This window comes from Oncorhynchus clarkii, chromosome 16 (genome assembly GCF_045791955.1).
Source record: "Oncorhynchus clarkii lewisi isolate Uvic-CL-2024 chromosome 16, UVic_Ocla_1.0, whole genome shotgun sequence".
Classification (NCBI taxonomy): domain Eukaryota; kingdom Metazoa; phylum Chordata; class Actinopteri; order Salmoniformes; family Salmonidae; genus Oncorhynchus; species Oncorhynchus clarkii.
Window position 1 is genome coordinate 65,556,735 of NC_092162.1, and position 60,948 is coordinate 65,617,682.

General features: G+C 41.9%; 1 protein-coding gene and 1 pseudogene across 1 annotated transcript; one reads left to right on the forward strand and one right to left on the reverse strand.

Annotated features, from left to right (window-relative positions):
- Positions 1-21,433: 21,433 nt before the first annotated feature.
- LOC139368929 (Pim-1 proto-oncogene, serine/threonine kinase) lies at positions 21,434-24,812 on the forward strand. Its single transcript, XM_071108429.1, has 6 exons — positions 21,434-21,868; positions 22,081-22,187; positions 22,319-22,369; positions 22,482-22,848; positions 23,194-23,370; positions 23,479-24,812. Exons 1-6 carry the CDS (start codon positions 21,787-21,789, stop codon positions 23,658-23,660), a joined length of 966 nt encoding a protein of 321 aa, XP_070964530.1. The 5' UTR covers positions 21,434-21,786; the 3' UTR covers positions 23,661-24,812.
- Positions 24,813-43,050: 18,238 nt separating this feature from the next.
- LOC139367372 (glutathione synthetase-like) lies at positions 43,051-60,486 on the reverse strand (annotated as a pseudogene).
- Between the last annotated feature and the right edge of the window lie 462 nt (positions 60,487-60,948).

Below are 60,948 nucleotides of genomic sequence, written 5' to 3' on the forward strand. Positions count from 1 at the left end.
CAAAAAAGTATAATCTCTCACCCAATACCCCATAATGACAAAGTGAAAACATGTTTGTAAATTGTTTTGCTAATTTATTAAAAATTAAATACAGAAATATGTCATTTAAATAAGAATGCACACCCCTGAGGCAATACATGTTAGGCATGTGAGGCAATACACCTTTGCCAGTGATTACAGCTGTGAGTCTTTCTGAGCAAGTCACCAAGGGCTTTGCACACTGAAAATGGATTGTACAATATTTGTACATTACTTTTTTTTTTTAATTCTTCATGATCTGTCAAGTTGGTTTTTGATCATTGCTAGAAAACCATTTTCAGTGCTTGCCATAGATTTAAACTGTAACTAGGCTACTCAGGAACATTCACTTATCTTGGTAAGCAACTCCAGTGTAGATTTGGCCTTGTGTTTTAGGTAATTGTCCTGCAGAAAGGTGAATTTGTCTCGCAGCATCTGTTGGAAGCTCCAGAGTCCATGCAGATGACAAGTATACCCATAACATGATGCAGCCACCACCATGTTTGAAAATATGAAAACTAGTACTCAGTGATGTGTTGTGTTGAATTTGGCCCAAATATAACGCTTTGTATTCAGGAAATGAAGTTAAAAAAAATGTCACATTTTTGCATTTTTTCAGTATATATTCACCTGTTCTGAAAGGCCCCAGAGTCTGCAACACCACTAAGCAAGAGGAACCACCAAGCAAGGAGCAGCATGAAGACCAAAGAGCTCTACAAACAGGTCAAGGACAAAGTTGTGGAGAAGTACAGATCAGGGTTGGGATATAAAAAAACATCAGAAACTTTGAACATCAAACGGAGTACCATTAAATCCATTATTAATAAACAGAAAGAATATGGCACCACAACAAACCTGCCAAGAGAGGGCCACCCACCAAAACTCACAGACCAGGCAAGGAGGGCATTAATCAGAGAGGCAATAAAGAGATCAAAGATAACCCTGAAGGAGCTGCAAAGCTTCACAGCGGAGATTGAAGTGCATGTCCATAGGACCACTTTAAGCCGTACACTCCACAGAGCTTCGCTTTCCCCAAACATATGGAACAAGATACTCTGGTCAGATTAGACTAAAATTTTGCTTTTTGGCCATCAATGAAAATTATATGTATAGTGCAAACCCAACACCTCTCATCACCGTGAGAACCACTTCCCCAAAGTGAAGCATGGTGGTGGCAGCGTCATGCTGTGGGGATGTTTTCATCGGCAGGGACTCGGAAACTGGTAAGAATTGAAGGAATGATGGATGGCGCTAAATACAGGGAAATTCTTGAGGGAAATCTGTTTCAGAGATTTGAGACTGAGACGAAGGTTCACCTTCCAGCAGGACAATGACCCTAAGCATACTGCTAAAGCACCACTCGAGTGGTTTAAGGAGAAACATTTAAATGTCTTGGAATGGCCTAGTCAAATCCCAGGTATCAATCCATTTGAGAATCTGTGGTATGACTTAAAGATTGCTGTACACCAGCGGAACCCATCCAACTTGAAGGAGCTGGAGCAGTTTTGCCTTGAAGAATGGGGAAAATCCCAGTGGCTAGATGTGCCAAGCTTATAGAGACATACCCCAAGAGACTTGTAGCTGTAATTGTTGCAAAAGGTGGCTCTGCAAAGTATTAACTTTGGGGGGGGGGGGGGGTGAATAGTTATGCATTTTCTATTTTTCTGTGTTATTTCTAGTTTGTTTCACAATAAAAAGTATTTTGCATCTTCAAAGTGTTGTGTAAATCAAATGATTACAAACCCCCCAAAATGTTTAATTCCAGGTTGCAAGGCAACAAAATAGGAAAAATGCCAAGGGGGTGAATACTTTCGCAAGCCACTGTACCATCCCAGGCAGCTATTTACCCCACCCTTCCCAGGAAGCTACTCGCTCACCCCTTCTTCTGTGGTTTTTCTATGACGGTTGGCAACCAACTTTAAGATAAGCGAATAGTGTGGACCAGAGACGGGGAAGGTCTAAATCCAACCCATTATCCTCGTCTCCTTAAGGAAACGTAATACATAATGAAATGTGATATCCCCTGAAGATTTTCTCAGCAGTTCACTTACACTTGGCTCTTCAACACCATTACTCCTATCCTTTTCCCTCCCATATTGCTGGCACTGAAATAAGACATGTTCAACTGTCTCCATCTCCTCCTGACAGAGATCACACCTCTCAGTCTGTTTTCCTACCAATTTCAATGTCCTGTTGAGCATTGTGTGTCCCAGTCTCAGCCTTGTAATTACACTTTCCTCCCTTCTCTCTTGACCTGAGGACATCTCTGCCCCCACCTTTCCCTCAATCTTATACGGGTGTGTTCCCTTTCCCTCCCTGTTCCACAACTCTAGCCATTTGTTTTTAACCATTGTTCTTATTAATCCCTTGGCTTCTGCTTTACTGATTTCCATCTCAACACTAGGATATTTGAGAGGCTGCTTGACGAGAACATCCACCTCCTCATTCCCCTCTACAACCACATGAGCTGGTACCCAGAGGAACATCACAAATACCTGTCTCACCCTAAATGGGCAAAAATCATATATAATGCATATTATCTGCTCTGTGACACAAATTAATTTAAGCTCATCAGTGCAGCACATGAGTCAGAGAAGATGACTTCCCTGTCTGGCCTCACCTCCTCCACCCACTCAGCAGCCAAGAGTATGGCCAGCAACTCCATTATGTGTGCGGATTTTTGTCACTGCCACCTTAAACTCAGGAACACTAAAAGCTGCACCTGTCTTCCCTGTTTTAGGGTCCTTAGATCCATCAGTGAATATATTCAAGACAGCATAGTACTGAGTTCTTAAATGTTCACTTACAACATTTACTGGATCCACTCCTTCCTCACCAGCTATTACCCTCTCTAGCAACTCTCGGCTTATCATTGGTCGAGGGAGCAACCAAGGTGGGATAGCAGGAAGAGCCACAGAGGGACTGACTTCCTCCTTGTAGGATGTGTGACCCTGTAGATTTACCCAATATGTCATGGTTAGATGTTGTCTTCTTAACTTTAACAGCATCTCTCCCAACTCTACCTGCAGCACTGCCACCGGGGAGGTCCTGACTGTTCCACAACATATTCTTAGAGCGTGAGCCTTTGATTACATCTAGCTTTTGTAAAGATGTCGGGAGCTGCTGATCCATATGCTACACTACCATAGTCCAGTGTTGACCTCCATAGCGCTATATATAATGTATTCAACACCATCCTATCCGCCCTCCACTCCACTCCTAACCGGCAATGAATCACATTCAATATTGTCTTTCCTCTAACAACTACTCTGTTAATATTCTCTGCCCATGTCATTGGAGTGTTAAACCAGAGCCCCAGGGACCTAAACAATCCATCCCTGTTCAGATTCCTTTCATACAGCATCAGGCATATTTCCTCCCCAGCCTTCCTTCTAGTAAAAAAAACTAAGTCTGTATTTTCTCAACTGAGAACTTGAAGCTGCACCTGAGGGACCACTGCTCAACTTCACTGATCGCTTCTTGAACTCTCCCAGCTGTATGGGGAGTATTTATCCCTCTCTTCCACAACGTCCCGTCAGCCGCAAACAATGACCTCCCAATTTCTGGTCTCACCTGGGAGAATCAGTGGTGTAAATTACTGAAGTAAAAATGCTTTAAAGAGCTACCTGAGTCGTTTTTTGGGGGATATATGTACATTACTTTAATATTTATATTTTTGGCAACTTTTTATTTTACTCCACTACATTCCTAATGAAAATAATGTACATTTTACTCCATACATTTTCCCTGACACCCAAAAGTACTTGTTACATTTTGAATGTTTAACAGGACAGAAAAATGGTTAAATGAAAATCAAATTTTAATTGGTCACATACACATGTTTAGCAGATGTTATTGCGGGTGTAGAGAAATGTAGGTGTTTCTAGCTCTGAAAGTGCAGTAATATCTAACAAGTAATATCTAACAATTTCACAACATATACCCAATACACACAAATCTAAGTAAAGGAATGTAATTAAGAATAAATCAATAAATGAACAAGCAATGTCAGAGCGGCATAGACTAAGATACAGTAGAATTGTGTGGAATACAGTATATACATGAGATGAGTAATGCAAGATATGTAAACATTATTAAAAGGACTAGTGTTCCATTTATGAAAGTGACCATTAATTTTAAGTCTGTATATAGGCAGCGGTCTCTATGTGCTAGTGATGGCTATTGAACAGTCTGATGGCCTTGAGATAGAAGCTGTTTTTCAGTCTCTCAGTCCCAGCTTTGATGCACCTGTACTGACCACGCCTTCTGGATGATAGCAGGGTGAACAGGCAGTGGCTTGGGTGGTTGTGTCCTTGTTGATCTTTTTGGCCTTCCTGTGACATCGGGTGCTGTAGGTGTCCTGGTGGGCAGGTAGTTTGCGTTGGGCAGACCGCATCACCCTCTGGAGAGCCCTGCGGTTGCAGGAGGTGCAGTTGCCGTACCAAGCGGTGATACAGCCCGGTAGGATGCTCTTATTTGTGAATCTGTAAAAGTTTGTGAAGGTTTTAGGTGCTAAGCCAAATTTCTTCAGTCTCCTGAGGTTGAAGACGCACTGTTGCGTCTTCTTCACCTCACTGTCTGTGTGGGTGGACCATTTCAGTTTGTCAGTGATGTGTACGCTGAGGAACTTGAAGCTTTCCACCTTCTCCACTGCGGTCCCGTTGATGTATATAGGGGGATGCTCCCTCTGCTGTTTCCTGAAATCCACAATCATCTCCTATGTTTTGCTGACATTGAGTGAGAGGTTATTTTCCTGGCACCACACTCCCGGAGCCCTCACCTCCTTCCTGTAGGCTGTCTCGTCATTGTTGGTAATCAAGCCTACAACTGTTGTGTTGTCTACAAACTTGATGATTGAGTTGGAGGCGTGCTTGGCCCCGCAGTCATGGGTGAACAAGGAGTACAGGAGGGGGCTGAGCATGCACCCTTGTGGGGCCCCAGTGTTGAGGGTTAGCGAAGTGGAGGTGTTGTTTCCTACCTTGTGGAGGTGTTGTTTCCTACCTTCACCACCATGGGGCGGCCCGTCAGGAAGTTAAGGAGCCAGTTGCACAGGGAGGGGTTCAGACCCAGGGCCTCAAGCTTAATGAGGAGCTTAGAAGGTACTATGGTGTTGAATGCTGAGCTATAGTAAATTAACAACATTCTTACATAGGTATTCCTCTTGTCCAGATGGGATATGGCAGTGTGCAGTTTGATGGCGATTGCATTGTCTGTGGACCTATTGGGGCGGTAAGCAAGCAAATGACACTTCCCTGGGGGTTACCACTTTTTACCTTGTAACCTTCTGACATAGAGCTCCCACCCTCACTTGTACTGATTGTCCAAAAATAAAGTAATTTATCCAGTTAAAAACCCTTTCTCCATCCCCCATACTATCCAGTTTGATAAGCAGGCCCTCCTTCAACATAATATCATAGGCCTTCTCTACATCAAAGAAAATGGCTACCAACACCTCCTTATTTGCCTGGGCCTTCCATATGACTGACTAGACCCAGTACTGGAGCTACACACTTCTACCTTCTCCATGTCTCTCGCTGCAACAGTCTCCCCACTTTTCAGCACAGGGAGATCCCAATCTCGTCTGACCCCACTCATCTTCTTAATCATCCCTCTTCCACAAGAGTAGTCGTCCCTATGTTTCCACAGAACTGACATCAATAGTCCCTCTTAGCTGTCCTCATGGTCCTTCTTACTACTGCTTGAGCTTGTTTATACTGTACTAAGCTCTGGTAGTTATGGGATCTTATCAACATCCTGAAAGCCCCGTTCCTACTCTTCACAGCTTCTCTGCACTCTTCAGTCCACCAAGGAACTGCCTTCCTCCTTCTCCTTCTCCTTCCTGTACCCATGGGTATCACCTGCCTTCCTCCTTTTCCCCCCGTACCCATGGGTAGCAGCCTAGGTTTATCATTGGTCAAGGGAGCAACCAAGGATAGCAGGAGGAACCACAGAGGGGCTGAACTCCAAACCCTTAGCCTCTCATTTCTGCGGAGCCACGGAAATCAAATTAACATAATACAAAAATCCCCATCAAAATCGGTCTGACTGGGTCTCAATCCACGGCATCCGCCAATATGGCCCTTCTGCATCTGTGGTGAAAGGTGGCTGCGCTAATGTTGCGCTAAAGCGAAACATCCCGAAATCGAAAATCGGTCTTCTCCCGAAAACGCCAGTAGCGTCCCAACAGTTTGGCCTACACACTAATATGACCCCAACATGTTGGTTGTTTTGCTCTGGGATGCCCACAAGCCACACAAGACTCATCTGAAGGTCCCTGGTACCAGTTTACAAGTGAATGGAAGTATATACGGAGATAGTTTAGTGCCGAAAATAAGGGTATCAATATGTTCATGTAAGAAATAAATAATAATGTTTCATGATCTTTCTGATATCTTTCAGATATAGGACAGACACTTTAAAATAAACTTTTTGTTGTTGTTCAATGCATTTCTATTGGCCAATAGCAGTAATGCCAAATTCAATGTTTCATCAAATAATGTTTTTATTTTATAACCCTAACCCTAAAATCAAATGACTAAATTATCCTTGGTATGACCATCTTAAAACAATTCCATATGTTAGCTAAGTAGAACCCCCTCCCACAGCTTAGACAGGGCTTAGAATTTAGAGGGTTAAAGTCCCCACACCACATCACATCACCTGTCTCCTATCTTGACCTTCTACACTCCGAAGGACCATCAACTGTGGTCTCTTACACAGGTTGGAAAGTTCACTCTTACCAGATTCCCCCCACCCAACCACACTTCTAGCACTACATACTGCTACTCAACAAGCCTATATGGGATCTCCTGCTTTATAAAGGTATAGATTTTACAGCACCTTACACAGCATGTATCTGCTCATTTCCCTAATCTCCCCTTTCACTCTGTCCAATTTGAAATATAGTTGAATAGTGGAGACCAGAGTCTATCAAACTTGGGCTGTCTCTTGTGGAGGTCATACAGTAAGTGAGCTTTTCAAGAGGGAGAAAGTCAACAATCTGGTCAATCCACATTTTAAATGTAGGAGGGGTATTAGAGGCCCACAATAGAAAAAATAAATTTCTTAGCAAAGTATGTAATAGTCATAAGAAAATTTTCTCTGTCAGGATCAAGAACATCGCTCACATTCTTGAGGTCATTTTCCCATGTCTGTCATGTGATCCCTATATACTTTACTGCCTGATCCAAAACGATTCCAATACTCTTATTCTTAGATTTCTCACTGACTGCTCAGTTGATTGCTGCTGTTATGAATGTAGCAACCTTTCTCATGTCTACCAGTCTTGTGTTCTCCCCAATTCTTCTCCCTACATCACACCCAACTTGCATTGCAATTTGTCCTGGAATTCCTACTCTTCCATGTGTCCCGCTTGTGTCCATTTGAACTACCTCCACTGCTTCTGCGTATGTTATTGTATGCTCACTCCTCACCTGCTGTGATTCCACCTGTCTTTTCATCACTGCACAACCCCTTTAAGACACACTGTGGGCGCCCCCACAGTTACATCCCTTTAACTGAGCCCCATTTACACATTCTCCATATGCATGTTCTCCTCCACAGTTCACACACACTCCACAGTTTCCTTTTCTCGACATCCCTCCTCCAACCCTACCCACTCAGCCCCTACCCAGATGGTCATGTTCTCCTCCAACCCTACCCACTCAGCCCCTACCCAGATGGTCATGTTCTCCTCCAACCCTACCCACTCAGCCCCTACCCAGATGGTCATGTTCTCCTCCAACCCTACCCACTCAGCCCCTACCCAGATGGTCATGTTCTCCTCCAACCCTACCCACTCAGCCCCTACCCAGATGGTCATGTTCTCCTCCAACCCTACCCACTCAGCCCCTACCCAGATGGTCATGTTCCACCGAAGTCTTCACTCAAAACACTTGAGCGTGCTGTCTCTGACCAACTCTCTCGTTATCGTTCTCAGAGCCATCTTTTTGACCCTAACCAGTCAGGCTTCAAGACGGGTCACTCAACTGAGACTGGTCTTCTCTGTGTCAAGGAGACTCTCCACAATGCTTGAGACTAGAGGTTTTTTTTCTTATTCGAAGATGAGTCATATCCATTTTAATACACTTTTTAAAGTCCTCCTGATCTAATTATTAACACAAAAAAAAAGATAAGGTGCTGTTATTTTATGCACTTCTCTAATAGCATTAGGTTCAGTGTTGTTGTTATCGCGTAGTGTACAAGTCTGAGAATTCACAACACCCAGGGTGTAATGTTAGGGTGTTCCTTCTGCTTCATTCATTCTGCCATGTTTACTTTTTCTCCTGAGGGAGGAGCTTGTTTCTCTTTCATGCCCTGCTGCCTACAGTGCATTTCTCTTGAAGAGCAGCAAACAGCGGTTTTCACTAGATGGTATACAGCTACGGACGAAAGTCACTTTTTCGTAGCAGGTTAGGAGAACTTAAGCAGCAGGTTAGGAGAATTAGTGTACCAGGTTAGGATAATTAGGCTAAGCATATGAAAAGGGTTTAGGGTTAGCTAAAACGCTTTCCCAACCTGCTACAGCAAGTCACTTCTATCCGTAGCTGTACTCCATCTAGGAGGATGTATCAAACATAATTAAAGCCAGCCTACCTAGGTAAGGGGATGTGAGGGAAAAACAGACAGGAGTAAATAGCTAAACATTTTCCCTTTGTTTGTTGGCCTTTTGTGTACTCAAACACAACACAATAATACACTGCTACTGCCGGATCATCCCATACAATTTTGAACAGGATAAAACATTTGTTTACTACTCAGTTCTCATTATTTCCACTTCCTACTTTAGCTTCTAGTCGCTCACAAGAGGAAACTGTTAATCCCCCTCTGAATCCCCCATCCCTCCCCTTACAGTGGAATCACTTCCTCATCCTGGCCTCGGGCGGAAACATTGTACATGTGCCCTGTCAGGCACTACGTTATCGTGACACTGACTCCCCAGCTGTTTTGTGTGTCACTATTGTTTTTCTTCTATGACACAGTGACAAAAAGCATATTTTTTTCCCACAGGTTTTTGTTCCCTTTCTGTGTAATGAGGGACTAGAACCAACACAGCTATGTTACATGTTTCTGGTACCTTAATGTCAAAAAAACAATTACATGTATGTTGTAAGAGCTGGCAAACTACCTTTACATCTCATATATTGTCTGCTCAAGTTACCCATGGTTCCTCGTCTGTCATTACATGATTGGCATTAACATAATTGTTGGGAAAGCAGCATTAATAATTGATGGGTTACACAAGTGACCTGAATTAGGCAGGATCTCTCCGTGGTGTAATGCCTAAATCAGCAAATCAGACTATGACATTTCAAATCACCCAGTATTGCTATCTGCAGCGTCAGTTCTAGGTAAATGTCCAGCTCTTGCCATACTTTCCACAGCAGCGTCACACAAATACGTGAATAGCTTTTACTCTCCACTTTATAGTGCCAGAGAGTGTTTCATTTTGGTCATATAACTATACGCACTTCTCTATTTTCTGATCCTGCAATGTCAAGGTTGTGGTGCAGATTAAATGATGAATGAGAGACACACAAACTGGGGGTTAAGGAATCTGACCAAACTTGCAGTGCATTTTAAAACTGTTGCAACACTCTTCTCACTTAATTGAAAGTGAAAGTGTTGGAGTCAGGGCGATGCCTGAAGTCCATAAATTCACACCTTGGGTGAAAGGTAAAGATGCTCACGTGGCTCTACCTGTCAGCATTCATTATATAACATCCCACAGTTACATCCCTTTAACTGAACCCCATTTACACATTCTCCATATGCATGTTCTCCTCCACAGTTCACACATCTCCTTTTGCCTTTACATACCTCCGCCACATGCCCAAACCTTTGACAGTTATAGCAACCAACACCTTAAACTCCATTTCTCTCTGTACAACTCTGTGAACCGAACTTCCCTCATCAATACTCTCCACTGACGAGACCTGCAAGAGATCCTCGATCATCCTCTTCTTCACATCTCCTTTCCCTACTCTTCCTCCACCTTCTTTTCCCCTCCTCCGCTACACTCCATCCCATCCTCTTCAACTCCTAACCTCCCTACCGGTGAATCCATCTCTGCTCCAGAGCCCAGTGATGCTCAACCACCTCCACGCCAGTACTCAAAAAACTGTCGCTTTCCAATTCAAATTGGACACTGTCGATGCACAAACTACGGTCCTTCAGGCCCGACCACTCCTCGCATATCCTATTCACCCCACCCATCCCAGTTTTCTATTCACCCCACCCATCCTAGGTAGCTATTTACCAAACCCATCCCCTTGCTTCTCCACATTTCAGGGAGTGTTTGTTTTTCCTGTTCTGCATTATGACTCATTAGACACATGTACTATTAGTACTTCAGCCTCGCCAGTTTTTTCAGCGGCAGTATTGTCAAGTGGAAGTGTTGTCGCTGAAACAAAGGAGTTCTGGAGAGTTGTTCTGCTGAATTATTCAAAGATGGAAAGAGAGGAAGGCTCCACACCACTTTCAGTTGAATATCTTATCTAATTATTTTCTGAAGATCTCATTTTAGTTATTTTGTAGCTTTTGAAAAATATGTGTGTTTTCTATCCCAGTATGCTCCTCTCCCTGTAGGTTTTACAGATGCTCCCCATGTAGTCACTGTCAGTCAGGCTTAACATTGAAGTCACCCACCATGTTAAGCTTGGAGAGGTTGACACCTTGATAAGCTAATTTGCTGACAATGGATCAACACTCATCGTACTGGGTGACTTCAACCTCCCGATGCCTGACTTCAATTAATTTATTTTTAGTCCTTTCCTCTTTTGGCCTCACCCTTTCCCAGTCTCCTCCCACTCACAAGGCAGGCAATACGCTTGACCTCACCCTTTCCCAGTCCCCTCCCATTCACAAGGCAGGCAATACACTTTAACCTTTTTTTTCATGGGGTCCCACCCTTCAGCTCCGTTCAACCCCTCCCATCTATCTCTTAACACCATCCATTTTGGATTTCTATTTGCCATATATTTTTCAACTGTGTTGTGATGCTTCACAAAAGTACTGAACCTTTCTATTCTCATAGCTTCTACAGATTGTAAATTAAAGAAACATTTTTGCTAAAATAATTATTATATTATTGATAGATTGACTATGACTTTTCAAATCACCCAGTATTGCTATCTGCAGCATCAGTTCTAGGTAAATGCTACAATTCTTCAGCCATTCCTGGACCTGTGACCAAAAACGAGCTACATATGGACAATACCAAAATAAATGATGTAATGAATCTGCCTCCTCACAGCAAAATCTGCAGAGCTGGGAAGGTTGTATCCCCCATATATATAACAATCTATTGGTTGCAAGAATTTTGTATAATAATTTAAATTGAAGAATTCAAAGTTTTGAATCTGGCATTTTGCGTGACAATTCATAAACCATGTGCCATGGAATCAGTACATCGAAAATCTCTTCCCAACTATTTTGCAATTGATATGGCACAGCTGTTGTAACAGTTTTCTTCTGGTGAAAGAGAGGCAGACCAAAATGCAGCGTGGTTAGTTTCGTACATCTTTAGTAAAGATGAAAATACAACAATCTACAAAACAAGAACCGTGGAAAAACCGAAACAGTCCTATTTGGTGCCACAAACACAAAGACAGGAACAATCAACCACAAAACCCAACACCAAACAGGCTACCTAAATATGGTTCCCAATCAGAGACAATGACTAACACCTGCCTCTGATTGAGAACCATATCAGGCCAAACATAGAAATAGACAAACTAGACATGTAACATACAATGCCCACTCAGATCACACCCTGACCAAACAAAACATAGAAACATACAAAGCAAACTATGGTCAGGGTGTGACAGCTGTCAATTTGTGTTTGGAAATTGGAAATATATTTGTATTTATCACAATTTTCTTTAAGGCAATACACTTGACCTCATCTTTACCAGAGGCTGCTCTCCTAGTAATCTCACTGCAACGCCCCTCCAGGTCTTTGATCACTACTTTGTTTCCTTTTCTCGACATCTCTCCTCCAACCCTACCCACTCAGCCCCTACCCAGATGTTGTAAGAGCTGGCAAACTACCTTTACATCTCATATATTGTCTGCTCAAGTTACCCATGGTTCTTCAGATGTTCCTCGTCTGTCATTACATGATTGTCATTAACATAATTGTTGGGAAAGCAGCATTAATAATTGATGGGTTACACAAGTGACCTGAATTAGGCAGGATCTCTCCGTGGTGTAATGCCCAAATCAGCATGAGTGCATTGTGATGGTAATGGTCTGCAATTCTATCATTTTTTATGAATGCATTGTGATGGCAACTGTCTATGATCCTATCATTGGTATTGAATGCCAGGGTAACAATAGGTCACATTCCAGTCCTCCTGCCCAAGGCTACTTTGTACACTCTTAAAGAAGAGGGTTCAAAAATGGTTCTTTGGCTGTCTCCATAGAATAACCCTTTTTGGTTCCAGGTAGAACCTTTTTTGGTTCCAGGTAGAACTCTTTTGGGTTCCATGTAGAACCCTCTGTCTAAAGGGTTCGACATGGAACTCAGAAGTGTTCTACCCAGAACCAAAAAGGGTTCTTCAAATGATTCTCCTATGGGGACAGTCAAAGAACCAGTGTAGGTTATAGATAGCACCTTTTCTTCTGAGTGTAGTGAGGAAACACCTGTGCTGTACAGTGTTGTCCTGTTAACTGCTGCTGGACACATGTGCTTTGTGTTGGAGCTATGGGGTGAAGTGGCCCTCGAGGTCACCGGCATGGCTCCACGCTGTTGCTCTTCCCTGGGGCCTCCCACAACCAAAATAATACATCTGGAAATGTCTAGGTAACATCCACCTGTTAGCCTCTGCAGCTGAACTTTTGTAATCACATGAGTAGGCCTATATTTCTCTCTACATTACTTTAAAAATGTTTTATTTTCAGTAGTTTAGCAGACGCTCTTCTCCTGAGCCACTTACAGTAGTGAGTGCGGATATGTTCGTACTTTAACGTACTGGTCCCCCGTGGGAATCGAACCCACAACTGAGCCACACGGGATATTACTGTGAAAGACCTTCAGTTACTTAAAATACTATTCCATGAGGACCAGTCTGATCTCAGTAAGCATCTGTCCACCACACTGCCCTGTTCTGACCTACACAGTACTTCTGAATGGCCGGTCAGAGCACCATGCTCAGTGGTAGGGAATAATGTTTCTTTCCCTCTATCGTAAATCATTCTCTACAACTGGGGCAGGGACACTGTGTTCTCCAGTACATACCCTATAAGTCTTTAATGTGGGAGTGAGTGTCTCAGTGTCGAGATTCTAATTCTCTGTCTGTGTGAAGCTATGGGAAACCAGCTCTTGCCATACTTTCCACAGCAGTGTCTCACAAATACGAGAATAGCTTTTACTCTCCACTTTATAGTGCCAGAGAGTGTTTCATTTGGTCATATAACTATACGCACTTCTCTATTTTCTGATCCTGCAATGTCAAGGTTGTGGTGCAGATTAAATGATGAATGAGAGACACACAAACTGGGGGTTAAGGAGTCTGACCAAACTTGCAGTGCATTTTAAAACTGTTTCAACACTCTTCTCTCTTCATTGAAAGTGAAAGTGTTGGCGTCAGGGCGATGCCTGAAGTCCATAAATTCACACCTTTGGTGAAAGGTAAAGATGCTCACGTGGCTCTACCTGTCAGCATTCATTATGTAACAACTCATGTTACACAAGCTGACAGTGTGCTACTAGAGCAGTCAGTGACTGATCCCAAATATCTCTGTTACGCTCTCATACACTCACATGTTCTCTCTCTTTCTATTTCACTCTCTCTTTCTCCTTTCCTCTCTTTCTCCTTTTCTCTCTTTCTCTCTCTATTTCGCTTTCTCTCTCTCTCTATCTCTACTGTATCTCCCTCTCTCTTTGACTCTCTCTCTCTTTCAATTCAATTCAAGGGGCTTTATTGGCATGGGGAACATGTGTTAACATTGACAAAGCAAGTGAAATAGATAATAAACCAAAGTGAAATAAACCATAGAAAATGTACAGTAAACATTACACTCACTAAAGTTCCAAAAGAATAAAGACGTTTCAAATGTCATATTATGTACAGTGAGGGGAAAAAGTGTTTGATCCCCTGCTGATTTTGTACGTTTGCCCACTGACAAAGAAATCATCAGTCATTGTCTTAATGTAATGATGGACTGTCATTTCTCTTTGCTTATTTGAGCAATTATTGCCATAATACGGACTTGTTCATTAAAAAAAATATGCAACCACACAAATAATGTTTTTTTTTCCATCTCAGTCCATTCAGAAAGAGGGAAAACCAAAAAAAGAGTCACGAAGAAGAAGCTTATTTTGATGTGGTGGCAACAGGATGTAATCATTAGACAGATACTGGTTGAGAATGTGGTCCTTGAACTCACACCCTGCCCACAGGGTGAGCAGACTAATCGTCCTGCTCAACCCATGGCTCCTCTGCCCTATTCAGGCGTGGGAATGGAGGAGGGTGGGACGGTGTGTGAGTAGGCCCAGAGCATGTCTTTCTTTATCCACGTCTGGTGAGGGAAAGAAACCAGTCAGACGCAGGCCCAGGAGATGGAGGGTTTTCTGCCATCTATTTGAGGTTAACCGAACAACCAGGGAGAAGAGGAGATGGAGGGTTTTCTGACAGCTATTTAAGGTTAACCCAACTACCAGGGAGAAGAGGAGATGGAGGGTTTTCTGACAGCTATTTAAAGGTTAACAGAACAACCAGGGAGAAGAGGAGATGGAACATAGTACACAACAAAACCCACACACACACACACACACACACAAATATACGTTGGAATCTATAGGGAAAATATTTCGAATGTACTCTGACACATTGAAAATGAACACCAAATATTCATGTATGTTAAAAGTTACAAATAGAATGCTGTGAATTAGTTCCATGCTGTTTCATTTCCCAAGCAGATCACTTTGTTGTCTATGCATGGGAATCTGAATTGTTCTGTCAAAACGGCTATGGTGCTCTGCTTTAATAATCAAGTCAAAACATTGTCTGAACTTCCTGGTGTGGGATTTCCCATGGTTGCGGGCGGTTTTTAGGCCATGACATCACCACTACACAAGGATGTTTTCAAACTGAACATGGAGAAGTAGACTAGGCCTGGGAAAACCCCACGACAGCTCTGACAGCATGGAAATCAACTGTAAACATTGGGGGAGGGGAGAAACAAAAACTAAACAGTCATGGATTGAGAAGAGTTGTTCTAACGTAAAGAAAAGGCAAATAGAAAGAGTAGACATTTCCTAATAAACTCTACAAGGGGGCTTGTTGGAGTTTGTGACAACGGTTTAATGTGTCACTACCATAGAGATCCTATTAAATTATGCAACACGTATTCTAATTGGGCTCCCGAGTGGTGCAGTGGTCTAAGGCACTGCATCTCAGTGCAAGAGGTGTCACTACAGTCCCTGATTCCAATCCAGGCTGTATCACATCTGGCTGTGATTGGGAGTCCTATAGGGTGGCGCACAATTGACCCAGTGGCGTCCAGGGTAGGCCGACATTGTAAATAAGAACTTGTTCTTAACTGACTTGCCCAGTTAAATAAAAATATATGTATATTTGTGTTTCTATGGTCACCACAGTGTTATTTATACTGTTGTTTGTCACAGGACAGTTGTTTATACAAACCCATCCCCCTAGCCTCTTTAAACTACGTGGGAAGGAGTACCTTCTCTCTAGTTCAGCACATTCCTCGCATCCCTAATTCAACCACATTCCAGAAAACCTCTTCTCTTCCCTTTCCATGACCCCCACAGCCAGAGGAGAAGGAAGGACCATGCTGTGATTGGTGCAAAGCCAAGCGCTGGCGATCGCTGAAACATTTTGTTTGTTTATCACAATTGACAGAACACCGACTAGGCAGCATAAACCCCCAAGCAATAGACAAGGACAATTGCGATTATCTTACCTGATGATGGAGGTGCTCAGACTACACACCAAACCCTCAACCTTTTAAACAACTAAAAAAAAACGACGTTTTGCTCACCTCCTTGTTGGGAGGTATTTCAGAGAAAAGACAGTGTGTGGCGTGGTGGGCTGGATGGGTAGACTTCCTGGTCCTCTGTCTTAAGGGGACATTGCTGCTGATTCCATCTTTCTCATCACACATTTTTTTTTTCAGAATGAGAGAAGAGGGAAAACATGTTGTTGACAACTTTAAAACTAATGAGTCAGTTCTGGTGATCACACTCATAGAAAAGTAAGCTTGCAGGGTTATAGTTTCAGAATTGGAATAAGGGAAATGAGATGTCATGTTCAGAAAGCCAGAGCCAATCGAAACGTTTCTTCTTCTTGATATTACTTCTAATTAATACAGAGTGGCGCGGCGTTCTAAGGCACTGTATCTCAGTGCTAGAGGCATCACTACAGACACCCTGGTTCAAATCCAGGCTGTATCACATCTGGACGTGAGTCCCATTGGGAGTCCCATAGAGCGGTGTACAATTCGGTCCAGCGTTGTCTGGGTTTGGCTGGTGTAAATAAGAATTGGTTCTTAACTGACTTACCTAGTTAAATAAATTAAAAATGTAAAAACATTACTGGCATGATTTCTGCAGCCCAATGGACTGGATGCATGCTGCGTTTGTTGTTCTGGGCTGAGTTGTTCCCCCTGCTGAGACAAATGGCAGCTTTATGACCCTCCCCTAATTGTAGGGTAATCTTTGTCAAGCAGGGATGGAATCTAAAGTCCTACTCCAGTCTCCTTTTCAGCTCATTTAGCACCTGATTTGCTTAACAAAAGGCACATCTCAATAGGTGGTCCAGGTATCCTCATGACAAAGCACAAGTGGGAGGGGGTTAGACCTTTCCTCTTTTGTTCTCTATTGCTCCTCCATTGTTCCTCAAGCAAGGGAGGTCGACGACGTCACATCAGCTCCTTGAATGGCCTACTCCGTGAAGTTTGCACTTGTGTATAAAAAACACTATTTTGTTAGAAACATTTGTTTTACCCTTAAGTCTGTGTACATTACTACATCTATATGTGGGATAGTGTAACAGGAAGAGTAAACATTTTTTGCTTGAGTGTGTCTATGGATTTTGGGCCCTGGTCAGCCAATACAGCAATTTCTACAGTTATTCGGGTCCAAAATCTGTACCATGCGATGTTTGAAAGTCTAAATTTCGCTGGCCTTTCGTGCTAGATAGGTTCATTTTCTACCAGGGGTTGGAGCCAAAACTATTTTCCAGTTGTTTCATACGGAACAGAACCGTTCTTTTTTCAGTTTCTTTCAACTCTTACGACCATGAAAAATTACGTTTCAACCGGTTCGAACCAAAACAAAGTTAGTGTTTATATTGTTCTTTTCTGTTTCTTTTTAAACCTCTGGAATTTAAAATGTTTTTTATATTTAGCTCAACATTAAATTACCTCACCAATGGACAGATCAGCATGCTATGGAGCGGGTAAGCTAAATACAGTTGAAGACGTAAGTTAACATACACTTATGTTGGAGTCATTAAAACTCGTTTTTCAACCACTCCACACATTTCTTGTTAACAAACAATAGTTTTGGCTACTCCGTTAGAATATCTACTTTGTGCATGACACAAGTAATTTTTCCAACAATTATTTACAGACAGATCATTTTACTTATAATTCACTGTATCACAATTCCAGTGGGTCAGAAGTTTATATACACTAAGTTGACTGTGCCTTTAAACAGCTTGGAAAATTCCAGAAAATGATGTCATGGCTTTAGAAGCTTGTTCCTGTAGTAATAGGCTAATTGCCATCATTTGAGTTAATTGGAGGTGTACCTGTGGATGTATTTCAAGGCCTACCTTCAAACTCAGTGCCTCTTTGCTTGACATCATGGGAAAATCAAAAGAAATCAGGCAAGAGCTCAGAAAATAAATGGGACCACGCAGCCGTCAAACCGCTCAGGAAGGAGACGCATTCTGTCTCCTAGAGATGAACGTACTTTGGTGCGAAAAGTGCAAATCAATCCCAGAACAACAGCAAAGGACCTTGTGAAGATGCTGGAGGAAACAGGTACAAAAGTGCCTATATCCACAGTAAAACGAGTCCTATATCAACATAACCTGAAAGACCGCTCAGCAAGGAAGAAGCCACTGCTCCAAAACCGCCATAAAAAAGCCAGACTACGGTTTGCAACTGCAAATGGGGACAAAGATTGAACTTTTTGGAGAAATGTCCTCTTTTTTTATATATTTTTTTATTTTTTATTTCACCTTTATTTAACCAGGTAGGCTAGTTTAGAACAAGTTCTCCTTTGCAACTGCGACCTGGCCAAGATAAAGCATAGCAGTGTGAACAGACAACACAGAGTTACACATGGAGTAAACAATTAACAAGTCAATAACACAGTAGAAAAAAAAGAGAGTCTATATACATTGTGTGCAAAAGGCATGAGGAGGTAGGCGAATAATTACAATTTTGCAGATTAACACTGGAGTGACAAATGATCAGATGGTCATGTACAGGTAGAGATATTGGTGTGCAAAAGAGCAGAAAAGTAAATAAATAAAAACAGTATGGGGATGAGGTAGGTAAAAATGGATGGGCTATTTACCGATAGACTATGTACAGCTGCAGCGATCGGTTAGCTGCTCAGATAGCAGATGTTTGAAGTTGGTGAGGGAGATAAAAGTCTCCAACTTCAGCGATTTTTGCAATTCGTTTCAGTCACAGGCAGCAGAGAACTGGAACGAAAGGCGGCCAAATTAGGTGTTGGCTTTAGGGATGTGGTGTGATGAAACAAAAATAGAACTGTTTGGCCATAATGACCATCGTTATGTTTGGAGGAACAAGGGGGAGGCTTGCAAGCTGAAGAACACCATCCCAACCGTGAAGCACGGGGGTGGCAGCATCATGTTGTGGGGGTGCTTTGCTGCAGGAGGGACTGGTGCACTTCACAAAATAGTTGGCATCATGAGGATGGAAAATTATTTGGATTTATTGAAGCAACATCTCAAGACATCACCCTGGACATATCGGTCAGTATTTCAGTCAACTCATCCAGTTACAGCAGACAGTTCCTGTCGCAGAAAGGAGTGTCTGGCCCAGAGTGACCTACGGAGGTGAGAAAGCTGTCACTTTCAGGGCTAATATCAGAGCAGGTTTGTGAATAGAATGTTGTCAAATGGCACCCAACGCCGGGTGATGTGAAGGGAATTGAGTTAGATGATTGGACTGGGCAGCTGGAATAATGCATGCTTCCAAGTGCAGCTAATAAAAGACAGTGCCGCCGTGGACAGAAGGGGAACTATGTTGCTGTCACTCGAACTTTGCTGATCGGGCACCTTAGTATCGTCACTGAGAAGTGCGGACCTTACACTGGCATTTCATTGCTCTCCTGCAGCTCATTTTTCACACCCCTGTTCACACCCTTTAACGCATCCCCTGGCCAATTTACTATGAAATAAGATTAAAGTCCCTTCCCTCTGACCTGTCGCCTGGACAGTGTAGGCCTACACCAAAAGTGTATAAAGGTTGTAACACATATGAGATCCTTATCAGGTAGTAGGCCTAGAAAGGCCTATGTGTTCGACGTTATTGCACATTCCATAAGCAGAAATAAACTGTTCTAAAAATTCCTTTGTGGATAAACAAAACTTTTTACGCAGTCCAGTGTATTGATGAATGGATCGCATCAATGCTTTGCATTGATAAACAAAGGAGTAGCCTAAACACTGTACCAGTGTCATTACATAATTACTATTTTTACAATGCAATGTATGCACATTTGTTTCTTCCCTCTTTGTAAAAAAAAACAACAACTAGCAAATGAAAATGTATAAATATATACAGGTAACTGCTAATATAATGGAAACACTTGAGTAAATGAGGAATACAACGTATATTGAAAGCAGGTGCTTCCACAGAGGTGTGGTTCCTGAGTTAATTAAACTATTAACATCCCATCATGCTTAGGGTCATGTATAAAATCTGGGCAGGCTATTATTTTGGCTACCATGGCTATGCCAGTATAGTATGATGATGTTCCCACCCACCACCATCAAAACAATACAAAATTATGGAATTTATCATGGAAGAATGGTGTCACATCCCTCCAATAGAGTTCCAGGCACTTGAAGAATCAACGCCAAAGTGTATTGTAGCTGTTCTGGCTCATGGTGGCCCAACACCCTATTAAAACACACACTGGGGGCAGCAGGTAGCCTAGTGGTTAGAGCATTGGACTAGTAACCGGAAGGTTGCAAGATCAATTCCTCGAGCTGACAAGGTAAAAATCTGTTGTGCCACCCCTGACTTGCCAGGTTAAATAAAGGTAAAACAAATAAAAAAGGTTGTTGTTTCCTTTATTTTGGCAGTTACCTGTATATATAGCCTATTTGATGTTATATTTAAAAGTGGTTTCTTTGTTTGAGGAGCTTTTCCTTGGGCTATTACTCAATGACAATATGGCACAAAATGACCAAATATGTTGCAGATAAAGTTTTACATATCAAAGCCTGATAGTATCATTAATATAGTCAACCATGACATTGAATAGCCAAACAAACCATAACTCAGAGAGAGAGAGAGAGGGAGAGAGGAGGAGGGCGTTCAAACAATGATGTATTGCGCGGGAAAAGAAGGCTGTGGGGGGGGGTGGATGTCTTTTATCTCGAGTTTCCCACATCCTGCAACCAACTAAAAACGAGGCCACCCAATTTGAAAGAATGTATGGTATGCGGCTATTATACATAGCGCTTTAGTGTCGAGTAGACTACTATTGTTCGCCAATTCAAATAAAAACTATAGGTTAGTTCTCCCCTCGAATAGGCAATACACTGCATTGTCCTGAAGTGAAAATAATAGGCTATAGCATATTGTGGGGTTAATACAATAGACCCAAGTTCTTGATGAACTGATACAGAATTAGCTACATTATATCCCTGCGACAGAAGACAAAAAATCTACTGAAATCTCGCTGCATAAAATTGCATTAGGATCACACTATATTCCATAATGCATATAGGCTAAACCAACTCTGGCATAGCCTTTTTGGGGTAAAGGATATGTAGTATAATGTAAACAACAGTTGATAGTATCACAAAAAAAATAATGTTCTTATAAAACTATGTTGCGTCAAAGCCTGAATGAAGCATGCAGCATAAGAACTCCGTAACAGTAACCCTCCATACATTCCCGTGCAGACTACATCTCGCATGCAAGGAGAGGGGGTAGTTTGCCCATGTAGATATTCTATTTGTATTTCCTTCCGAAGTGCAGTAAAAAAAAAGTGTCTTTATTTTGCCGCGTTTTAATTCCCGCCACGTCTAGTCTAGCCGGTTAGGCTTTTCTTTCTTCTAATTCTGTGATTGACGTGTGTTTGGATCGTCTATAATAATTACTATTGGTGGAGAATGACTGGTGGGCGGAGAAAAGAATGACGATAGACCTTGTGGCTACTCCCATTTACTATAGATATATATTTGTCCTTCCGCTGCCCTTACTCAAATCCAAGGAGCCGGTGTCTTTGCGACTAAAACGTATTAGAAGCTGGTTTTCTTTTAATTTGACTTACTGTTTACAACTATTGAGGTTGTTAATAGTCATTTTTTTAATCATTGGGCTAGTCGTTATTTCTACTCACTGGATACCGAAACATTTATGGTCAAGGATCAAATACGAGTCTTCATGAGATCCGGATTAGAGAGCATTCCTGACGCATTTTCCCCCCCAGCTACAACAACGTGGATCACACGCCCGATAGTGGAACTGTATCCCACGACGGAATATTTGTAGAATAAATCACACATTTCGTGGATTACAGGAATGCTGTTGTCGAAATTAAACTCATTCGCTCATATCTCCACCGTTGATATGCCGGCGAAAATCCAGCTTCAAATTCACCAAGGTTAGATTAAGCTTTTGTTGTTCGCTATAGCTAGCTAACGTTAAATGTTAGCTTTACTAACCAGCTGCTATATCTAGCTGGGCTCACAACAATGTTATTGTATTTTAATTCATCGTTTTCCTTTTCTGTTATTTCGACGCTTTGCATTCAGCCATGTCACATTGCACTAGTTTGAAGCGTTGTATTAACCGTGTGTACATCTATAATCACAGGGAAGGAGAGGGAGCCATTTGATAAGGTTTACCAGGTCGGCGCTGTGCTGGGAAGCGGCGGGTTTGGCACAGTCTATTCAGGCACGACAATTTCAGATGGAGCACTGGTTAGTGTCTTTCGCATTATTTGAACATTTTTAACGTGATATACATCCAAGTCCGTTAATCGATGCATTTTTTTTTGTTGTTGCATGTTTTCTCATGTAATTTCATGTTAGATTGTTTTTCTTTCACACAGGTTGCTGTCAAACATGTGGCCAAGGATCGGGTCTCGGATTGGGGAGAGATGGTAAGGATTCTTATGGTTGTGCATTTTAACAAGTTTAACTAAAGGGATAGTTGTTAATCATATGTTGTACTATTGTCTCCAGAAATTAAACATATTTCTATTTTGTTTTCAGCCCAATGGCTCTCGCGTCCCTATGGAGATTCTACTCTTGAAGAAAGTTGGAAATGGGTCTCGGGGGGTAATAAAGATGTTGGACTGGTACGAGCGACCTGACAGCTTTATTATTGTCATGGAACGACCGGAGAACGGCAAGGACTTGTTTGATTTCATCACTGAGAAGGGCGCCTTACCAGAGGAGCTGGCAAAGAACTTTTTCCGTCAGGTTCTTGAAGCCGTGCGACACTGCCACAACTGTGGGGTTGTGCACAGGGACATCAAGGACGAAAATATCCTCATCGATCTTCGGACGGGCGAAATTAATCTTATTGACTTTGGATCCGGGGCATTGCTCAAAGACACTGTTTACACCGACTTCGACGGTAAGCATACCAGTTGATAGACTTTAACCGTAGCCCATTTTTGTGGGTTACCGAATGTGTTGCTTTGAGCGCCACCCTTTGGAGGAAAAGTGTATTTTTACAACTCAAAGTTTGTAAACATTGTCACCTGACTCTCCTCCCACGCACACCTGTCATGCTCACTGTCACCTGGCCCCACTGTCACCTGGCAGCTATTGTTTTATAATATTTTAATCCATAATATCACAATTTATTACATGTTTCCCCAATCTTAAAGGTCCAATTAAAAATAAAATTAAAAAATCTATTTGTAGAAATAGACACCTCATTGAATCTAACTATCATTCTTGTTCTTTATATCCACAGGTACTAGAGTGTACAGTCCACCAGAATGGATTAAATACCATCGGTACCATGGGCGGTCAGCCACAGTTTGGTCTCTGGGTGTCCTGCTGTATGACATGGTGTGTGGAGATATCCCCTTCGAACAGGACGAGGAGATTGTACGAGGCCAGGTGCTCTTCAGACGAAGAATCTCCACAGGTGAGCCCCAATAACTGTAACAAAACCTCAAACCTAAACCGGTGGAATGTTAGTCATTGTGTGTCCAGTCTAAGAACCGACTGACCGTTATCCCCATTGTTCTTACAGAGTGCCAGCAGTTGATCAAGTTGTGCTTGTCCCTGAGACCTGCTGAGAGGCCATCGTTTGAGGACATCATCAATCACCCGTGGATGCAGAGCACAGTGTCCTCTGCAGAGCAGAGCAACGAGATCCGACTGCACAGCATCAGCCCTGAGCCTACTGCCTTCACCACCGTGGTGGCCCAGTGACGGCATGGCTGCACTGACAGAGACTAGTGGTACACCCAGAGGACTGATGTGGCCGTACACTGAAACACAACATATGTTATACAGAAGGAAGTTACAGATGACTCTTGTTAAATCTCTCTCCCTCTTTCTCTTGTGGCCAGACCCCACCTGTTCACACAACTTTTGGACTTCATGAAAACCAAAGTCCTTAATAGCTACTTGTGATAACGAAAGCTATTCTCACCCTTACGAAGGACTTGCTCTATAATATTGGCTGTGGTGTGAGATTATGTTCACCAGAAAAGAGTCCATCCCTACCCATGTGATTGTTCTACTGAAGGCGTGGACAGTCTTTGTTACATAACTAGCTACCAACCAGCCACTGTACTCTGTTGTTGCTCACTGATGAGTGGGAGTCAGAGGAAGCAGATCTAAATGCCTTTGGTTGTGAGTCAGATTGTTGGGACCCTGGAAATACTTGAATAAAATAATACTTTACAAGGCTTTATTTCCTATCTCATAGGCATAGATCAGTAAAGCCTATGCCATATTCCAATGTCGACAGCAACAAGACAACCTCATATGGTGCAAACAAGAACCTGAAAACTTACCTCATTTTCCTGCATCCACCTCTGAGCTTTTAACTCCTGTCCACACAGTTACCACTCATCCAGATGTTACTGCACACTGAAATGCAAAGCACCACACTGAAACACTAAATGTCCTGCTCTTTTGTTTATGTGTAAACATGTCTCTGTCTTTTGCATAACAGGCTAGCATTGAGGCCATTGTGAATATTTATTTGTGGGTTTGTTTCTTTCAGTCGAGCTACGTGGAATTATTTATTTATTTTAAGAGAATTTTGGCTGCATATTTCATTCCACGGTTATTGAAGGGCCCACAGATTATTTAAATGTATTTTGACCATATTTATGGTTTAAAATCTTCTGAGCAGACGTGTATATGTGTAAATAACCTTCAAAGCACTTCCATTTTAATGTAACATTGAACGTCTACTGATGTCTGATGGGGATGAAATGACTGTCACATGCATCAACTTGTTTTCACCTCCAGTTGTATGATTGCGGCTTGTTTTGTTTTTTTTTCATCCAAATTGTAAATTGTTAAAAATATTTTTATACGTTTCTCAATAAATATTTTTTTTTACCTTGACTTTTGTCTCACTGGTTTTATTTCCAATAGATCCTTTCTACCATGAGCCTGGGAAGTCAAATCCAAACACAAACTAGGGAATATATTAAAATCATATTTCACATTTGTATTAGATTGGCATGAATGAATAGCAACAGAAGTTGCCACCACCCGAGCACTTGCTCAAGAGTTGACATAGCTCAACTCTCTTTCATGTGTAAGCAGAAGGGGGGTGTAGATCATTACCATATGGCAAAGGAGACATGGTCCAGATTACATTGCAGTCTCTTGGTAAGACCAGCTAATAAACTTTAATTATGCTCTTATAGGTTTATCTAGAAAGCAGGGTACGTTTAATAAGAGGTGATTACACCGCAGGGGGATCCTGGCCTCAGTCTGCAAATCTGTTGGTGTCAGAACCTTCCTCTCATCTCAGAAGGCAAAGTAGCTGGTATTTTACAGTTCTAGTAGTCTCCAGCTGTAGTGTTTGTTCCACAATAGAAACAACCTAAAGATAGCCAAAATGTGTGACAAAATGGTCTGTTTATTTAGCATGTACTCAAATACAAATAGCAAGGCTTGCACTCATCTTACTTCCTTGAGCAGAGATGGCTCAGCATGCGGTCCTCTCGTCAGGCCCCAGCTTGGCTAACCTGGCCCCTCTTCTCTCCCCAGGCCCCAGCTTGGCCAACCTGGCCCCTCTTCCCTCGCCAGGCCCCAGCTTGGCCACCTGCCCCCTCGTCTCTCCCCAGGCCCCAGCTTGGCAGGGTAGCCTAGTGGTTAGAGCGTTGGACTAGTAACCGGAAGGTTGCGAGTTCAAACCCCCGAGCTGACAAGGTACAAATCTGTCGTTCTGCCCCTGAACAGGCAGTTAACCCACTGTTCCCAGGCCGTCATTGAAAATAAGAATTTGTTCTTAACTGACTTGCCTGGTTAAATAAAGGTAAAAAAAAAAAAAAAAAAAAAAAACCTGGTCCCTCTTCCCTCGCCAGGCCCCAGCTTAGCAACCTGCCCCTCCTCTCTCCCCTGGCCCCAGCATGGCCAACCTACCCCCTCCTCTCCCCAGGCCCCAGCTTGGCCAACCTGACCCCTCTTCTCTCGCCAGGACACACACCCGCCATGGGGTTCATGGTCCCCAAGCCTCTAATCCTCCGCCTATTTTTGCTCACTATACCTGATTGGCTTTATACAGTATATGGCTAAGTATGTGTCCAGAGCCCATTGAGAGGACCTGTATGACCATGTGGGCTGTTTATTACTGTAAATACTCACTGTACTATGGCTGGGTATTAAATCAAATCAAATATTATTGGTCACATACACATGGTTAGCAGTTGTTAATGCGAGTGTAGCGAAATGCTTGTGCTTCTAGTTCCGAACGTGCAGTAATATCTAACAAGTAATCCAACAATTTCACAACAACTACCTTATACACACAAGTGTAAAGGAATGAATAAGAATATGTACATGTAAATATATGGATGAGCGATGGCCGAACGGCATAGGCAATAAATATATGGATGAGTGATGGCAGAAAGGCATAGGCAATAAATACATGGATGAGCAATGGCCGAACGGCATAGCCAATAAATATATGGATGAGCGAGGGCTGAACGGCATAGACAAGATGCAGTAGATGGTATAGAGTACAGTATATACATATGAGATGAGTAATGTAGGGTATGTAAACATTATATAAAGTGGCATTGTTTAAAGTGACTAGTGATACATTTATTACATCCCATTTTTAGTTATTAAAGTGGCTAGAGATTTGAGTCAGTATGTTGGCAGCAGCCACTCAATGTTAGTGATGGCTGTTTAACAAATCAAAATCAAATCAAATTTATTTATATAGCCCTTCGTACATCAGCTGAAATCTCAAAGTGCTGTACAGAAACCCAGCCTAAAACCCCAAACAGCAATCTTAACAGTCTGATGGCCTTGAGATAGAAGCTGTTTTTCAGTCTCTCGGTCCCTGCTTTGATGCACCTGTACTGACCTCGCCTTCTGGATGATAGCGGGATGAACAGGCGGTGGCTCGGGTGGTTGTTGTCCTTGATGATCTTTTTGGCCTTCCTGTGACATCGGGTGGTGCAGGTGTCCTGGAGGGCAAGTAGTTTGCACCCGGTGATGCGTTGTGCAGACCTCACTACCCTCTGGAGAGCCTTGCGGTTGTGGGCGGAGCAGTTGCCATACCAGGCGGTGATACAGCCCGACAGGATGCTCTCGATTGTGCATCTGTAAAAGTTTGTGAGTGTTTTTGGTGACAAGCCAAATTTCTTCAGTCTCCTGAAGTTGAAGAGGCGCTGTTGTGCCTTCTTCACCACGCTGTCTGTGTGGATGGACCATTTCAGTTGTCCGTGGTGTGTACGCCGAGGAACTTAAAACTTTCCATCTTCTCCACTACTGTCCCGTCGATGTGGATAGGGGGGTGCTCCCTCTGCTGTTTCCTGAAGTCCACGATCATCACCTTTGTTTTGTTGACGTTGAGTGTGAGGTTATTTTCCTGACACCACACTCCGAGGCCCTTCACCTCCTCCCTGTAGGCCGTCTTGTTGTTGTTGGTAATCAAACCTACCACTGAAGTGTCGTCTGCAAACTTGATGATTGAGTTGGAAGCGTGCATGACCAAACAGTCATGGGTGAACAGGGAGTACAGGAGAGGGCTGAGAACGCACCCTTGTGGTGCCCCAGTGTTGCCAGTTAGGGTGGAGGTGACATGATCCTTGACTAGTCTCTCAAAGCACTTCATGATGACGGAAGTGAGTGCTACGGGGCGATAGTCGTTTAGCTCAGTTACCATAGCTTTCTTGGGATCAGGAACAATGGTGGCCCTCTTGAAGTATGTGGGAACAGCAGACTGGGATAGGGATTGATTGAATATGTTCGTAAACACACCAACCAGCTGGACGCGGCTAAGGATGCCATCTGGGCTGGCAGCCTTGTGAGGGTTAACGCGTTTAAATGTTTTACTCACGTTGGCTGCAGTGAAGGAGAGTCTGCAGGTTTTGGTAGCGGGCCATGTCGGTGGCACTGTATTGTCCTCAAAGCGAGCAAAGAAGTTGTTTAGTTTGTCTGGGAGCAAGACATCAGGGTCTGCGCGACGGGGCTGGTTTTCTTTTTGTAGTTACTGTAAATGCTCACTGTATTGTGGCTGGGTATTACTGTAGCTCTGTACTGTGGCTGGGTATTACTGTAAATGCTCATTTCACTGTGGCTGGGTATTACTGTAAATGCTCACTTCACTGTGGCTGGGTATTACTGTAAATGCTCACTGTATTGTGGCTGGGTATTACTGTAGCACTGTATTGTGGCTGGGTATTACTGTAAATGCTCACTTCACTGTGGCTGGGTATTATTGTAAATGCTCACTTCACTGTGGCTGGGTATTACTGTAAATGCTCACTGTACTGTGTCTTCTTAAGCCATTGCACTTATTGAACATTGGTTATACATACCACTGACATATTTCTCAACACCAGTCTAATCATATCTCAGTATATTTCTCAACACCAGTCTAATCATATCTCAGTATATGTATCAACACCAGTCTAATCATATCTCAGTATATTTCTCAACACCAGTCTAATCATATCTCAGTATATTTCTCAACACCAGTCTAATCATATCTCAGTATATTTCTCAACACCAGTCTAATCATATCTCAGTATATTTCTCATCACCAGTCTAATCATATCTCAGTATATTTCTCAACACCAGTCTAATTATATCTCAGTATATTTATCAACACCAGTCGAATCATATCTCAGTATATTTCTCAACACCAGTCTAATCATATCTCAGTATATTTCTCATCACCAGTCTAATCATATCTCAGTATATTTATCAACACCAGTCTAATCATATCTCAGTATATTTCTCAACACCAGTCTAATCATATCTCAGTATATTTATCAACACCAGTCTAATCATATCTCAGTATATTTATCAACACCAGTCTAATCATATCTCAGTATATTTATCAACACCAGTCTAATCATATCTCAGTATATTTATCAACACCAGTCTATTCATATCTCAGTATATTTCTCCGCCATTAAACCTTTAACCTTGCCACCATTTTTGTCTTGTCCCATTATGTGCTGCTATCTGCCTTGTGTTTTTGACAGGACTCAGTCAATGAAGTAGCCTTCTCATTCCCTGAACTGAGGAAGGGAAAATCATGCAAACATATTTAACAATGAGTCAAATAAGGCTGTTGTATGTGCATGGGTGGAGAATCGATGACTCATCCTCTCCTCAGCTATGGAGCATATCTGCATTTTGGATTGAGTCATCACAATAGCAGGACAAAGCCAATCTACTTTGAGGAACTGTTGGAAAATAAAACATGTTTTCTCACAACTTGATTATTTGCCTAAGTATGCTGTTACAATACGAACTTTTCTAAAATATGTTTCCTCAATTCATTTATCATTGTACCATATTCAACTGAAGAAATTTGTCTCGTCACCAAAAACACTCACAAACTTTTACAGATGCACAATCGATTACATCCCGTCGGGCTTTGTCACCGCCTGGTACGGCATCTGCTTTGCCCTCAACCGTAAGGCTCTCCAGAGGGTAGTGAGGTCTGCACAACGCATCACCGGGGGCAAACTACCTGCCCTCCAGCACACCTACACCACCCGATGTCACAGGAAGGCCAAAAAGATCATCAAGGACAACAACCACCTGAGCCACTGCTTGTTCACCCCGCTATCATCCAGAAGGCGAGGTCAGGACAGGTGCATCAAAGCAGGGACCGAGAGACTGAAAAACAGCTTCTATCTCAAGGCCATCAGACTGTTAAACAGCAATCACTAACATTGAGGGGCTGCTGCCAACATACTGACTCAAATCTCTAGCCACTTTAATAATTAAAAATGGGATGTAATAAATATATCACTAGTCACTTTAAACAATGGCACCTTATATAATGTTTACACACCCTACATTACTCATCTCATATGTATATACTGTACTCTATACCATCTACTGCATCTTGCCTATGCCGTTCAGCCATCGCTCATCCATATATTTATATGTACATATTCTTATTCATTCCTTTACACTTGTGTGTATAAGGTAGTTTTTGTGAAATTGTTGGATTACTTGTTAGATATTACTGCACGTTCGGAACTAGAAGCACAAGCATTTCGCTACACTCACATTAACATCTGCTAACCATGTGTATGTGACCAATGAAATTTGATTTGATTTGATCAGTGGCAGCTGGTGGCAGGAGCTATAGGAGGACGGACTCATTGTAATGGCTGGAATGGAACACATGGAACAGTACCAAACATGTGGAAACCACTTTTTGACTCCGTTTCAATGTTCCAATCCAGCCAGTACAATGAGTCCGTCCTCCTATAGTAGCCTCCCACCAGCCTCCACTGAAATTCATACACAGCAGATAACAGTGAAATGCTGGTGTGACTGTTGTGTTGTTAACAGTGCTGCTCATCTTATACTATTTCTCTACCACTCTGACCATAGTTTATGACCCGTTAGTGACAGCTACAGCACAGCTACACTGAGTGTACAAAACATTAAGAACACCTGCTCTTTCCATGACATAGACTAACCAGGTGAATCCAGGTGAAAGCTATGATCCCTTATTGATGTCACTTGTTAAATCCACTTCAATCAGTGTAGATAAAGGGGAGGTGACAGGTTAAAGGAGGATTTTGAAGCCCTGAGACAGTTGAAAAATGGATTGTGTACGTGTGCCATTCAGAGGGTGAACGGGCAAGACAAAAGATTTGTGCCTTTGAACGGGTTATGTGCCAACATCCCTGTGGAACACCTTCGACACCTTGTAGAGCCTGTTCTGAGGGGGGTGCAATTCAATCAAGGAATGTGTTATTCATGTTTTGTTCACTTAGTGTACATGCTCATGCTCCGTACACCACTCCTACAAATCAGTTCTTGGGAAACAGAAAGAGAAACTCCAGCTGTAGCACAAACTCCCCCCTCCCAAACCTGTCATAGGATCAGATCTATTGAGCATCTTTCTCAAGAATTTCTTCTGAAGAACAGAAGACTCACACAGACTGTTGTATAACACAGACAACAGTCTGAAAGTAAACACGCAGAACTTTTACACTGTGTGCAAAACACAGACAACAACCTGAAAGTAAACATGCAGACTGTTTACACTGTTTGTATAACACAGACTACAACCTGAAAGTAAACATGCAGACTGTTTACACTGTATGCATAACACAGACTACAAACTGAAATTAAACACGCAGACTGTTTACACTGTATGCATAACACAGACTACAACCTGAAAGTAAACACGCAGACTGTTTACACCGTTTGTATAACACAGACTACAATCTGAAAGTAAACACACAGAACTTTTACACTGTGTGCAAAACACAGACAACAACCTGAAAGTCAACAAGCAGACTGTTTACACCGTTTGTATAACACAGACTACAATCTGAAAGTCAACACTCAGCCTGTTTACACCGTATGCATAACACAGACTACAATCTGAAAGTAAACAGCTAATCATACAGGGCTGTGCTTTCACAAGGTATTTTGCATGCTGTCCAAAACATTCATTTTCTCATGTTTTGGACGGAGGTCACTGTGATCCGTTTTCCCCTGAATAACAAGGTGTTCTATCCATTAGTGATCCTGGTCCTCCTCCAAAATATTGCCTGTGTTTGGCCTGGATCTTAGAGAACCGATAGTTAAGGGATTATCACTGGAAGATAGATACCTTCTGCTAAACGTCTGCTCTCAAGAAAACATTCAAAACCCTGTTTCCCATCCTAAGCTTATCACATGCTGCTAGTTTTATTTGGCTCACATCTCATGCTTTATTCTTTGTGAAAGTTAGAGATAATCAACTACACTGCAGAGTTTGCGGCTGAACTTGTTCAAGGTGTTGCAGTTGAAGTTTTCTCACATTTTTTGTGAATGAGTCAGACACACTAATAAGAGAGGGCGGACAGCTATTCCAGCTATCCACACTAGCACTTTCACATCTGTGACGGATCCCACGATTGGCCATCCAGGCACCCACCTCCTGCAACAAGCCAGCACATGAGAGAGCTGCCTGAGAGGAAGTCTGGCTGTAGTGTGGGAGATGACTGAGTCAATGTTTGCCTGCAGGATTCCTCAGGGGTTTCCAAGACAACAATACAATGTCTTAGGGTGACCCTGACTCCTTGGGACTGGTGCTACCCGTCAGGGAGTGCTGCATTCCTGCTGCCTGACTCACAGACCCACACATTGTATTGGCCAGATAGGCCATTAAGGAAAAAGGTCAACTTGCTCTCTAAAGCAAACAGGCAAACAGGTCGACATGGAGCGCGGGGCAGATGGGAGGGCGCGGTGACTAGACCACAACCAGATTCCTGTCCTCCTCTGAGGCAGAGGGAGGGAGCACAAAGATCGATAGTCAGACCGCCAACTGTCAACATGTGCATGTCGACTCACCCCTGTGACTCAACCATTTAAAAAAAACATTGTTTACAGACAAGAAGATGTTACTGAGGGGTTGTCTTTGTAGCTTTTAAATGTACTATTGACCTGGAAAACTCACTGAAAGAGTTGTCTGAGATTTGTACTATAGTAAACTCCTAAGCTGTAGACATACACAAAGTTTAGAACACATCAGCAAAACACTATATTGAACCCTAGTATAGTAGGCCTTGTTCAATGGTGGTCCTACACATATAAACAAATTGGGATGTCAAATCCAATGTTACTGTGCTACAATTGTTTAAAAGGCATTCTACCTCTCTATTCTCTCTTCCTTTCTCTCTCTCTCTGTTAAAATATTTATTATAGTCATCCTCAAAACCACCCACATGCATTCCCATCAACCCCTCCCACTAGTTTCCCGTAAACTAGATCCTCACTCACTTCCTCACTCACTTCCTCATTCCTGTGAGAGTAGTTAAAGAGATGCTGATTTGTCAATACTTGCTTCTCCTTGTTGTTGTTGAGGCTTTCATCTTGAATGAGCCTGAAATTCTAAGGCTTTGGCTAAAAACAATCTTGAGGACATAGTCATTTCACAGCCAAGCTAATATGTACTTTGTTTTAAAATTGCATGGCTATTTATGATAAGTATAATGTATGCAAATTATTTAATATATGCAAATTCTTCAAAGAAATGTGGCCCTGTCACTGCATTCTTTAGGTTTTTGTGAGTTTCACTGAGTTTCACAAGTCTTTTATCAGTCATAAAAAAAGTGGAAATGGAAGTTGGGGATAGGAAAGTTCCATTTTACAGTAATGAAGAACTTAAAAGTTGAAAAACAGGAATTAAACCTTGACCCGTGTGGCTGTAACACTTTTCTTCCTCTGAGGCTACAGTCTACGGTCCGTGCTATCGGGAATCCTTTGGACATCCCTACCCCATTGAAATAAAAGTGGTTAAGGGTTAGGGTTAGGTAAGAGTTATGGTTAAGATTATTGCAAGGGTACGGCTTAAGGTTAAAGTTAGAGATTAGTTCACAGACGTCCCAAGGATCCCAGATAGCACTGACCTATAGCCTAATGAACAACAGTACTTGTTCAGGTGGATAGTGTGTGTAGTGTAATGGGCCTGATGGGTTCCTGTCGGTCTGCTATCTGCATGTCATTCTCCTTCCATGCAGCCAGCCGCTCCAAACATTAGCCAGAATGTTATCACTGGGAAAAGGCAGTGAAGCACGCTGTCACAGACCTTTGTCCCCAGGAGACCCAACCATATTATCTCCACAGCTACTCTAAAGGTCCTCTACCAAACCACTGGCATGAACATGTGGACAGAGACATGTGGTCGTGTCAGGGGAAAAAGACGCAATAAAACCAATAAAGTACGTCAGTTAAGAGTGTTGGGCCGGAAATCGAAAGATCGCTGGTTCAAAATCCCAGAGCCAACTACATGAAAAATCTGTCAATGCGCCCTTGAGCAATGCACTTAACCCTAGTTTCTCTGGATACGAGCGTCTGCTAAGTGGCGTAAATGTAAAGGGAGATAACATAGTTAAAGTGCTTTGAAAATAAACGGAAATAGAGAGATCCAAATTCATTGGTGGCCAAGTTGCTCTGTTGCCTGTTTTGGACTTTAGTCCCATAGCAGAGCCTTGACCAAAGACTGTGTGGAAGGCTCCCTGTAGTGTACTTTTTTGACATGCTAGCAACAAGACTGGTGGCCATTTAAAAAAAAAAAAATAATAGCATATAAACAAAACATAATGAAAACATGTTAGGAAATACTGACATTCCCAATATATATATTTTTTCAGGAAAGGGAGTAAACTGGGGTGGGTAAGTCCATTCTGATTCAGCCCACTGCAAGACATTCTCCTAAACTATGTAACATGTAAACTCCTGAAATAGGTAACATATAAACTCTTTACTAAACTACATAACATATAAACTCATCCTAAACTCTATAACATGTAAACTCCTCCTAAACTATATAACATGTAAACTTCTAAACTATGTAACATATAAACTCATCCTGAACTATGTAACATATAAACTCCTCCTAAATTATGTAACATGTAAACTCTTCCTAAACTATGTAACATGTAAACTCCTCCTGATCTCTATAACACGTAAACTCCTCCTAAACTATGTAACATGTAAACTCCTCCTAAACTATGGAACATGTAAACTCTTCCTAAACTATGGAACATGTAAACTCTTCCTAAACTCTGTAACATGTAAACTCCTCCTAAACTACATAACATGTAAACTCCTCCTAAACTATGGAACATGTAAACTCTTCCTAAACTCTGTAACATATAAACTCCTCCTGAACGATATAACATGTAAACTCCTAAACTATATAGCATGTAAACTCCTCCTAAACTATGGAACATGTAAACTCTTCCTAAACTCTGTAACATATAAACTCCTCCTGAACTATATAACATGTAAACTCTTCCTAAACTATATAACATGTAAACTCCTCCTGAACTATGTAACATGTAAACTCTTCCTAGACTATATAGCATGTAAACTCCTCCTAAACTATGGAACATGTAAACTCCTCCTAAACTATATAACATGTAAACTCCTAAACTATATAACATGTAAACTCCTCCTAAACTATATAACATGTAAACTCCTAAACTATATAACATGTAAACTCCTCCTAAACTATGGAACATGTAAACTCCTCCTAAACTATATAACATGTAAACTCCTAAACTATATAACATGTAAACTCCTCCTAAACTATATAACATGTAAACTCCTCCTGAACGATATAACATGTAAACTCCTAAACTATATAACATGTAAACTCCTCCTAAACTATATAACATGTAAACTCCTAAACTATATAACATGTAAACTCCTCCTAAACTATGGAACATGTAAACTCCTCCTAAACTATGGAACATGTAAACTCCTCCTGAACTATATAACATGTAAACTCCTCCTAAACTATGGAACATGTAAACTCTTCCTAAACTCTGTAACATATAAACTCCTCCTGAACGATATAACATGTAAACTCCTAAACTATATAGCATGTAAACTCCTCCTAAACTATGGAACATGTAAACTCTTCCTAAACTCTGTAACATATAAACTCCTCCTGAACTATAACATGTAAACTCTTCCTAAACTATATAACATGTAAACTCCTCATGAACTATGTAACATGTAAACTCTTCCTAAACTATATAGCATGTAAACTCCTCCTAAACTATGGAACATGTAAACTCCTCCTAAAGTATATAACATGTAAACTCCTAAACTATATAACATGTAAACTCCTCCTAAACTATATAACATATAAACTCCTAAACTATATAACATGTAAACTCCTCCTAAACTATGGAACATGTAAACTCCTCCTAAACTATATAACATGTAAACTCCTAAACTATATAACATGTAAACTCCTCCTAAACTATATAACATGTAAACTCCTCCTGAACGATATAACATGTAAACTCCTAAACTATATAACATGTAAACTCCTCCTAAACTATATAACATGTAAACTCCTCCTGAACTATGGAACATGTAAACTCTTCCTAAACTATATAGCATGTAAACTCCTCCTAAATTATGTAACATGTAAACTCCTAAACTATATAACATGTAAACTCCTCCTAAACTATATAACATGTAAACTCCTCCTAAACTATGGAACATGTAAACTCCTCCTAAACTATGGAACATGTAAACTCCTCCTGAACTATATAACATGTAAACTCCTCCTAAACTATGGAACATGTAAACTCCTCCTAAACTATGGAACATGTAAACTCCTCCTAAACTATATAACATGTAAACTCCTCCTGAACTATATAACATGTAAACTCCTCCTGAACTATGGAACATGTAAACTCCTCCTAAACTATGGAACATGTAAACTCCTCCTAAACTATGGAACATGTAAACTCCTAAACTATATAACATGTAAACTCCTCCTAAACTATGGAACATGTAAACTCCTAAACTATATAACATGTAAACTCCTCCTAAACTATATAACATGTAAACTCCTCCTAAACTACATAACATGTAAACTCCTCCTAAACTATGGAACAGGTAAACTCCTCCTAAACTATGGAACATGTAAACTCTTCCTAAACTCTGTAACATGTAAACTCCTCCTAAACTACATAACATGTAAACTCCTCCTAAACTATGGAACATGTAAACTCTTCCTAAACTCTGTAACATATAAACTCCTCCTGAACGATATAACATGTAAACTCCTAAACTATATAGCATGTAAACTCCTCCTAAACTATGGAACATGTAAACTCTTCCTAAACTCTGTAACATATAAACTCCTCCTGAACTATATAACATGTAAACTCTTCCTAAACTATATAACATGTAAACTCCTCCTGAACTATGTAACATGTAAACTCTTCCTAGACTATATAGCATGTAAACTCCTCCTAAACTATGGAACATGTAAACTCCTCCTAAACTATATAACATGTAAACTCCTAAACTATATAACATGTAAACTCCTCCTAAACTATATAACATGTAAACTCCTAAACTATATAACATGTAAACTCCTCCTAAACTATGGAACATGTAAACTCCTCCTAAACTATATAACATGTAAACTCCTAAACTATATAACATGTAAACTCCTCCTAAACTATATAACATGTAAACTCCTCCTGAACGATATAACATGTAAACTCCTAAACTATATAACATGTAAACTCCTCCTAAACTATATAACATGTAAACTCCTAAACTATATAACATGTAAACTCCTCCTAAACTATGGAACATGTAAACTCCTCCTAAACTATGGAACATGTAAACTCCTCCTGAACTATATAACATGTAAACTCCTCCTAAACTATGGAACATGTAAACTCTTCCTAAACTCTGTAACATATAAACTCCTCCTGAACGATATAACATGTAAACTCCTAAACTATATAGCATGTAAACTCCTCCTAAACTATGGAACATGTAAACTCTTCCTAAACTCTGTAACATATAAACTCCTCCTGAACTATAACATGTAAACTCTTCCTAAACTATATAACATGTAAACTCCTCATGAACTATGTAACATGTAAACTCTTCCTAAACTATATAGCATGTAAACTCCTCCTAAACTATGGAACATGTAAACTCCTCCTAAAGTATATAACATGTAAACTCCTAAACTATATAACATGTAAACTCCTCCTAAACTATATAACATATAAACTCCTAAACTATATAACATGTAAACTCCTCCTAAACTATGGAACATGTAAACTCCTCCTAAACTATATAACATGTAAACTCCTAAACTATATAACATGTAAACTCCTCCTAAACTATATAACATGTAAACTCCTCCTGAACGATATAACATGTAAACTCCTAAACTATATAACATGTAAACTCCTCCTAAACTATATAACATGTAAACTCCTCCTGAACTATGGAACATGTAAACTCTTCCTAAACTATATAGCATGTAAACTCCTCCTAAATTATGTAACATGTAAACTCCTAAACTATATAACATGTAAACTCCTCCTAAACTATATAACATGTAAACTCCTCCTAAACTATGGAACATGTAAACTCCTCCTAAACTATGGAACATGTAAACTCCTCCTGAACTATATAACATGTAAACTCCTCCTAAACTATGGAACATGTAAACTCCTCCTAAACTATGGAACATGTAAACTCCTCCTAAACTATATAACATGTAAACTCCTCCTGAACTATATAACATGTAAACTCCTCCTGAACTATGGAACATGTAAACTCCTCCTAAACTATGGAACATGTAAACTCCTCCTAAACTATGGAACATGTAAACTCCTAAACTATATAACATGTAAACTCCTCCTAAACTATGGAACATGTAAACTCCTAAACTATATAACATGTAAACTCCTCCTAAACTATATAACATGTAAACTCCTCCTAAACTACATAACATGTAAACTCCTCCTAAACTATGGAACAGGTAAACTCCTCCTAAACTATGGAACATGTAAACTCCTCCTAAACTATGGAACACGTAAACTCCTCCTAAACTATGGAACATGTAAACTCCTCCTGAACTATATAACATATAAACTCCTCCTAAACTATGGAACATGTAAACTCCTCCTAAACTATGGAACATGTAAACTCCTCCTAAACTATGGAACATGTAAACTCCTCCTAAACTATGGAACATGTAAACTCCTCCTAAACTTTGGAACATGTAAACTCCTCCTAATCTATGGAACATATAAACTCCTCCTGAACTCTGTAACATATGAACTCCTCCTAAACTATGGAACATGTAAACTCCTCCTAAACTATATAACATATAAACTCCTCCTAAACTATGGAACATGTAAACTCCTCCTAAACTATGGAACATGTAAACTCCTCCTAAACTTTGGAACATGTAAACTCCTCCTAAACTATGGAACATATAAACTCCTCCTGAACTCTGTAACATATAAACTCCTCCTAAACTATGGAACATGTAAACTCCTCCTAAACTATATAACATATAAACTCCTCCTAAACTATGGAACATGTAAACTCCTCCTAAACTATGGAACATGTAAACTCCTCCTAAACTATGGAACATGTAAACTCCTCCTAAACTATGGAACATGTAAACTCCTCCTAAACTATGGAACATGTAAACTCCTCCTAAACTATGGAACATGTAAACTCCTCCTAAACTATGGAACATGTAAACTCCTCCTAAACTATGGAACATGTAAACTCCTCCTGAACTATGTAACATGTAAACTCCTCCTGAACTCTGTAACAGTTCCTCGGCATACACATCACAGACAAACTGAATTGGTCCACTCACACAGACAGCATCGTGAAGAAGGCGCAGCAGCGCCTCTTCAACCTCAGGAGGCTGAAGAAATTCGGCTTGTCACCAAAAGCACTCACAAACTTCTACAGATGCACAATCGAGAGCATCCTGGCGGGCTGTATCACCGCCTGGTATGGCAACTGCACCGCCCTCAACCGTAAGGCTCTCCAGAGGGTAGTGAGGTCTGCACAACGCATCACCGGGGGCAAACTACCTGCCCTCCAGGACACCTACACCACCCGATGTCACAGGAAGGCCATAAAGATCATCAAGGACATCAACCACCCGAGCCACTGCCTGTTCACCCCGCTATCATCCAGAAGGCGAGGTCAGTACAGGTGCATCAAAGCTGGGACCGAGAGACTGAAAAACAGCTTCTATCTCAAGGCCATCAGACTGTTAAACAGCCACCACTAACACTGAGTGGCTGCTGCCAACACACTGACACTGACTCAACTCCAGCCACTTTAATAATGGGAATTGATGGGAAATGATGTAAATATATCACTAGCCACTTTAAACAATGCTACCTTATATAAATGTTACTTACCCTACATTATTCATCTCATACGCATACGTATATACTGTACTCTATATCATCGACGGTATCCTTATGTAATACATGTATCACTAGCCACTTTATACTATACTATGCCACTTTGTTTACATACTCATCTCATTTGTACATACTGTACCCGATACCATCTACTGTATCTTGCCTATGCTGCTCTGTACCATCACTCATTCATATATCCTTATGTACATATCCTTTATCCCCTTACACTGTGTACAAGACAGTAGTTTGGAATTGTTAGTTAGATTACTTGTTATTACTGCATTGTCGGAACTAGAAGCACAAGCATTTCGCTACACTCGCATTAACATCTGCTAACCATGCGTATGTGACAAATAAAATTTGATTTGATTTGATTTGATTTGATTTGATAACATGTAAACTCCTCCTAAACTATATAACATGTAAACTCCTCCTAAACTATGGAACATGTAAACTCCTCCTAAACTATATAACATGTAAACTCCTCCTAAACTATATAACATGTAAACTCCTCCTGAACTCTGTAACATGTAAACTCCTCCTAAACTATATAACATGTAAACTCCTCCTGAACTCTGTAACATGTAAACTCCTCCTAAACTATATAACATGTAAACTCCTCCTAAACTATGGAACATGTAAACTCCTCCTAAACTATATAACATGTAAACTCCTCCTGAACTCTGTAACATGTAAACTCCTCCTGAACTCTGTAACATATAAACTCCTCCTGAACTATATAACATGTAAACTCCTAAACTATATAACATATAAACTCCTCCTAAACTATATAGCATGTAAACTCCTCCTGAACTCTGTAACATGTAAACTCCTCCTGAACTATGGAACATGTAAACTCCTCCTAAACTATATAACATGTAAACTCCTCCTAAACTATATAGCATGTAAACTCCTCCTAAATTATGTAACATGTAAACTCCTCCTGAACGATATACCATGTAAACTCCTCCTAAACTATATAACACATGAACTCCTCCTGAACTATGGAACATGTAAACTCCTCCTAAACTATGGAACATGTAAACTCCTCCTAAACTATGGAACATGGAAACTCCTCCTAAACTATGGAACATATAAACTCCTCCTGAACTATGTAACATGTAAACTCCTCCTGAACTCTGTAACATGTAAACTCCTCCTAAACTATATAACATGTAAACTCCTCCTAAACTATATAACATGTAAACTCCTCCTGAACTCTGTAACATGTAAACTCCTCCTAAACTATATAACATGTAAACTCCTCCTGAACTCTGTGACATGTAAACTCCTCCTAAACTATATAACATGTAAACTCCTCCTAAACTATGGAACATGTAAACTCCTCCTAAACTATATAACATGTAAACTCCTCCTGAACTCTGTAACATGTAAACTCCTCCTGAACTCTGTAACATGTAAACTCCTAAACTATATAACATATAAACTCCTCCTAAACTATATAGCATGTAAACTCCTCCTGAACTCTGTAACATGTAAACTCCTCCTGAACTATGGAACATGTAAACTCCTCCTAAACTATATAACATGTAAACTCCTCCTAAACTATATAGCATGTAAACTCCTCCTAAATTATGTAACATGTAAACTCCTCCTGAACGATATAACATGTAAACTCCTCCTAAACTATATAACATATAAACTCCTCCTGAACTATATAACATGTAAACTCCTCCTAAACTATATAACATGTAAACTCCTAAACTATATAGCATGTAAACTCCTCCTGAACTATGTAACATATAAACTCCTCCTAAATTATGTAACATGTCAACTACTCCTGAACTATATAACATATAAACTCCTCCTGAACTATGGAACATGTAAACTCCTCCTGAACTATAACATGTAAACTCCTCCTGAACTATATAACATGTAAACTCCTCCTGAACTATAACATGTAAACTCCTCCTAAACTATATAACATGTAAACTCCTCCTGAACTATAACATATAAACTCCTCCTGAACTATATAACATGTAAACTCCTAAACTATGTAACATGTAAACTCCTTCTAAACTGTGTAACATGTAAAGTCCTCCTAAATTGTGTAACATGTAAACTCCTCCTGAACTCTCTAAAATGTAATCTCCTGCTAAACTATATAACATGTAAACTCCTCCTGAACTATATAACATGTAAACTCCTCCTGAACTATATAACATGTAAACTCCTGCTAAACTCTGTAACATGTAAACTCCTCCTGAACTATATAACATGTAAACTCCTCCTGAACTATAACATGTAAACTCCTCCTAAACTATATAACATGTAAACTCCTCCTGAACGATATAACATGTAAACTCCTAAACTATGTAACATGTAAACTCCTTCTAAACTGTGTAACATGTAAAGTCCTCCTAAATTGTGTAACATGTAAACTCCTCCTGAACTCTCTAAAATGTAATCTCCTGCTAAACTATATAACATGTAAACTCCTCCTGAACTATAACATATAAACTCCTCCTAAACTTTATAACATATAAACTCCTCCTAAATTATGTAACATGTAAACTCCTCCTAAAATATATAACATATAAACTCCTCCTAAACTATGGAACATGTAAACTCCTCCTGAACTATATAGCATATAAACTCCTCCTAAACCAAATAACATGTAAACTCCTCCTAAATTATGTAACTTGTAAACTCCTCCTAAAACATGTAACATGTAAACTCCTCCTAAAATATGTAACATGTAAACTCCTGCTAAACTCTGTAACATGTAAACTCCTCCTAAACTATATAGCATGTAAACTCCTCCTGAACTATATAACATGTAAACTCCTTCTAAATTATGTAACATGTAAACTCCTCCTAAACTATGGAACATGTAAACTCCTCCTAAATTATGTAACATGTAAACTCCTCCTAAACTATGTAACATGTAAACTCCTCCTAAACTATATAACATGTAAACTCCTCCTAAACTATATAGCATGTAAACTCCTCCTGAACTCTGTAACATGTAAACTCCTCCTAAACTATGGAACATGTAAACTCCTTCTAAACTATATAACATGTAAACTCCTCCTAAACTATATAGCATGTAAACTCCTCCTGAACTCTGTAACATGTAAACTCCTCCTAAACTATATAACATGTAAACTCCTCCTAAACTATATAACATGTAAACTCCTCATAAACTATATAACATGTAAACTCCTCCTAAACTATGGAACATGTAAACTTTTGTAACATCTTCTGGTTAAACGTTTCATTGATGGCACAGTAAAACAGTGAAAACTGCATTGTGAATTCTCAGCTACTGTTCACTTGCTATTGTTGTGTGTGGAAAGTTCCCTCTAATCTGTAGTATAACCGAGTGTAGCGCTCTCTCTATCCTGTTTCTGAAGGCTGCTGCTCCATGTCTGTCTGGCCTCCACTCAGGCTGGGAAGCTGCTTTTGATGGCCATGAGCTGGCTCCCCCACAGCAATCTGTTGGGCCATCCCAGCGTCAAGGCCTTCATCACACAAAGGCGGGATACATGGGATCTGCAACAGTGTACCCACACTGACGCTGCCCCTGTTTGCTGACCAGGGTGACAGCGTGCAGGGCATGGCAGCACAAGGCGTGGGAAAAGACCTCAATATTAATGTTGTGACCTCTGGCTAAATGTCTTCGCCCTGCTCATTGTCTTAGTTATAACTGTTGTCACGGTGACAGTTAAATGCTGCAGATTCTGTTTCAACCAGTGCTGCATGAAGAGAACATTGAAGAAGAAGAATGAGTAAATGTACTGTAGCCTACTAGGGTTAACTGAAGAAGAAGAATGAGTAAATGTACTGTAGCCTACTAGGGTTAACTGAAGAAGAAGAATGAGTAAATGTACTGTAGCCTACTAGGGTTAACTGAAGAAGAAGAATGAGAATGTGATAATATAGGCTATTGCTTACTAGGGTTTTCATAGAAGAATGCGTAAATATAGGCTATTCAATTGCCTACTATGGTTTTATGAAGTAGCAAAAAAGGAAGAAGAATGAGTAAATGTACTGTAGAATACAAGGGTTTTCTCCAGGGTGTGAAAATAGACTAGAGTCTAGCATAGGTGGCTAAACGGGGCAATCTGCAGTAGCTACATCCATTTTTGGACTTAATTAAATTAATTAATTAATTAATGATATGTACTTGTTGATTTTTGAAGAATATGACTTATAAATGCCTTTAGCTTAGTTCAACTGTCTTACCCCATCAGAACCCAAATATGAGCTTTCTTTTCTCCACTTTTTGTAAACAAAGTAAATGTAAACAAACACTATAAGAAACTACAATGCTGATATTATGAATAGCCAGTCCTTGTATCCACAGCTCTGTCTATGCATTTGAGAGTGGCTACATTTCTCCAGCCCCATCCCTCAGCATTTTTCGCAAAACAAAATGATTTCAACAAGTTTGTAAAGGAAAGTAACCCTTGACAGAGATCTGCCCCAAAAATAACTTTACCTTCAAGAGAGGGTATTGAATAAAACAATAATTGATTCATAGTAAACACATTTGAGTTAACCATGTTTATTTTTACAGTTTACGGACAAAACAGAGTGGTATAGGGAGTGAGCGGCTGTAGGGAGTGAGCGGCTGTAGGGAGTGAGTGGCTGTAGGGAGTGAGCGGCTGTAGGGAGTGAGCGGCTGTAGGGAGTGAGCGGCTGTAGGGAGTGAGCGGCTGTAGGGAGTGAGCGGCTGTAAGGAGTGAGCGGCTGTAGGGAGTGAGCGGCTGTAAGGAGTGAGCGGCTGTAGGGAGTGAGCGGCTGTAGGGAGTGAGCGGCTGTAGGGAGTGAGCGGCTGTAGGGAGTGAGCGGCTGTAGGGAGTGAGCGGCTTTAGGGAGTGAGCGGCTGTAAGGAGTGAGCGGCTGTAGGGAGTGAGCGGCTGTAGGGAGTGAGTGGCTGTAGGGGCTGTAGGGAGTGAGCGGCTGTAGGGAGTGAGCGGCTGTAGGGAGTGAGCGGCTGTAAGGAGTGAGCGGCTGTAGGGAGTGAGCGGCTGTAGGGAGTGAGCGGCTGTAAGGAGTGAGCGGCTGTAGGGAGTGAGCGGCTGTAGGGAGTGAGCGGCTGTAGGGAGTGAGCGGCTGTAAGGAGTGAGCGGCTGTAAGGAGTGAGCGGCTGTAGGGAGAGAGCGGCTGTGGGGAGTGAGCGGCTGTAAGGAGTGAGCGGCTGTAGGGAGTGAGCGGCTGTAGGGAGTGAGCGGCTGTAGGGAGTGAGCGGCTGTAAGGAGTGAGAGGCTGTAGGGAGTGAGCGGCTGTAGGGAGTGAGCGGCTGTAAGGAGTGAGCGGCTGTAGGGAGTGAGCGGCTGTAGGGAGTGAGCGGCTGTAAGGAGTGAGCGGCTGTAGGGAGTGAGCGGCTGTAGGGAGTGAGCGGCTGTAGGGAGTGAGCGGCTGTAAGGAGTGAGCGGGTGTAGGGAGTGAGTGGCTGTAGGGGCTGTAGGGAGTGAGCGGCTGTAGGGAGTGAGCGGCTGTAGGGAGTGAGCGGCTGTAAGGAGTGAGCGGCTGTAGGGAGTGAGCGGCTGTAGGGAGTGAGCGGCTGTAAGGAGTGAGCGGCTGTAGGGAGTGAGCGGCTGTAGGGAGTGAGCGGCTGTAGGGAGTGAGCGGCTGTAAGGAGTGAGCGGCTGTAAGGAGTGAGCGGCTGTAGGGAGTGAGCGGCTGTAGGGAGTGAGCGGCTGTAAGGAGTGAGCGGCTGTAGGGAGTGAGCGGCTGTAGGGAGTGAGCGGCTGTAGGGAGTGAGCGGCTGTAAGGAGTGAGCGGCTGTAGGGAGTGAGCGGCTGTAAGGAGTGAGCGGCTGTAGGGAGTGAGCGGCTGTAGGGAGTGAGCGGCTGTAGGGAGTGAGCGGCTGTAGGGAGTGAGCGGCTGTAAGGAGTGAGCGGCTGTAGGGAGTGAGCGGCTGTAGTGAGTGAGCGGCTGTAGGGAGTGAGCGGCTGTAAGGAGTGAGCGGCTGTAGGGAGTGAGCGGCTGTAGGGAGTGAGCGGTTGTAGGGAGTGAGCGGCTGTAGGGAGTGAGCGGCTGTAGGGAGTGAGCGGCTGTAGGGAGTGAGCGGCTGTAGGGAGTGAGCGGCTGTAGGGAGTGAGCGGCTGTAAGGAGTGAGCGGCTGTAGGGAGTGAGCGGCTGTAAGGAGTGAGCGGCTGTAGGGAGTGAGCGGCTGTAAGGAGTGAGCGGCTGTAGGGAGTGAGCGGCTGTAGGGAGTGAGCGGCTGTAGGGAGTGAGCGGCTGTAAGGAGTGAGCGGCTGTAGGGAGTGAGCGGCTGTAGGGAGTGAGCGGCTGTAGGGAGTGAGCGGCTGTAAGGAGTGAGCGGCTGTAGGGAGTGAGCGGCTGTAGGGAGTGAGCGGCTGTAAGGAGTGAGCGGCTGTAGGGAGTGAGCGGCTGTAGGGAGTGAGCGACTGTAAGGAGTGAGCGGCTGTAGGGAGTGAGCGGCTGTAGGGAGTGAGCGGCTGTAAGGAGTGAGCGGCTGTAGGGAGTGAGCGGCTGTAGGGAGTGAGCGGCTGTAGGGAGTGAGCGGCTGTAGGGAGTGAGCGGCTGTACGGAGTGAGCGGCTGTAAGGAGTGAGCGGCTGTAGGGAGTGAGCGGCTGTAGGGAGTGAGCGGCTGTAAGGAGTGAGCGGCTGTAGGGAGTGAGCGGCTGTAGGGAGTGAGCGGCTGTAGGGAGTGAGCGGCTGTAGGGAGTGAGCGGCTGTAGGGAGTGAGCGGCTGTAGGGAGTGAGCGGCTGTAGGGAGTGAGCGGCTGTAGGGAGTGAGCGGCTGTAGTGAGTGAGCGGCTGTAGGGAGTGAGCGGCTGTAAGGAGTGAGCGGCTGTAGGGAGTGAGCGGCTGTAGGGAGTGAGCGGTTGTAGGGAGTGAGCGGCTGTAGGGAGTGAGCGGCTGTAGGGAGTGAGCGGCTGTAGGGATTGAGCGGCTGTAGGGAGTGAGCGGCTGTAGGGAGTGAGCGGCTGTAAGGAGTGAGCGGCTGTAGGGAGTGAGCGGCTGTAAGGAGTGAGCGGCTGTAGGGAGTGAGCGGCTGTAAGGAGTGAGCGGCTGTAGGGAGTGAGCGGCTGTAGGGAGTGAGCGGCTGTAGGGAGTGCAGCAGGGAACTGAATCAGGCAGGCAGGGAAGCTACTCCCAATCCTGTCCCAGTGCTGCTGTCCCTCCCTGTCCTCCCATGCAGAGCCAGAGCACTGTGACCCACTTCCACCCTGTCATGACCCACTTCCGGTTGTTCCTTCCTGACCTGGCGCTTCCATCTGCAGTCTCTGCCACTTTCTGCCACAGTGCCACTGCTAACTGGGCCACTTGTGTAACCAGCCTGTTATCCCCAACAGTTTGCTTTTAGCCCGTGGATCAGAGCTGAAGGTTGATCCATTACGGTCTCTCTCAAGCGTTTTCCTCATTCTGCCCATGCCAATCACTTGCCTGAGAATGTGAGCAAGCTGGCAAGGAAACATCAACAGTGGAGTCATTAATGGAGAAGATAGGTGTAATTCTTTGTCAGCTTTTGGAACAGTCGTGTGGAGCAATTTCAGAGAAAGGAAATAAATGACAAAAAAACTGCCTTCTTAGTGATCCCTGGAACATAAAAACAATACATATCCTGACCTCTAGAGCAACCTTTTGCTGGGAACAAACACTGTTAGTTTTTTGACCAAATCCTGTTGCTGCAGTCCAGGAAGTAAAGTGGGAGGCACTTGCATTTCCCGGCTGGTGCTGACATCAAACACAGTGAGAGTGACCTGTGTGTTTGTCTGTTTGATGACCCGCCTCCTGGAATGTGTGGCACCGGGGGATCAATAACAAAGCGCTCTAATCTGATGGCAGCAGGATAAAACACACAGGCAGAGTAGACAACAGCACTGCCAGGGACAAGGAGGGCGAGTTGTGGGTGTTTGTTCATTCCGGACAGCCAATTTGGCCCCATTGTGTCTTTGTTGTCTTCTGCGGAGAGTTGGTACCACAGTTTGGTTCAATTCAAAGACACTCAATTCAGGAAGTGATTTCAATAAAACATTCTAAAATAGGAAAACGTTTGAAAGAAATAGCTTCTACTTGTCAGTTTATGAGAAGTCATTGAAAATAGATACCCCTTTTTCAACGTTTGATTTGTAATTTAAGTTTGCTTCCTTATTTGAATGCCTTTGATTCGAATTGACCCCAACCCCAGTTGGTAGATCATGAACAGAGAATTGAATGGCTACACAGAGGAACAGATAACTTTATCAGGATCAGTATACGTAAATAATTTGATGGTTGACACAGCAGACTTCAACCATGACCAGCAGTTGCATTGCATATCTGAAGTGTATTTGACATGTTTCCAAAAACGATCCGTTCATTGATAATCATCACACAGTATGACCACTGATCAACCTGTTCAAAAAATAAGATATTCAAAAGGACTTTAGAATAATGGATGAAAAAACAGTTTCTCTCATCTGGGCCTTTTGCAAAGACAGGCGTTTATCCTTTACTTCCACCTGGTGTTCAAACTAAAGAACTGCAATTTTCTACAACATTATTCAGTTGGTTATATCTGGAGTACTTCTCCTGTCCTATTCGGTGTCCTGTGTGAATCTAAGTGTGCCTTCTCTAATTCTCTCCTTCTTTCTCTCTCTCGGAGGACCTGAGCCCTAGGACCATGCCCCAGGACTACCTGACATGATGACTTCTTGCTGTCCCCAGTACACATGGCTGTGCTGCTGCTCCAGTTTCAACTGACCTGAGCCCTAGGACCATGCCCCAGGACTACCTGACATGATGACTCCTTGCTGTCCCCAGTCCACCTGACCGTGCTGCTGCTCCAGTTTCAACTGTTCTGCCTTATTATTATTCGACCATGCTGGTCATTTATGAACATTTGAACATCTTGGCCATGTTCTGTTATAATCTCCACCCGGCACAGCCAGAAGAGGCCACCCCACATAGCCTGGTTCCTCTCTAGGTTTCTTCCTAGGTTTTGGCCTTTCTAGGGAGTTTTTCCTAGCCACCGTGCTTCTACACCTGCATTGCTTGCTGTTTGGGGTTTTAGGCTGGGTTTCTGTACAGCACTTTGAGATATCAGCTGATGTCGAAGGGCTATATAAATACATTTGATTTGATTTTGATTTGTTAAACAGCCATCACTAACATTGAGTGGCTGCTGCCAACATACTGACTCAAATCTCTAGCCACTTTAATAATTAAAAATGGGATGTAATAAATGTATCACTATTCACTTTAAACAATGGCACTTTATATAATGTTTACATACCCTACATTACTCATCTCATATGTATATACTGTACTCTATACCATCTACTGCATCTTGTCTATGCCGTTCAGCCCTCGCTCATCCATATATTTATTGGCTATTTGATTTGATTTGATATTCCATTTGCGTATGAGTAATAGTGCAGGCAGCCCAATTCTGATAATTTCTTCACCAATTGGTCTTTGGACCAATCAGATCAGCTCTTTTGACAATAATTGGGCAAAATATCGGAATTGAGCTGCCTGTATTAATGCCTGTGTATTGTGATATATTTGTTTTAAAATCAATTACCCCTGAATGAACTCAGCATAATTCTACATTAGACTTGGTTGATCCTTGGCAATCGTTTCAATAAGCTGTGAAGAAATCAAAAGCAAAAGATTTAGAAAAGATAAGTGCTAATGAAATCATATTTGATTCCCTCCAGTACCTGACAGATCTCAGCTCCATAGATGTCGTTGACTACAAGAGGAGAGGAATTCTACAGATCAGCATACAGGCCAGAGGTTGACAAGGTTAGAGGTCAAGTTCATGAGAGACTAGGTGCATTCATTTAACCTCAGCTGGGGCACAGAGTGGGAGGAGTTTGTAAATTGTAGACCATTCAATTGGTCTTAAAGTGACATAGTGAGAAGAAGTACAGAAATGAGGTCCTCTTAACCCAGCCTTCCCACTGTGGCTTCAGGACAAACTGGTCTGATTTTGTCATAGCCATTGTCACCTTCTGGTCCCTGTTAGTAAGATATCCAATAGGAAAGTTGAAGAAGAAATGCAAACTACTTACAATAGCATTGTAAAGAAAATAGGTACTATGTAAACATTGAACCAGGTTCTCTGACCATATCTAATGTATACAGTCCAGCAAAGGTGGCCCGGATCTGGTCAACGACGCCAGGTTCACCGGGAAAGAACCTCTCCAGAACACCAGGTCAGGCCAGTTCCTGTTGGACCTTCTTGGTGCCGGCCAGGTGGGTGCTGATGTCTGGACACTTCACAGACAGATAGCGCTTCATCATGAGGCGAGCCTCCCAGTTCTACACAAAATCACTCAGGGAAGATTATTAGTGTGGAATGAAATGCCCAAATCGAATCCAACAGTATCATCATTATAGATGAACCGGGAAGTGGTCTGTGAATTAGTCTTGAATGTGTACATACAGTACATTCAACGGTACAATGGCTACTGAGAATGGACTTCCAGCTTTAACAACCACAGGTGAAGTAAAACAACTGGATGTTAATGTCTAACCTGTTCTGTGTTGTTCTGTATCATGTACCCACAGCGGAAATATAAATTAGAAACCTCTCGTCCATCTCTGCAGAGAGAAGGATTAAACAACAAGAGATATAAAAATAAAAAAAAGAGTTTGACTTGAATGCAAACAAGATTCATGTCAGTGTCATTTGCTACTTGCTATTTACATGAACATTTATATGAACCAGTGGAGGCTGTTGAGGGGAGGACGGCTCATAATAATGGCTGGAACGGAGTCAACGGAATGGAATCAAACACTTCAAAGACTTGGTTTCCATCTGGTTGACACCATTCCATTGACTCCATTCCAGCCATTATTATAAGCAGTCCTCCCCTCAACAGCCTCCACTGATATGAACATTCGTTATTTCGTTCATGTCAGTAACATTTGTCAGTAAAACTTGTTAGAAAACAAACACAATCCATACAACTTCCAACACTCTTTTCATAAGAGGAACATAAAGGGAAACATGTTGCAGTCTGTTTTGTGAACACTCATGACTTCATTGTGTCATTACTGATAACGATTCACTTGACTAATAAGCACCAAAATGAATACAACCAAACGTACTTGTTCCGTAGATCGTTCTCAGTATATCTACGGCCAAAGTTCTTTGGAACTCTTCAACCAGAAACATGACAACATCCCTGCAGTGAGTGAGAGTTAGATAGTTAGCCTTGACAGTTGGAGTTGGAATCATTCAAAGTCAAAGTGATATGAAAACCTTATGACACCCACTTCTCTGAGCCGTAGAGGTCCCAGGCCTTATGCCAGACCTGCAGGAGGGTTGTTGTCTAGAATATGCTTGCTTTTCTCCAACTGACCAGCCCTCTTCAGGATGTTGCCTAGTGATTACATAATAATAGGCCTAATTTAGAAAAATGATTCACAGGGGACATTTAAAGGTATCATTTGATAACTAGTTATGTGAACATACCGGTGGACGTCTGGTTGTGCGGGCAGAAACACCTCAGCCATGGTGTTAATCCCTATCTGCTATCTGCTTCAAGGGGGTTCCCCTCCCCACTTAGCTTCAGCATGTAGTCTGAGTAATTCAGACCCAAAACTATGGACTGGAAAGGTACATGAGAAAATTCATCACCAATATTTCTTTGTGTGTGACAGAACAATACCTTACCTGAACAACCTGGCAGTGAAATCATCCACTGTGATAGTGCTGTGAAGATAGTAGCACATCCTTACATTGTGCAGAGATCAAGCCCCTTAGTAATCTACAGATTTCAATCGGACTTTCCTGTACCAGAATCTTTGTTTCAGATTAACCAACTGCTTGGTCATACAGCTCTGACTGTTTTAACTGGCTTGAGTCCTGGCTCTTCTTGTCCACCAGTCGGTTGTAGTGTGTCTGTACTGCTGGAACCTGGTGGTAGGCAGCTTTAGCCTAGGCACTGGCGAGGGGAAGAGTCTGAACGGTGTTGTAGGTCACCATCTGCAACCAGACACGTGTAAAGGAGCTCTAACACTCTACTTCCTGACATGGCTGCTGAACAATGGCTGACCTGCTCATTCTCACCTCTCAGTTGTTGACACTCTGAACTAAATCCCTTAAGCACACCATCTCAGGGGTCTAACCATCTTATAATAGAAGATTCCATAGTAATACCATATATCAAGTAAAACGATGTTATAAGCAAGTTTTCTATGGTATTGAGGGGTGGATGAGGACTCCTTTCAGTGACTGTAGAACATTCTAGTAGTCTTTTACCCCCTGATATATGTTATTAAATTAAAGTTACTAGCTATAGCGTTTAGTCATTGGTCAATGACTGGCAGTTGCTGCCATGCTGTCGTCGTCTTGGGTCTGTCTTTATGTAGTGTTGTGTTGTCTCTCTTGTCGTGATGTGTGTTTTGTCCTTTATTTTTATTTCATATATTTTTGTTTTTATTCCCAGCCCCCATCCCAGCAGGAGGCCTTTTGGTAGGCCGTCATTGTAAATAAGAACTTGTTCTTAATTGACTTGCCCAGTTAAATAAAGGTTAAATGAAATTAAAATGAAAAATACAGTTGATAGAGATGTCTTAGTTTATGCATAAGCATGGTCAATAATCTACTATGTACCTGTGAGCTGAATAACAGACAGCTTTACCTCGGATGAGTTGGGTCTCTTTAGTCCATATCTTTAGTCCGTATCGGAAGGGGAAAGACTTTAGCTTCTTCCACTGAATTCTTTATAAATGCAGTGTTCAACACCTCCTCTGGAAACCCACTGGGAGTGCTAGCCATTGCAGTTCACCTGTGTTCAAGTTGTCAAAGTTCAAGAAACAAGCGTTCTCTTTTACATAAACTTTTAAGGCCGGTTTCCAGGAACCAGAATAATCACATTGAGTGTACATTCTGCCTTAATAATAATAATAATATATCATGTCCGATACCACAGGTATTGATTTCTGCACTGCAAGAAGGCCCGGTTCAGCAGGAGCTTAACAGTTTCATCGACTTCTCTGCTGGCTTCACATTTGACATTTGCTGTTGTTCTAAGTATCACCTCTTGAACTACTATGAACAGTTTCTTTAAAAGGGGAATCTGCAATTCAAACAACAGAAAGCTGTTTTGGTAAAAAAAATCTCATGGGGGTTGGCTCTGGAGAAATGTAACCACTCTCAAATGAATAGACAGGGCTATGGGTGTAAGGACTGATCATCCATTATATAAAAAGTTATAGTTTTAACCATGTTTTGGGGCTATACAGTTTTCTTACAATTGCACTGTTTACCAACAATGGAATAAACAAGCTTATATTTTTGGTTCCTATGCGACAGTTGAACGATAGTTGAACTATGCTCATGAGGCTTTTATAAGTTGTATACTTCAAGAATCAATGAGTATACACTGAGTGAACAAAACATTAAGAACACTTGGTCTTTCCATGACACAGAGTGACCAGGTGAAACGTATGATCCTGTCACACCCTGATTTGTGTCACCTGTCTTTGTGCTTGTCTACACCCCCTCCAGGTGTCGCCCATCTTCCCCATTATCCCCTGTGTACTTATACCTGTGTTTTCTGTTTGTCTGTTGCCAGGTGGTCTTGTTTGTCAAGCTTAACAGCGTTTGTCCGGTCAGCGCCTGTCTTTTCTCACCCTCCTGGTTTTTGACCCTTGCCTGTCCTGACCCTGAACCTGCCTGCCTGCCTACCTGTCCTGACCCTGCCTGCCTGACCACTGTGCCTGTCCTGACCCTGCCTGCCTGACCACTGTGCCTGTCCTGACCCTGCCTGCCTGACCACTGTGCCTGTCCTGACCCTGCCTGCCTGACCACTGTGCCTGTCCTGACCCTGCCTGCCTGACCACTGTGCCTGCTCCTGACCCTGCCTGCCGTCAGGGACCTTTGCCCCTATCTGGATTTCCGACCTCTGTCTAACCTGACCTCTGCCTAATCTGACCTCTGTCTAACCTGACCTCTGTCTAACCTGACCTCTGCCTAACCTGACCTCTCACTAACCTGACCTCTGCCTAACCTGACCGCTGTCCTGTACCTTTGCCTCTTGCTGTATTAAACATTGTTACTTTGACACATTATGATCGATCCCTTATTAAATCCACTTCATTCAATGTAGATGAAGGGGAGGAGACATGTTAAAGAAGGATTTTGAAGCCTCGAGACTGAGACATGGATTGTGTGTGAATGTGAATGGGCAAGACAAAATATTTAGGTTCCTTTGAATGAGGTATGGTAGTAGGTGCAAGGCGCACTGGTTTGTGTCGAACTGAAAACGCTGCTGTGTATCAAGAATGGTCCACCACCCAAAGGACATCCAGCCAACTTGACAGAACTGTGGGAAGCATTGGAGTCAACATGGACCAACATCCCTGTGGTGCTTTCAACACCTAGTAGAGACCATTCCCCAATGACCTGAGGCTGTTCTGAGGGAAAGGCTACTCAAAATTAGGAAGGTGTTGTTCATGTTTTGTACACTGTATGTCATGTTGCATTTTAAAGTATAAAAATGGATTTACCTATCACAGATTGCACCTTTAAAAAATATATATGTTCTATGAAAAAACATCTTTAGAGATTTAAAAAATAAAAATAGACATACAGGTATAACTGGCAGGCAATCCCTCTAACCCATAGTAAAGATATCCTCTTAAAGGTCCAATACAGCTGTTTTTATCTCAATATCAAATCATTTCTGGGTAACAATTAAGTACCTTACTGTGATTGTTTTCAATTAAAATGGTCAAAAATAGCAAAGGGCAATTTCTCAAGCAATAATTTTTTTTAGGACTTTCTGGGAGTGGTCTGAGTCGGGAGGGGAAAACAGAAAATGAGCCATTATTGGCAGAGAGGTTTGGAACGTTTTCTTATTGGTCTGTTAACTAATTTATCGAATGGGGATGTCATCTTTTGGTCTGAAATAATCAAAGTACATTAACATTCATAATAATCTGTACATGACATTTTGTGTCGCTGTTGAAGTCTACCGAGCAGTGATACAAACGTATTGCGGCAATAAGACTTCAGTGTCCATACACAGCGTTCCTCCCTCCATCAGGCTCCTGATCTAAACAAGCTATAAGAGCACACACTGGATTTTACAGTGAAAACCAAGTAAAACTATCAAAGGAAAAAAAACAATAGGGGAGCAGCAATTTTTTTACCTTTCTTATTACAGTTCCACTAGTAATATGACAGAGGGCAGTATAGGTCAGACGAGGAGTGGGTTGTCTAGCAGTGCCACTCCAGCAGCCACTCCTCCATCCGTGTGTTCATCACTCTTGGTCCTCAGTAGATGTTCAGCACCATGTCTTGCTCCTGCCTGTGTGGAAGCAGAAATCATAAAGTGAGGAAGGACACACAACCATCCATTCAGATGGGAGAAAAAGGCCGTCTTCATTCATCTGCAGGAGTACATCGTGATCACCACATCTTCACTTAATGGAAAAATGTATACTACAGTATACTTCATTTCAACTCAACTTATAGATACGATTTCTGTGAAGTTGTATAGTAATTTCTGTAAAGTTGTCAAGAATGAAATGTTTACAGATGGGTCTGTGACTGTACATGACGTAGACCCCAAATACACCCAGGTCGCTTAGACAGGTCCTGAGTTCAAGTGGCATCCTCGGCCTCAGGAGGTAGTTGTGTAGGGCTGAACCTTGTCTAGCAGGGCTGAACCTTGTCTATCAGGATATAAGCCATCCTCTCAGTGCTCTGCTTCACTCCCTCAAGTACCTGACAGCTGTCGGCTCCATAGATGTTGTTGCCTACAGGATAGGAATTCTACACGTCAGCAGACAGGCCAGAGCATGACAAGGTCAGAGGTCAGGGTCATGAGAGAGGAGAAGTAAAGAGCTGAGGTCCTCTAACCCCCCACCTTCCCTCTGTGGCTTCAGGACAAACTGGTCTGGTTTTACCAAAGCCATAACCATGGTCTTGTCACCTTCTGGTCCCTGTTCGTAATATTGAAAAATAAAGTTGATGGACAAAAGTAAACTGCTTTGAAAGGCATTGTAAAGAAAGGGTGTAATGTTTGTAACTGACGTGTTTGGCCCTGTCCGGGGGTATCGTCGGACTGGTCCACAGTACCTCCCGACCTCTCCTGTCTCAGCCTCCAGTATTTATGCTGCAGTCGTTTGTGTCGGGGGCTAGGATCAGTCTGTTATGTCAGGAGTATTTCTCCTGTCTTATCTGGTGTCCTGTGTGAATTTAAGTATGCACTCTCTAATTCTTTCTTTCTCTCTCTCTCGGAGGACCTGAGCCCTAGGACCATGCCTCAGGACTACCTGGCCTGATGACTCCTTGCTCCACCTGGCCGTGCTGCTGCTCCAGTTTCAACTGTTCTGCCTGCGGCTATGGAACCCTGACCTGTTCACCGGACGTGCTACCTGTCCCAGACCTGCTGTTTTCAACTCTCTAGAGAAAGCAGGAGCGGTAGAGATACTTTGAATGATCGGCTATGAAAAGCCAACTGACATTTACTCCTGAGGTGCTGACCTGTTGCTCCCTTGACAACCATTGTGATTATTATTATTTCACCCTGCTGGTCATCTATGAACATTTGAACATCTTAGCCATGTTGGCCAGGTTCTGGCCATGTTCTGTTATAATCTCCACCCGGCACAGCCAGAAGAGGACTGGCCACCCCTCATAGCCTGGTTCCTCTCTAAGTTGCTTCTATAGGTTCTGGCCTTTCTATGGAGTTTTTCCTAGCCACCGTGCTTCTACACCTGCATTGCTTGCTGTTTGTGGTTTTAGGCTGGGTTTCTGTACAGCACTTTGAGATATCAGCTGATGTAAGAAGGGCTTTCTAAATAAATTTGATTTGATTTATTTCATTTGATTTGATGTAAACATTGTCGAGTGTCAATGAGCCAGAGCCCTATACTACGAAGTTTGTGGAGTTTGCGAGGTAACTTTGAGCAAGTGAGTTCAACTCAGGATAACAGGTACCACGCAAGTGGCTCAACCTTTAGCCAGGTACATTTCTATGGAAACAAATCCTTCAGATGTAGCCTGCTCCAGGCTAGCTCAGGGCTAACTACATTTATCCTGAATGAAGTGTATGAGCAGCAGCATTGTCTCTCTGACGAGTTTGTCGTTCAACATGCATGCGCAGTTACAAGCCTGCTAGCCGGCAAGCAATATCCACCATTGTAGTATGGATGAAGCCTGAGCTGGAATGTGAATTTAACTGAAGCTAGTTAGCTTTAGAAAACTCTGAGTAGATCTAGCTTGCTATGTAGTATAACCCTCTGTTTTTTTGGTTCTCTTACCATATCTAATGTATACAATCCAGCAAAGGTGTCCCGGATTTGGTCCACAACATCAGGTTAACCGGGAAAGAACCTCTCCAGAACACCAGGTCAGGCCAGTTCCTGTTTTCATCAGAATATTCTTCATATTAGTAACAGATGTTGCAAAATCAAAACATGTATTTTGTGCATGCAAATAACCCAGATAAGTAGTGTAATGCATGCAAATAACCCAGATAAGTAGTGTAATGCATGCAAATAACCCAGATAAGTAGTGTAATGCATGCATATAACCCAGATAAGTAGTGTGATGCATGCAACTAACCCAGATAAGTAGTGTGGTGCATGCAAATAACCCAGATAAGTAGTGTAATGCATGCAAATAACCCAGATAAGTAGTGTGATGCATGTAAATAACCCAGATAAGTAGTGTGATGCATGTAAATAACCCAGATAAGTAGTGTAATGCATGCAAATAAATCAGATAAGTAGTGTGATGCATGCAAATAACCCAGATAAGTAGTGTGATGCATGCAAATAAATCAGATAAGTAGTGTGATGCATGCAAATAACCCAGATAAGTAGTGTGATGCATGCATATAACCCAGATAAGTAGTGTGATGCATGTAAATAACCCAGATAAGTAGTGTGATGCATGTAAATAACCCAGATAAGTAGTGTAATGCATGCATATAACCCCGATAAGTAGTGTGATGCATGTAAATAACCCAGATAAGTAGTGTAATGCATGCATTTTTTTTAAAGAAAATAACACTTACAGAAACAGCCTCTTATACTGACCAAGGAATCCACTCTTAGATACATCTTCAACCCGTCTTCGTATTACAGGCATATTTCTGAACACAATATTTTTTTTATACCAATATAGCCAAATACATTGGTCTCCCATGGCTACGAAAGCGGCAGTAGGAGGCACTATCAGACAGCATCATCATCAGGATAAATATCTAATGATGTGTCACAACTGATTATGATGCGTTTGACCAAGCAACTAGGCCTTACCTCTTCCATAGCTCATTCTCCACATATCGGTGGTCGAAGATGTTTCTTTGGTCCTCTTCAACAAGATACAAGACTACCGCCCTTAAATGACAGAATTTCCCCCAATTAAAACCCCACTAGTCATACTGTATATATTTTATATTTGAGATTCTTCAAAGTAGCCACCCTTTTTCTTGATGACAGCTTTGCACACTCTTGGCATTCTCTCAACCGGCTTCAGGAGGCAGTCACCTGGAATGCATTTCAATTAACAGGTGTGCCTTCTTAAAAGTTAATTTGTGGAATTTCTTTCCTTCTTAATGCGTTTGAGCCAATCAGTTGTGTTGTGACAAGGTAGGGGTGGTATCCATAAGATATCCCTATTTGGTAAAAGACCAAGTCCATATTATGGCAAGAACAGCTCAAATAAGCAAAGACAGTCCATCATTACTTTAAATGTGAGATTTTTGGTTCCAAGCGCCGTGTCTTTGTGAGATGCAGAGTAGGTAAACGGATGATCTCCACATGTGTGGTTCCCACCGCGAAGCATGGAGGAGGAGGTGTGATGATGTGGGGGTGCTTTGCTGGTGACACTGTCAGTGATATATTTAGAATTCAAGGCACACTTAACCAGCATAGTTACCACAGCACTCGTGTCACTTAAAATGTATGCCAAACAAAAAACATTGATTTCAAAGATTAACAAACCATCCTTTATGCACAAGGACTATTTTTAACATTTTACACTGAACATTTTTACAAAAACACATTTATTGGAAGAACTGTGCAGGTGCAAAGTTTGGTAACAGAATTTCGATAAAATCTCCCTCAGTTTTCTCTGTGACTAAGTTTTCTAAAAAACTGTTAAATGTCTGCTCTGAATTAAGATTCAAAGATGTCTGCAGAAAGAATGGGGTGTCAGCTATGACATGACACCTCTATTTTGGTTATTGAACAACCATAAGTGAAGTAGATCTACACACAGTAATGGAATTTCATCATGGGTCCCTGATCTGTACTACACAGAAATACATAATTATCCTAAATATGTACGCTCTCAGAAGTACAGCACAGTAGAGCACAGAGCAGTAGAGTTCAGTAGAGTAGAGTTCAGCAGAGTAGAGTATAGTCAAGTAGAGTATCTTAAAGCTATTTCAATTTCTGGTAACGGAATTTCAAGGCACAAGGCAATGTGTGTTAAACTTACAGAAGGCAGAACAAATGATCCTAAACTAAATATAAGTGTTGTTTATTAGTCGGCAGAGGGCTTTACTTAAACATTGTTGTGTGTGGATGTATTTCCAATACCTTTAAGACGTTTGCTGTTAAATATTTTCTAAGACCCATTTTCCAACGGATTGACAAGAAATCAAAGCTTTGAATTATTTCTCATTTGTAGGGTGGATGTATATATACCCTCATTTCTCAAAGATATACTCTTATTTCTCATTTGTAGGATGGATGTATATATACCCTCATTTCTCAAAGATATACTCTTATTTCTCATTTGTAGGATGGATGTATATATACCCTCATTTCTCAAAGATATACTCTTAGTTTTCATTTGTAGGATGGATGTATATATACCCTCATTTCTCAAAGATATACTCTTATTTCTCATTTGTAGGATGGATGTATATATACCCTCATTTCTCAAAGATATACTCTTATTTCTCATTTGTAGGATGGATGTATATATCCCTTCATTTCTCAAAGATATACTCTTATTTCTCATTTGTAGGATGGATGTATACATACCCTAATTTCTCAAAAATATACTCTTAGTTTTCATTTGACACCTAATTTGATATGCCCTCATGTTGGTCCTCATGGGTCCTTTACATGTTGGTGGTGTTCATGTGTCCTTTACAAATCAAATCAAATCAAATTTTATTTGTCACATACACATGGTTAGCAGATGTTAATGCGAGTGTGGCGAAATGCTTGTGCTTCTAGTTCCGACAATGCAGTAATAACCAACAAGTAATCTAGCTAACAATTCCAAAACTACTAACTTATACACACAAGTGTAAAGGGATAAAGAATATGTACATAAAGATATATGAATGAGTGATGGTACAGAGCGGCATAGGCAAGATGCAGTAGATGGTATCGAGTACAGTATATACATATGAGATGAGTAATGTAGGGTATGTAAACAAAGTGGCATAGTTTAAAGTGGCTAGTGATTACATAGTACAGAGTATTACATAAAGATGCAGTAGATGATATAGAGTACAGTATATACATATGAGATGAATAATGTAGGGTATGTAAACATTATATTAAGTAGCATTGTTTAAAGTGACTAGTGATACATTTATTACATCCCATTTTTAATTATTAAAGTGGCTAGAGATTTGAGTCAGTGTGTTGGCAGCAGCCACTCAATGTTAGTGGTGGCTGTTTAACAGTCTGATGGCCTTGAGATTGAAGCTGTTTTTCAGTCTCTCGATCCCAGCTTTGATGCACCTGTACTGACTTCGCCTTCTGGATGATAGCGGGGTGAACAAGCAGTGGCTCGGGTGGTTGATGTCCTTGATGATCTTTATGGCCTTTCTGTGAAATCGGGTGGTGTAGGTGTGCTGGAGGGCAGGTAGTTTGCAGAGGGTGATGCGTTGTGCAGACCTTACATGTTGGTGCTCATGGGTCCTTTAACATGTTGGTGCTCATGGGTCCTTTTACATGGAAATGACCACATGCTACTAGCCTGACGAAGGTCTTCACAGAGTCATCCACAACCTGTCTTCCTGACAGTTCTGGGGTACGTTTTCTATTCATAATTCAAGTCAACCTCAAGGCTTCTCGTGATAAACACAAAATATTATCCAATAGCCTCAAAAAGTCTTCTACAAATTGAAGTCTATGCCACTCACCTCTCTCCAGACCAAACCATTTACCCTCAGGGGTGTGTGCTTAGTCCCCTCATGTACTCCCGGTCAGGACAACAACCTCTCCCTCAATGTCAGCAAGGCAAAGGAGCTGATCGTGGACTACAGGAAATGGAGAGGCAAGCACATCCCCATCCACATCGACAGGGCTGTAGTGGAGCGGGTCGAGAGCTTCAAGTTCATCTGTGCTTACATCACTAAGGAATTAACATGGTCCA

Coding starts and splice junctions, on each gene's coding strand:
- LOC139368929 (XM_071108429.1), top strand. CDS start 21,787: ATGCTGTTGTCGAAATTAAACTCATTCGCTCATATCTCCACCGTTGAT. Junction 22,188..22,318: donor CAATTTCAGATGGAGCACTG/GTTAGTGTCTTT, acceptor TCTTTCACACAG/GTTGCTGTCAAACATGTGGC. Junction 22,370..22,481: donor TCTCGGATTGGGGAGAGATG/GTAAGGATTCTT, acceptor TTTTGTTTTCAG/CCCAATGGCTCTCGCGTCCC.